Genomic DNA, 72,089 nt, shown 5'->3' with positions numbered 1-72,089 from the left:
CCAAATTGATGCTGCTTATCACCCCTTTCTCAAACTAATTTGACACTCATGGCTCATTTTTACACATTTTTCTCCAGTGGTTCGCCACTTTTAAACTTTTTCTTGCTGCTTTTGGCCCATTTTGTACCACTGTGCTTCCTTGACACATTTTTGCTGCTTTTTGCTTATTTTTGCCACTGTTTCACCACTAAACAGCAAATTTTATCAGTTTTTATTGCCACTTTTACACATTTTTCTGCTTTTTGCCCTCTTTTGACACTTGTTGCCACTACAAAACCCATTATTTATTCTCTCTTACATTTTTACCACTTTTTTTGCCACCTTTAATCATTTTTGCCAGCTTCGGTCCATTAATGTCATGTGTAAACCTTGTCTATCTGGTTTTGGCCCACTTTGTACCACTTTACATCTTTGGCCTAGTTTTTGCTGCTTTTGCCACTATTAACCTATTATTCCTGATTTTCATCCATTTTTGCTGCTTTTTGCTTCTTTTAATCCATTTTAACTACTTTTTCTTGCAATTTAACCCTTTTTGCCACTTTTCACCTATTTTTGTCTGTTTTTAAAATTATTGGATTAATTTCCATTAAAGTTGTCACACCATGGATTAGCTCTGAAGTCTGACATTAATTTTCTAACTATTTAGTTCAATTTGCCCATACACTTTGTTAACATTAACAAGAGAAAGGTATTTCTGTTCTAATTTTTTTAAGGGGTTACATTTTTAAAAAGACTATATTTTAATAAAGCATATATTGGAAAAAAACATGTTTTGTTGCTTGGTTATAACTAAGGTTAAAAACAAATGTGGTTATCACAGACTAACTTTACAATGGGTCAAGGTTTTGCTGACCCCCTTGGGCCCCCATTTTGAATGGGCCCGAGAAAGCTCTCCCATTTGCCCCTCTTATGGGCTGCCTTGTAAACGCATATACACAGATCACTTGGATACATGTTTAATGGTGTGTGTCAGTTGTGCATGAATTTCATGTATTTGGTTGTAAAAAAAATGGGTCCACAGTGTATGAAATGTATTAACATAGTAAATGATTAACTAAAAATGTTCTCACCAGGGTTAGGGTTCTTTATATTGATGCTTTGGAGATTCTGGCTCTTTTTAGTGATCCAAGTCATTTGACTCAGCCCCTCAAGAAGAGACAGCTCTTTCAGCTCCCTCATTCAACACCACTTTGGCTTCACTTGACTTGCCAAATTTAGCAATGTCATGACATATGATTGATATCTGTGCTGGTATTTTGCTCCAAATGCACTTATTATTCTTAGATAATGAAAACATAATGTAATTATTACCAGAAATATACTTTCTCCCCCAAACACCCTGTGGGTCAGATTAAATCTGATTGCTGGCTGGGCTGTATGACACACATGAAGTAAAACAATGCTACTCCATCAACACGAGTCCTAAATGCATGGTGTGCCTTTGGTAAAGTAGTGTGGAGAAATGATATTCCCTACTAATCAATCATAGAAATAATACAAAACAGCTCTCAAATAGGATCCAGATTCATGTAAAAGAGACTGTGTGGGGCTATGACTATGCACACACATACTGCAGACTCTGAGTGTTAAGCAGTGGACTAAGGCGAGACATTTGAGCACACCTTAGAGTGAGTTACAGCAGAGACTTAAGTGGTCATCCTCTGCTGTAAACTGACAGATCTGTAACCTTTAAAACAACTTAAACAGTGCTAATCAAAAGAGGAAAAGATACTCCTACCATTGATGCGGGCAGAAGGTGGCAAGTTATGCATAGTTGTGTTTGCAAAATTAAAACTGTTTCGATTTTTCTACATGTGTCATGGTAAGGCTGAGTCTGACTTCAGCAAATGCATATCAATAAATCAATGTTGACTGAGTTACAGAGTTATAACTGAAGCTATTAAGGGGAGAAAATGGCTGTGAGAGGCATTGATTAGAGGTAATTAGAATAAATTAGGGAAACACATCACCTCTGTCCCCTGAAAGTTGTCACTTAAGTGAAGATTAAAAGCCCGGACTCTATCTCACACAGAGGACAACAACCTTACTGTCAGTGCATGAGCAGTGCATTACTATGACCTTTGCAAATGTGTCTGACTGTGCAGCAAATTCTAAGAGCAAATCATATTTCACATGGACTCCCGGGAAGCCACATGAAAATCACATCAGAGGGATTTCTGTTTATGAGTAAATGGAATGATTGCCAAATAAACTCATCCCTAACTCCCTCCCTCCCTGCATGGAGGCTTTGCATACAAGCAGCATGAACATCAAAGTGAAGTCAGCCTATGTGATTGGTTCTGGGGCATGCAGTTCTGTCAGACTCTGCTCTTTATAGCAGTTTCCACGTGAATCAGATACTACTGGTTACAGTGCTGACTGTAGTGCTGACAGCGTGGTCTTGGTAACTGATGCACTGTGTTTGCTTTAGTTAATTGGATTCTGAAGTAACAATTGTTTACTCTAGAGCCCTTAATGAATTCCCTGCCCGTATGATTACAGTGTAATCATAACATACAACCTCACTTAAAAATGACAATGAAGAGAGGGCAAGGGCAGTGTACACTATACACAAACAAGAACTCATTAGTACATCTCTCTTTTTTTCTAAAAACAATGAAGCAGCTTAATTTCAATCCGTTTTCCATCAGCATACAAAAGGTGAACATGCAATGTCAATGAAATTTACACCATGGACTCTAAAAATGCAACCCTCAGCATCTGCCATCACTTTTCATTGAAATAAACACAAGAGTAACAGCAATGGAGGCAATATCAGCCGACATAATCCCAGTGGCATACACTACATGGACAAAAGTATTTGGGCACACCTCTTAATCACTGAGTTCTGGTGTTTCAATCAGACTTACAGTCACTTGGCTTAAACTTTAAGTGGTATTGGAAAGTGGAAGTGTTTAGGAACAACAGCAACTCAGGTACAAAGCCGAAGACCACATGAAATTACACAACGGAGTCAATCACTGCTGAGGGGTGCATAAAAGTTCCCAACGCTCTACAGGAGTTCTGATCTTCCACTAGTATTAATGTAAGCACAAACTGTGCAACAGGAGCTTCATGAAGGGGTCTACAAGGCACAGCAGCTGCATGCTAGCCTCACATCACCAAGTCCAATGCGAAGTGTCGGATGGAGTGGTGTAAAGCATTGAATTCTCGCTGGTGGGTTGGGACCCAAAAGCGAGCTGCAGAGCTGTTTCCAGTGGTTCCTCCAGTTTATGTTGTTATGATTTGTTATGATTAAGGAAACAAAAAAAATACTTGACAAATTTATTTCTGAAACATTCAAAAATATTCGTTGTGAATTTACCTGAAATTCTTTGAGAAATGTCCCCAGTTATTAGTTAATTACTAGATTGGAATAAGATGGGATGAGATCTTGTTTTTTTGGGAGTGGGATGGGATGGGAATGAAAGTCCTTTCCCATGTCACCCTCTGTTTCACATCCTTTCACTTCTCAATCACACACTGATGACTTATCTAGCTAATCTCATTCACACACACCCATGTACATTTACACACCACTGCAGCAGAAAGAAACCGGACCTCATGAAAAGTCAAAATATTGGTGGATTACTCAGGTGTTATTGAAAGTCAGTAAGTCATTTTGTACATGCACCCCTGCGTATTTCTTTAACTATAACAGTGTTAAAAACTATATTTGGAAGAACAATCATAGTGAAGCTGTCTCCCACATTGAAGTCATGGTTCCAGACCACTCTGATGTAGCAGTGCAGCATTTCAATTTAAAATGTAGGCGTAAAGACCATCAACTTCATCTGTTTGTATATTTTTCTCTGAATTCAAGACACTGGTAAGAATTGCAATTTCTAATTATTTTAGTAGTTTAGTGGCAGTGTCCTTGTTCTTTTTATCTGAAATTTTAGTCCAGATGAAAACAGCTATGTGCAGTCTTGATTTTATTCCAACCAAATTTCTCAAGGAGGTTTTTAGCACAGTTGGACCCAGCATTTTATCAATAATCAGACGGTGTAGTTCCCTCTGTTTTTAAACACACTGTGGTGCAACCTCTTTTAAAGAAACCCATCCTTGACCCCTCTGATTTTAATAATTTTAGATCTATTTCAAAACTCTCATTTTTATCCAAGGTTTTAGAAAAAGGTGGTTTCTTCACAGCTTTTATCTTTTATGTCTCACAATAACCTCTTTGAGAAATTCCAGTCTGGTTTTAGAGCAGGTCACAGCACTGAGACAGCCCTCCTCAAGGTGACCAATTATTTGTTTTTAGCAGCAGATAGAGGGGAGGGAGCCATTGCAATTCTTTTAGATCTCAGTACAGCAATTGATACCATTGATCACAGTATTTTAATTGAACATCTTAGAAACTGGGTGGGCATCAGGGACACTGCACTTAGCTGGTTTTATCCCTATCTTTTAGAGTGAACCTTTACGGTCACCATAGGTAACCACTCTTCCTCTACCTCTACCCTTACCTGTGGTATACTGCAAGGTTGGGTTTAAATGATATCACCTGCTGGATGGCTCAGAACTTTCTTCAACTCAATAACTCAAAATCAGAAATATTACTTTTAAACATTCAAAACTCCACCCAGCTCATACAGTCCAATCTCAGTTCCCTCTCAGAAAACGTCAGACCCAAAGCTGGAAATCTAGGAGTAATATTTGATTCAGATCTCACCTTCACCACCAATATCAGTAAAGTTGTCCTGTCATGTTTTTTTCCACGGATATATAGTTAGCCTACATTAAAACTGATAGCTCCATATGCCTCCCAGACCATTGTCAATTCTGACTGCTCCATCTTTCAAATCTTTGCATTTTTTTCTATAGTGAAAATAGAATGCTATCATCTCCCTATAAGTGTATGTTCATGTCTATCATGGGTCTCTTCAGGGTTAAAACTTTGACTTGAAGTGGCATTTTGATGATTATCTAGAGGTGTGTTATTTACAGGTTTGGTGTTTTAGAAAAGAGGAGAAATAAAAAGACAAGACTCCATAAATCACCTTTCTACCACAGTGTATTGTTTTGGAAATAACAGTGATTCTCTTGTTTCCTGCATGCCGTCTCTGCAGGCTGACCTTTAAAGCTAAAACACCGACACCATGTTCAACTGAATGCTGCACTCCATTTCAACCTTTTGATGCAGAAAAAAAGCTTTTGTCAGTAAACATTCTCTGTAACTTTGCAGGAATGTGCTGAAACAATCCCATGCTCTTAAAAACACATCCTATGGTTCATTTCAACCCTTAGATAAGTTATTCAGGATGGAGAGATCCAGTGTTTGAAGAGGGCACATCTTTCCCCCTTGATAATATATTCCAAAAGCATAGCAAGTGTCATTAAGGCATTTTAGAGGGTGAGGGGAAACAGAGGCTAATCTTTAATGTGGAAATTAATCTTTCCATCTGCTCAGCAGGAGAGGAGCTGTGATCAAACATTCCTCAGCCCACTTCATTCCCCTTACAATAATCTGCTAGTGACATATCAGAACACCAAAGAGGACAAACTGAATAAATTCTTAATGAAGTCGTCAGACCGAAATACATCAAATAGGCCCAATTTTTGTCAAGTCCGTATTTCTTTTTCAGCCATTTGAATGAGGATAATTTATCTTTCATATACTTGAAGCTGATGTGATAAAGCTGTGGATGATTATTCAGCCTTTAAAGCAACAATATGTGGGAATTAAGTCTGGTGAGCTTTGGTGACACAAGTCTTTGGCTCTTTCTGCACAAAGTGCTGTGGCGAGCAGCATGGCTGTCTTTCGTATTTTCCGCAGGGCGTAGTCATCATTCTTATGCTGTGCGCTCACACTGTTTAAATAGAAAATGCACTTACGCTGTCATTTGCACCCATTGGTTTGTCTTTAAACGAGGAGGAATGGTTAGATATAAAGTTTGCAGGTTCGTCTTTAACATGCAGAAATAAACTATACTGTAAGCCACCTGAAACCAGGCCTGAAGTCTTAAGGATATGTCGCAGTATGATATTTAAAGGGTTAGAAAGATTGACATAACCACATTTTTTGGGAAGCTGAGTTCAGTTTCACTAGCCACTCAGGCCTGATTACTGCCAGACCTGTTGAATCCAGAAATCCTTTAAATAGAACCTGCCTGACAAGGTGAAGTAGGCAAAAAGATCTCAAAAAGCAACACATCATGGTGCCATCTAGAGAAATTCAAGAACAAATGAGAAACAAAGTCACTGACATCTATCTGTTATGAACAGTACCAAAGAAAAGACCCAAAATGCAAATCCAAATCCAGAAAAACACTGTTTAATGACAGATTGGTTTCAGTACACAGGCAGGCAGTCAGACAAGGCAGATGTATCCAAAAATGTGAGGCAAAAGGCGAGGTCTATAAACAAAAGGGTTCAGAACAAATTAGATAAAGAGACTGGAATAGAATGCTGGAACGTGACTGTGAGGTTCAACAAACTGGTGACGAGACAGAGTGAGACAAGAGGTAAAATACAAGAGGTAATGGGGATTGATGAGACACAGATGTGGGAAGGCACAATCAGGAGCAGGTGCGCACATGACGGAGGGAATGGACTGGACATAAACCTGAAAAAGAGACAGGGGTGAGTGATCTTTGAAATAAAACAGGAAATACAAGACATGAAACATGAGGAATAAATAAAGGAACAGATACTTGGCTTGATACTATCAGTCTGGAAAGGGTTGCAAAGCCATTTCCAAGGCTTTTAGACTCCAGCAAACCAATGTGAGAGCCATTATCCACAAATGGAGAAAACTTTGAGCAGTGGGGAACCTTCCCAGGAGTGGCCGGCCTACCAAAATGACTCCAAGAACATATTGATGACTCATCCAGGAGGTTGCAAAAGAACTCAGATCATCGAAAGACCTGCAGGCCTCACTTGACTCAGTTCAGATCAGTGTTTATGATTCAACAACAATAAAGTGACTGGGCAAAAATGCAATCCATGGGACAGTTCCAAGGCCAAATCCGCTGCTGATCAGAATGAACCCAAAGACTCATCTCACATTTGCCAGAAAACATATGAAAGACTTTGGGGAAAATATTCTGTGAACTGACAAGACAAAAGTTGAACTTTTTGAAAGTTATGCATCCAGTTACATCTGGGGTAAAACAAACACAGCATTTCATAAAGAGAACATCATACCAACAGTAAAACATGGTGGGAGTGTGATGGTCTGGGGCTGCTTTGCTGCTTCAGGACTTGGACCTTAACTGATGAAGCTATAGGGGCTTCTGCTGTCTACCAGAAAATCTCAAAGGAGAGTGTCTGCCATCACTTCATGACCTCAAGCCCAAGCACAATTGGGTTAAGCAGCAGTACAATGATATGAAACACATAAGTCCACCTCTGAATGGCTTAAGAAAACAGAATGAAAATTTTGGAGGGGTCCAGTCAAAGTCCGGACTTAAATCTGATTGAGTTGCCACATGACCTTAAAAGGCTGTTCATGCTGGAAAACTCTCCATTTTGGCTGAAATAAAAAAAATCTGCAAAAAAGAGTGGGCCAAATTCCTCTACAGGGATATGTCGATCCTCTCTCCTCGCTCCGGTGATTGGCTCTGCCACAAACCTGTTTGACCAATCATTATGCACCTGTCATATTTTTAATCCATCATCCTCACTTTCAGAGTCAGGCTGCTGTTTCGGTGTGGATGCTACAACCCTCCTCCACCCCAGCTACCTCCACACAGTTCAACAGCATCAAGTCCAGATCCTCACCTCAGCTCATCTTATCCCGCATACCTCAGTCTCATGCTCCAAATCACCACACTGGTTCCTGGTCTAGCCTCTCAGAAGTCTACACCTTACCTGATCCTGCATCCCTCATCAACACCACGATCAGTGTCTTGCCTCACTACTCCTTCAAGTACATGAAGTCATCACAATGGAGTATAATCACCAAAGACTTTGTGCATTTCTTTTTTTATTAAAACTTGTAAAATAAATACTATTAATATATTTTTTAAATTCATATATGGTCTCTCCTGATTAAAATGACCTTAAATACTGGAAAACCCCAGTTTCTTGCCACCATACTTCACCTCTCTCCTTCTCTGCACTGTCTTGTTCCCAGCAGACATCCAGTCTGACGTCTGACAGTCTTATATCATCAGATCAGTAATCTCCATTGTCTCCATCTCACATCACAGTGATGGTCATGCCACTAGACTTCATGGTATACTTCTTTGTCTAACTGAAATAAAGGTGGAATATTTATATTCAATTTTCCTAAGTCACTTGAATCTCCAGTCTGGCTAAAGGATGACTGAGGGCTGGATATTTCCTTGTGCTCATTAATGAGCTAACAAAGTGAAAATCTTTTCCGTCTCTTGGTGTTATGCTGGTTTTGAGTCAGCGTTAAATCTTATTATTTCTTACCTCATGTCAATCTCCTGAGGTGCCAGGTGTTTCATGATTCCAGCCAGGTACTTCACTTGATTCCCATCCATGTCGACCCTCAGCATAGGATCGATTGGAGAACATGGCTTGCGCTGTCTCACTCTCAAGTGGCAATTTCAACCATGTGTACCTTTCACAAGCTGTATCGGCCACAGTCACCCTCTCAAGGAAGTCCTTGATATTCTGTAGCTCATCAAGTACATAGAAATAAAGCATTTCCTTTGAATCCTTATGTAAGGCCTGCGCCATGGCTATTGCAGAAACACTTGATGCTGAGGATACTTGAATAGCTATGAATTCATGCAAGGCTGAACGCATGAAGACGATATTCCTCTACCCAGTTTGACCAAAGATTGTCCTTGCTCTCAGAGGGGTCACTGGTGGCCTTTCTTTTGTTGACAGCAGTAATACTGATTCTTCAAGAGAAGTGTTTACAGCAAACTTTTCTAAGCTCAAGGTACTATCGTCACAATCACAAGTCCATCCTACTAATAAGATGAAAACAAGGGGAAAACAGCAGCAAGAAAATGAGACTGGTGTATTTGGAAGTCTAGGTGTGGTGGTACATTGGAACATTCGTATGAAATGCAGACCGTGTGTCCCACCATCAGTCATCATTCTGAGTTGATCTGATGTTTCCTTTGATTACTGATGGTAATATTAAATTAGTTTTGATCCCACATTTAGCATTGTAGAAACTTCCTTGATCACCTTTATGCTTTTATTTTACATCTTGTGTACCCTCTAGAGCATTCATCAGCTACTGCCAGCCCCTAACTTCCCATCTGACTCCCAAAAGATTACACAATTTATAAACTGTGCAAAGGATAAACAATTTAGTGATTTTAAGGGTATGAGCCCCAAAAAAGATCAATATTCCTGAGAGTTCCAGCAAGAATGACTTAACGTTTGATCCATCTTACAGAGATCAACCTGTCAGTCAGAATTAGGAAATATGATGCAGGATCAACATATACAAAATATAAACCTGATAAATATGCCATTTTTTGTGCCAACTCACCCTGACTGAGTTCCAGAGATCCTGTGTGGAGATGGGACAGAGTTCCAGAAGGTCAACCATTACTGCAGCCCTCCACTGATCTGGGCTTTATGGCAGAGTGGCTAGACGGAAGCCTCCCCTCAGTGCAAAACACATGAAAGCTAGCACCCGAAGGACTCTCAGACTGTGAGAAACAAGATTCTCTGATCCGATGAAACCTAGATTGAACTGTATGGCCTCAGTTTTAAAGGTTATGTCTGGAGGAAAAAAAAAAAAGCACTGGTCATCACCTGCCCAATACCATTCTAAAAGGGAAGCATGATGGTGGCAGCATCATGCTGTGGGGGTAGTTTTTCAGCAGCAGGGACTGGGAGACCAGTCATTGTTGAGGGAAAGCTGGACTCCAATCAAGGGGTAGAAACGTCCTAGCAACGGTCAAGAGTTATGGAAGGCAGCTGGGCCAAATTTCAAGTGATGTTGCAAAGGGTATGAATACTTTAAATTCTTTTTGATCCATTTGCAACATTTCTAAAATCTGTTTTCACTTCGGTGATGATGGGTGTGATGACTATAAATCAACGAGATGAATAATGAATTTAAACAACCGTAGAATCAGGCTGTAATATTGTAATACGGGAATACTGTGTATTGCACCATGAAAGATGCACAGGAAGGACTCCATGTGGCCTGAGTCATTAAGATGCATTTATTGGCTGCTTTTGAAGAAGCCTTTGAAATGTGTTTATCTTGGACATGTGCTTGGATGATATGTAAGGGTCAATGCCCTTCGAGGTGTCCAATTATCAGGGATTAACGATCCCTGATAATTGCACAACTTGTCGGGCATTAACCTGCTTATACCATGGTCACTTGCCAACAAAAATAATTAAGAAACTAGTAATTTATAATTTCATACATTTTGTGATCAAAATAGAAAGTTTTATTAAAACAACAATTTCTTTCCCCTAGCAATGCCTGAGGGCTTGACTAATAACTGGAATAGCCTTTTCAATCCCATAATGTTCTTAGGGAATGTAAACGTAATTCAGTACTCCAGTAAATAGGGCTGGTCATAGATACTAAGTCACAACTAAACAACAAACTAGTCTGCTCAGCGCACTTTCTGAACAGATTTATCAACGAAAAGACATCAAGACGAGGAAGACGGAGAGTGATCAGTGATCAGACTATAAACCTTAACATGAAAAGTCATCTGAAAGAAAGCTTAGTTTTAGCAGACAGGCTGTTTGAATAAACAGAATAATTCCTCCTTCTGCACTACGAGGTCACAAATGTGAAACAAGCTGTCCACGCCCTGCAGGTGCTGATTGTCCGTCAGACAAATCAATATTTGTCAGATATTATCATGACGGTTTATCAGAAGTGTTTCCTTTGGCTCTGCAAAGAAATAATGGCTTCATTTCTTTTGTTTATGTTATTTGAATCTTCTGACAATATTTTATAGCAGTTAGAACAGGAGAGAAGTGAGTTTTTTTCGACACCTCTCAGTGTTAAGGTGAGCCTGGAAACAAGACGTACGTCGGATATAAAATATAAGACCATCTTACAATACTGGTCTTAAACCTGGAGGCTGTCATTTTATCTATGTCAGTTAAGTGACGGTTGATGCCGGTCCGCAGGCTCCTTGGGCTGGCAGCGCCGTACGCCCTGCTCGGAAAGTATGACTGTCTCAGGTTGCTATAGTCACTCCTAATGGAGTAATTGCTAACGGCTGCTGCGCATTAATTTGGAACAGTGTAATGATTTTTTGACAGGAACTACTTGTGAAGTTCGAACGGTGTCCATATATCAGAAGTTAATGGACACCAATGGAATTTCCAGAGCCAATCAGAATCGAGTATTCACCAAGACCATGGTATAAAAGTCTTTAAATGGGCCCTTTAAAGGATAAAGCCCTCAATTTAGGAAACCATTTAAATACTTTAAAGGTGTTAAGACAATTGGACAAAGGTGAAACACATTGGGGCAGTGCAGTTAAGCTCACTGGCAGGAGGCTTAGGAGGAGAAGGAAGTGAGAGATGGAGAGAAGACACAAATTAAGTACTTAAAGAAGCAAAAAGCACCCACAAATTGGAAGGGATGCTGCTGTTTAGGACAATAAATACTGTGTTTTTCTGTCCATGTTGCTGGTTAAGGGAATGCTGAAGTGATCAGAATTGTACTGGTTTTTTACAAGTTACATCATCCAACAATTTTCTTAAATTGTTTATATGATTCGTTAGTTTATCCGAGCCCAGAAGATGCACATTTAAATCTCAGGACATTTGCCAGTACAGGTTATCAGTATGGCTTAGTGTCTTAAAAAGAATGCCCTGGAAAAGAGAAAGGAAAATCAGTCAGCTTCTCTGATTTACACAGAAATGAGCATGGTTGAAAACCATATAATTACTTTCCTCTTTTGCAATTAAGCACAGTTTTAACATGAATTCTCATCACTTCAAATGATTTTAATTGACTTCTAAACTAGGTCCACACAAGGAACTTTATTTGGACTGATTACCTGTGTTCATGTCAGAACATTTTGTGCCTGAATTAAATTTTAAATGTCAGAACAAAATGAGAAATGATGGATGCAAGAAACATACTGCTGCACCCACATTTGTCTGCCAGTTTCAGGCGCGTGATACTTGGCAAAACAAGAAAAGAAAAGAAAGAAATAAAAGGGAGCCATCAACTTCACTTTATTAATCAAAAGTGTTGATACGGAAAAGCATGCAGCCCAGAGTGTTTGACTAAGCAGTGAAAGTGGAATTAAACACATGATGACAAGGCTGGGTCAGACAATGACACTTTGCCACATCAACCTTGGTCCTGTACTGCACCAGGCCAATGCTCCATCTCTCTATGGGGAGATCCTTTTGGATCCTTCCAGCTGCCTCCTCCATGGTGTATGTGGCCGGCCACACAGTCCTTGACACCCGGTATGAGGTGAGCTGGATCAGGCCCGGAAAAGTTGTCATTGCCATGCCAGGAGCCATTCTTGCATCAAGCAGCTGTCCCTTCCCATCCTCACTCTCCTGAGTCCAACCAGCACCTCTGACCATCAGCCATCATCAAGGCCTTACAATATAGTATAGTAAGACCAGAAAGACCAAGGAACAAAAGAATCTAACTTTCATGTGCATGCTAAGATACCGGGAATGCCACACTGCCTTACTCAGTGAACCAATCATCCAATGTGTTAGTCCAAATCTGCTGTTGATCTCAGCCTCGTAGTCAGGAGATCAGTGGATTATGCTGCCAAGGTAGGCGGACTTCTCTACAACTGCCATGCTCTCACCATTTACAGACAAATTTGATGGCAGCATCCAAGGCATTCCCAAATGTCTGGAACTTTGTTTTGGCCCAGGAGGCATGCATTCCCAATGTTTCAGCCTCCTCACTCAGCGTGTAAAGAGTCCCCACAAGGACATCTACAGTCTGCATTATCACAACATCATTAGCAAAGTCTGGATTGCTGATCTGGACATCACCAAATGACACACCAAAGTTGACTGTCCCTGTTACCCGCCCCATTACCCAGTCTATACAAGTACTGAAGAGCATAGGGGCTAAGACACACCCCTGCTAAGACGCACCCCTACTTAACCCCAGAATGACCTGCTAAAACTCTAACAGCAGCATTCTGAGTAAGCTGTAATAATTTGCATGACTTTTGGGATAATAATCCAAGACTGGGACTGTTGTTGTAGCCTTGGATTATGGTTAACATTTTGGAATCTGTCTTTGATACAAAAAGATGGGACTAGTGTTGGTGAGGTTTCTCAGAAACAAAACAAAACAAACAAACAAACAAACAAAAAAAACATGATTTGAAGTTGTTAAAATGAGGTGATGCATTTTCCCCTTGCTAATTTCAAACAAGAGTGGGTGGGTTGTAATGTACATCTTAAAAGTATTACAACCATCCCCTTTCATACCACTAATAGCCTCTTTTTGATTTGCATAATTTTGCAGAAACTCTGATAGAGTCCACAGAAGACACTAAAGACAGTCCTGTACAACAAATACATTTCAGACTCATCTAACTGCTTTAAGGATAGGTTAATAACACAGAAAGTTGTCTGGGTTCCTGTGTGCATCCCTCTCTGACCTTGGATGGTGGAAATTTTCATCTCATCTGCCATTTGGAAACTTGAGGCCAAAGGATGTGGGTAAAATGTGCCCTATGCACTCACCATGCCGCCACTGCAGGATTACAGGCGTACATATATTACCATACTGATTCACTCTGCTTTAGAATACACAAACAAACACAGTTTGCCTATGTCTTCTATTAGACCTGGATGTTCTTCTCAGGTCCGTTGTATTAGGGTTCATTGTTGTCTAATTGTTACAACTTACCCCAGCATGGCTTACAATCTACCCTGGTAGTTCAACAAAGGGATACTTTGTATTTGATTGATTCACAAGGCCTGGGATATTCTTGGAGAGGTTGTGGGAACATTGCATTAAGTTCGAAAACTCCAGAGTTACATGCACTGAGGCTTAAAGAGTTAGAACCATACCTGGTCTCCCTTGTTGAAGAAAACTCTTTAAATTTGGGCTGGAGTCTCCCACAAAAGTTCTGTGGGAGACTCCATGGTCAAGTGGGAGAAAGTTCTTTGGGCTGATGAGACGAATATGGTGCTTTTTGACCATCAAGCAAGATGCTATGTAACACCTCACAACACCATAAACACATAATCCCCACTGTGAAGCATGGTGGTGGCTGCCTCATGCTGTGGGGATGCTTCTCAGCAACTGGCTCTGGAAAGCTTGCAAAGGTAGAGGGTGAAATAAATGCAGCAAAATATAGGAAAGTCCTGGAGCACAATCGTACTCAGTCTGCAACAGAACCACAGCAAATGCAACACAGGTGAATGTTCTGGAGTGATTGAGTCAAAGCCCAAACATCAATCCAATACAGAATTGGTGGCTGGACTTGAAAAGAGAAATGCTGTTCACATCCGATTCCCTTTCAACCTGACAGAGCTTGAGCAATTTTGCAAAGAGGAATAGTTAAAAAAAAAAAAAAAAAAAAAAGCCAAATTATTTTAACCATGATTTATTTTTAAAATCAATAAAGGGGTAAAACATCCATGGGGGTGAATGCTTTTAAAAGGCACTGTAAAGCAGTTGTTTAATGAATCACACAACACACGTGCAGACCACCTACAGAACTGTGAGCATGCTGAGCTGAAGTTTCGACCAGGGATACTGACACGAAACATTCTGAAAGTGAGAGAAAAATGTTAGGTATGATAGAGTTACCAAAAAGACAACAATTTGTGTTGTTGACAGCTGGAAATGGTGGGAGGGGGAACTGGCTGTGAAAAGAGAAAAACCTGATAATACAGAGGTGATTCTGTTGGACAGCGCAGCGGCTAAACTGGACCTGCAGACATTGGGGGGAGCTAAGAATAGCAGAGTGAGGAGGAGGAGAGAAGAGGGCAGGAGAACAATCAGGGCTGAGAGCATTATGCTATGTGTTTTTTCTAAAAAGGTTTAGGAAGATATTAGAAGATCAACAGTGAGTGACCGTTTACGTTTTTATTCAGAAAGGATTTTTCTTCCTCTGCTTAATTCTATCTAAGTACCTCATACACCTGTACTTCAAAAATACTGAAATATTCATTTAAAGTCACAAAGTTCATAATAAACCTGTAATCTAAATTCATTTGTACTCAAATTATTAAGCTGATAATGTATGGCAAAAAAACAAAAGCAAAAAAAAAAAAAACAAAAAACAAAAAAAAAAAAAACAATTTTGACCTTGAAAAAGTAATCTATGCCCTTTTCTTCTCAAGACTTGATGACTTCAGCTTCTGGAAATTGTCTCCCTGTAAGTTTTAGAATTGATTTTAACCTCCAGAGACCCTGCTTGCACATATGAGGACATTACCCTTTGGCTTTCCTACAACATAGTAATAAATTCTACAACTTGTCTATGTGAGAAAATTGTCCAGAATGTCCATTCAGGTTTATTGAATTCACTTTAAATGTTGGGATAGTTAGTGGTAAGGATATTTTAGAAAATTTTCTTGGAAGTTATCAAATACTTTCAAGGAAATTTAAAGGATATGTTTTTAGATGTTTGAGAGTTTCATTGGAAGATTTGGAAACATTTTTGGGAACTGAATTGGGAATTTGGGCGTAGGAGGGATTTTATGATGTTTGTGTCATTTTCATGGACTTTTGGAGAATGCATTTTTAAATTTTCAAGAATTTCTCAAATTTTCTACTTCTTCCTCATTTTTTAAACTTAATTTGATGTTAGAGCTTTTACCCCCCACCCTCCATTTGTATTGTTTTAACCTACTGTTGCTTATATTATTATAACTATTATTATACAGTTTCTAGCTTTCTGTTTTTTAATATTCTGATTTATTGATCTCTAGACATTTGTATTGTTTTTAGCTATTCTTACTATTTCAATTTCTATTTTATTTTGTTATTTCTAATATTTTAGACGCTCTTGCATTGCAGGTCCTAATGTCTGTTTTTACTGTATGCAGTAGGGCTCCTGTGTTGCTTGGCTTTGCCTGGTCAGTAATCCTTAACTGGTGGCTCATGGGCCACATCAGGCCCCCCAGATCTTCCCATCCAGTCTCGAGTACATTATTGAATTCAGAATTCACTTTCCTGCCTGAAAATCCAAACTAAAGACCTGTTTCTTGCATTGGTTTTTCACCAATCAGGATGCAGCACTTTAGCACCATACTCAGAGAAGGAGTACATAACAAGCCGAGAAATATTTAGCTTAAATATCTCATTTGCCCCCTTGTGGCTGGCTATAGTAAAGGGGGTTTCTAGGTTTAATATCATGTATTTTAGATGATGTGTTCTTGGGTTTTATGTCTACCAGGTTCATGTGATGTTGTTGACTGAATTTCTCATGTTTTTATTTTTTTCTTTTGTTGCGGTTTAGTCATTCTTGTTGTATCTTTTTTGTGATTCTGTTTATTGTAAAAGCACTTTGTAATCCTCAGTTTTTAAAGGTGCTATACAAAAAGTTACTATTACTATGATTCCCCTCTAACATGACATAATCTTTTGTAATTGTTTGGACTGAGAGCTCACCAAGTTTGTTTGTGTGAGACTTGACTTGTATGTGTTGTTGCCTTATATGACTTGAGACTCCACTTGGACTTGCAGTAAGAGTCTTGTGCTCATGTCTCTTTGAAATGAAAATAGAGCAAGAAAGCACTGTAAGTTTTTTATTCCATAATTGGCCAAGATAATACTTCATCAGGAATCTTCTCAATTGGCTTGGAATTGTATTATTTTTCACAAACGTATGAATATGACTGCATGCAAACTACTCTGCTGCATATTCATCATCACTGTCTGAAAAGTGTCCCAGTGTAGTGCTTCCTCTTTGCACTGTGGGACAAAAAAAAACATCCATTTGACTCCACAGAAGTAGCACTTTTTTTTAAAACAACCCTCTTGAAAACACTGAAGCGAGAAAAATTGGGCAACATCAGACTGCATCATGTTTATAGATGTGTCTTTTGGTGGCACGCATACTGAAGTCCTAATTCCTCTTTGCTGCAAACTTGTGGCTCACCAGAGAGCCAAGTGCCTCCTTGGAAACAGTTCAATTTTTAACAGGCTAGAAAAGCCTAAACCCAACAGACTAAACCCAGAGAGAAAGAGAGCGAGAGATTAAGAGAGGGAGCAAGCAGAAAGAGCCATCGGAGAGAACATGAAGGAAGTAAAAGCAAACTTCAACATTAAATACCAGACCTCTGTTTTGAATTTTACATTCAAAATTCGACCACATTCAAACCATTGCAGAGAAAGTGTATGGCTGCATGCTCTAGAAGAGCTTTGGCCAAAATGTCTGGGACTTCACAAGCACAGTGCTGAATCTAAAATCAATACACCTCCATTTAAATAATCCGAAAGTGCATCACAGCACCAGTATTGCAGGCTTTCTCTTCCTCCTGCTCCTCCTTGAATCCGTGTAACCTTTTCAGGCTGCCTGTCTGAGCAGAATATTGTTTAGTCCGCTGGGGTCCACTGATTCAAGAGGCTTCACCTTCAGAGACAGTAGTGTACTTTATGTGTACGGAGGGGTTATTAAAGATCAAAGTAAGCTGCTGATCTCATAGGCCAACCCTGCCTCCATGTGTACCCTGACCCACTTATAATATGAAAGGGAGCCATTAAGTCACATTAAGAACATCAAGTATAAGAGTTACCGTGGCTCTTATTAAAATGGAGGGAAGAATACTGGAGCAGCAGTTACCGTGGCTGGATTGTTCATAGCTTTGATCCAGTACAGGTGATAAAATATTATGCTGTTGCCTTTTCCCCTTGGGTTGCTTTGTGTTTACACTTCAATACTACGGAGCAGGCCAAAGCACACAACAGCGAAGAACTGGCTTTAAGCTATCATACTAGAGCCAAGTTCTGTGGTTGAAAAATTAAGCCAATGCATGAGTGCAAAACTGATTGGTATAATAGCCAGCCAACTAGATGCACCCCCAATGGGCAAAAGTATTCAGCCGCCTGACCATTACACCAACGAGGATTGTAATGGAACTGTATTAAATACATGCATTTCAATATGGTGTTGCCCCCCTTTTATAGCTATAATAGCCTCCACCCTTTCCTCAAAATTTTGGAGTGTTTCTGTGGGAATTTGTACCCATTCATTCTGTAGAGAATTTATGAGGTCAGGATCTGATGTTGGATGACAAGGCCTGCCTGTAGTCTCTATTTCAGTTCACGTTTGGTTTTGGAGTCAGGGATGTGAGGCTTGGATGCAGCTTCTCGGCCATGTAAACCCATCCAGGAAGCTGCTGTTGCATGTTTTTTGTGCTTACATTAATGCTAGTGGAAGTTCAGAAGTCTTCAGGTATGGAATCAGCAGAGTGTCGCAGACTTGTATGACCATGCTCAGCAGTCGTTGACCCTGATCTGTGATTGTGCATGGTCTTCCTTCGTGGCTGAGTTGCTGTGTTCCTAGATGCTTCCACCCTTAATAATATCATTTACAGTCAACTGTGGAATATCCAGAAGGGACAAAATGTCACAAATCGTCTTACAAAGGTGGAGTCCATCACAGTACCACGCTCGAAGTCAATGAGCTCTTCAGAATATTTGTTTAGGATCACACATGTTGGCAAATGGAGACTGCATGGCTAAGTGCTTAGGTTTCTACACCTGTGACAATGGCTGAGGTTGAAACACCATTAACAGGTGTGGCCAAATACTTTTGTCCATATAGTGTAGCTTTGCTTCAAAGATCAGTGAGGGTTCCTTGTTTAGGTTCATATTCTGTACTTTTCCTCAGTTGTTTTTAGAAGAATCATAATTCAGGCAACTTGAATATTTTGTACAAGTCAAAGGTTTGTGTTACTCTTAGCAAAGGAATGTCATCAGTAATGAAGCTCCAGCTCCAACAATCAGTCTTGCTTTCAATCTTTTATCACCATTACTTTCTGTGTTTCTGTCTTGTCTTTTGAGACAGTTTAATTTGCCCATGCTTATAAAACCCTTTGGCCAATACACCAATTTTTAAAATCTCATACAGAGAGAAATTTGACTTGACTAAATTCTGCATCAGTTCCATCACCTTGTTCTTCTCCACTGGACTCACTTTGAAAGCTACACTTTTGATTGTCCACTGATAAATTGTATAGCTTGTACAATACCAATTTTAAAAAAAATGGGGCGCTGTATAAAATGCAAATGCAAACATAATGGAATAATTTTCATATCTCAAAAACCCATATTTTTTCACAATAGAATGTAAACAACATATCAGATGTTGAAACTGAGACATTTTGTTTTTTCATCTAAAATTTTAAATCATTTTGTTTATTATGGCAGCAACATATCTCACAAAGTAAAGACAAGGCAACAAAAGGCTGGAAAAGTAAGTGGTACGAATGAAAGACAGCTGGAGGGGCCATTTGCTACTAATTAGGTTAACTGCAACAGGTCAGTGACATGACTGGATATCAAAGGAGTATTTTAGTGAGGCAGAGTCTCTCAGTAAGTAAATATGGGCAGAGATTTACAAATCTGTGACAGACTGCATCTCAAAATTGAGGAAAAATTTCAGAAAAATGTTCATCAATATTAAATTTTAAAGACTTAAATCTCAGCGTCTACAGTGCATGATATCATTAGAAGGTTTAGAGATTCTGGAGAAATTTCTGTGTGCAAGGGACAAGGCTGAAGATCAGTATTGGATGGTGGTGATCTTTGGGCTTACAGGTGGCACTGCATTAAAAAAGGTATCATTCTGGACTAGGAGTCACTGCATGGGCTCAAGAACAGTTGGCCGTGACATCCATAAACGCAAGTTAGAACTCTACATGAAAAGAAGCAGCCTTTTATGATCAGGATCAAGAATCACTGCAGTCTTCTCTGGGCCAAAACTCATTTAAAATGGACTGAGGCAAAATGGAAAACTGTTTTGTGGTCAGATTAATCATAACTTGAATTCCTGTGGAACATCCAGCTTGTTATCTGTGCACATTTCTAAAGCCTGCATCTCTGATGGTATGGGGTTGCATTAGTATCTTCTGTGTGGGCAGCTTACACATCTGGAAAGGCACCATCGATGCTGGAAAGTAGAGAGAGGCTTTAGAGCAACATATGCTCCCATCCAGCCTTGTGTCTTCTGGAGAAAGCCTTGACTTTTCAGCAAGACAATGCTGAACCACATACCACATCCATCACAACATAGAAGAGTCTGGGTGCTGAACTGGCCTGCCTGCAGTCTAAGACTTTCACCGATAGAAAACATCTGGAGCATCAACAAAAAAAGTCTCAGTTTCAACATCTGATATGTTGTTTATGTTCTATTGTGAATAAATTATTCTGTTTTTATTTACTATTAATGCAGCACCCCATATTTTTAGTTATGTTGTGCTCTGTTTATTTTCTACCCTCATTTTCTGGTCAACCCCAAGGTTGCATTTTTTGTTTACTCATTCATGATTTTGATCACTGGAAGCTTGCAAAAGCCCAATCTGCATCATTAATAAGATCAATCTATGTGCTTGCAGTTAAAACCAATATAAGAATGGGAGTTAAAATCTCAAACAAATCAAACAGGTCACATATTGAGCAGTGAAGGTTGATGTGGAAATACCTGAGGCAATGGACCTGAAATCCATTGTGATCGTGGGAAAGAAATCCATTGATTTCTTTGGTGTGATTTTACCAAGTTCCCAGGAGCTGTGGCACCCAAATACAACACACCAAAACCTTTCCTCTTTCACATTTAGCTTCAAAGACAATTTGTGTTTCTTCAGTCAGCCTGCAGAAACTGGTGTTGTTCTCTTTGTTATCATTACTGTTTCACCTGGAGATCATAGAAAAACTCTGCTGACATCGACTTGATTTTGCAGATCTGTATCAACCAAGTTATCATACAGTCACTCAAATCTGATTACTAGTTACTGATATCATTTGCACATAATTTGATTGCGCTTTCACAAAGCCAATTTGGAAAGATAAAAAGTATGATGATGGGACTTACCCAATCTGAGTTTAATCATTGAGTGAGAACAGTTCCAACACTCTTAAAATTAAAAAAAACAAAACAAAACATAATAACAATAAATAATTGTAACAAAATTTTAACAAATTAAGAGGATTTGCTGCAAGCAGGCACCATGTGCATTCACACGAGAAAACAAAATCCAGCCTCATTTTCTGAACTAAAAGAAATACCTCACAATTATGAGATTTTTTTTTTTCATGACAACAAATCCCCTCAGATTTCCTTGATCCTGGAACTGGGAGATTTGTTTTATTTTTATTTTTATTTTTTTCTACTAAACCATATATTTTGGATTATGATTAAATAACAGTTTTACCTTTTAACTAGTGTTAAAATACCTTTTTTTAACGATATATTAGAATATCCAGCAGATGTCCAGCAGATCAACAGCCAAAATGTCCTACAAAATATGTCAATTACCAAACAAGTAAATAGTGAATAATAACATAACATATATTGTGTTACCCAAAGGATACATCGCAAGAATCCTTTAATATAAACCTAAAGTACTTATATTATGACCCACCTCCTGTGCAGTGCTGAGGTTGTTTATCTATATGTACATTCAACCTGGTGGCTTACTGGACCAGAAGCACTCTAGTATTTTTGTAATTTGCCATGATAAACCCATTGTGCAGTCTTCAAAAAAAGTTTAAAAAGTCTTAAAAGTGAATCATTTGCATAAGTTCATGTTTCTGTGCTACCATCTAGTGGTCATTGTCATTAAGGTTTAAGTGTCAGTTAAGTTTCACTTTTAGTCAGCCATGCTGAAATGAAGCAGTCAGGAGGACAGACAGTGAGCGAGGTCTTGAGTTGCTGTATATTCCCTGTTAGGCTTTCGCTGTGGAGACCATTTGTAAGTTTTGTGTTTAGATTATTATAAAATCATCATAATGTAGGGAGAAGTTTCAGTAAAGGATGTTTTTGATGTTCATGTTTTACATGCATACTGCTCGCTAATGCTAACTTCTCAAGCTAATAGTTTGCTATTTTTGCTAGCTTGCAGATTTGTGTTGAATTAGCTGTATTTTCACTCAGTTGCTTGTTTGTGACTTAATGTACACATATGTGGAGACTTGTACTGATTCAGTTTTTATTTTCTGTGTGATCTTACAGTTTTACGAAAACAAGAACAAATATAAAAAACACTTCAGTAAAACCAAGAAAAGTCAAGCCTTGTGTTTTATTGGAGACCTTTAAAATGTTATCTAACTCTCTAACTCTGTACATAGATACGTGCAGACAGGGCTGTACACATACTTTGTATTATCTTGATTGAAGTTGCAGTTTTTTGCATCAGTTTTCCCACATAGGGTTCTTTGAGAGTACAATTTCCCAAGAGCTTTAGCAGAAAATCTATTTCCTGCATGTGTTTTTGGCCAATTAAGACAAAGCACATTAGCATCAAACTCAGTGTTAGACATCAAGAGGGCTTCAGAAATATGTAGCTTAAATATCTCAATCGCCCCCTTGTGGCTGGCTGGGGTATAGGTGATAGTGAATTTAATATGAATATGAGAATATGTTGATTAGACAGAAATATTGATTTTATTTCAGTTTATTTTAATGTCTGGGCCCCACAGCATTGGTCAAGAAAAAGCCAGCCCTTGTGATAATGAACTTCATGACCCCTGGTCTAGCAGAAGCTCTGGTTTGTCTGGATCAGTGTACATTTGTCTAATAACCTTCTGAGAACTATTTTTAGAAGCCCTGTCCTTCCCAGATGCTTTGCATGGGAGGTTTTGCAGATGGATGTGAAATAAATCCATACAATAGATATATTTCACATATTGATATGGAACAGTCTATCTGTTGTTTTGGGTTGCACTGGGATCTCTTGCTTATGTCGGGGGGTGAGGGCAAGATTGGAGAGTACTAATAACCAGGAGGGGCACCATTTGTAAAAATCAGAGCTCTATACCAGACAGGGAGAGACGCTGTGAAAATCAAACATGGATGAAAAGCAAAAGCAGCAGTGGTCCAAGGAAGAAAGCGATGAGCTGTCTCTTGGCTGTGTGGGCCTCAGATGTAAAAAGACAGAGTGAGCTACGTGGACCATGCCAGTGTTCCAGAGGATTCAGTGTGAGATGCATACTGATGTTTACAGTGACTTAATGACAAGGCTCTCTGGCCAGGTCCAGCCTGTGGGAGAGCAGACCAGTTCTCTAACAGTACTTAGGTTGAACCAACTGCACTCCAGCTCCAGCTAAGCCAGAACCGGCCCCTGGAACCAGCTTGGTGGAAAAAGGGTAACAGAGGCCCAGAAACCAGAGGCAAATGAACAGCCAGAGTCCAGAAATGCTGCCAACAGCCAAAGAACCAATCAGCCAAATTCCTCACAATATGAAAGCAGGATGCATGTTAAATATGTCACATATTTATTGCATCAGAGAGAAATATATAAATAAAAATGACATTCAGTCTGCCATGGAGGGAAGAGTCCCTTATATATGTGTCCCTATTAGTGGCTCATGTTTAAACACTGCTGATAAGACAATCTGACATGACAGCTGATCAAAGCATAGCACTTATCAGCCATGAAGGTCACTTTGTGATATTAGAATAAAGGACAATACCAAAACATGAGTATGACGCACCTACATTAGATCATCTTCAGGAGATAAGGCTGAAGGTTATGACACTAGGGGAAAAAGCAAAAAAGGCGAACTGATTATGAAAGAGAAACAGTCTCATTATCTCTCCCTTGTTCTTTGATGCGTTCACAGGGGAGCTTATTAGTCTCATCACACGCGTCAATTACAAATTCAACCCCCAACATTTTACTGTTTGACTATATTTTATCCTATCTCACCATCAGGTGAAGCGTGCTGACTGGTATTTATATCATGAAAAACCTGACTCTATCGTGTCAACATTCCTGGAGGTGTGTGCGTTTTGGAAGGCCTCCCACAGACAGTGTCTGTGAGTGGGAGAGCTGGCAGAGAGAAGCTGGCTAATTGACTGTCACTGAAGTATGTAACAGGGCTCACAGCCTGCTGAACAGACAGCTCCCTATCTATTACAGAGGGTACATGGTGCAGTGGTTGGACTTCTCTGTGCCATAGAAAAGTCTCCTGTGAACAAGAAGTTAACTCAGACATGTCGAGGCTGCAGAGGCTGAAATATCTTTTAATATATCGTTTTAAAGGCTACATTTCTCACTTACTGGAATATCCACCAGTGTCAATCCCATGTCTTCAAATGCTGACGACTGTCAGAGTTTCATGACAATGCAAGGCTACCCTCTAGCCTTTACACTGTTAAATTCTGAGCTTTTAACTAATATTGAAGATGTGAGACTATACTAGCCACTCATTAGGGACAGGAAGTCTTTTGGGATGGAGATTGGGGCACTACAAACCAACCAAATAATAAACTTCAATCCCAGAAAAAAAAGGGCTTTTCTTTTGTGAGAAACAAAGTCAAACATTGCCGTTTCAAATCATCCCATGATGCTCTTTCATGAGACAAGACCTAACCAAGTCCCCTACTTTATTTTGACTGAGAATAAAAAAAGGAGGCAAAAAAACAAAAAGATTAGGCCAGCCAGTACTCAATACTGGCATGATTAAGGTCCAAAATTAAAGCAATACAGTATTTCATTCTGATAAATTGTGGCATGATTAATGAGATGTTTCAGGTGTAGTTAGGCTTCCATAGTAAATCAGCAATTGTAAACTACTTATCAAAGACTAATGGCTGAGCAGTGCACATGCATTTTTTTTGTGCAGTTAGCCTTTGCATACATATAGTCAACTGTAAATGATACTATTAGATAGTGGAAGTGTTTAGGAACAACTGCAATGCAGCTGAGAGGGATTCTGAACCATCACTGGTATTAATATAAGCACTAAAACTGTGTCAGGAGCTTCACAAATGGGTTTCCATTACCTATTAGTCTTACATCACAAAGTCCAATGTAAAGTGTCTGATGTAAAGCACTCTGACACTGGAGTGTGGAGCAGTGGAAACATTTTCTGTGGAGTGACCAATCACGCGTCTCTGTTTGGCAGTCAGATGGGTGAGTTTGGGTTAGGTGGATGCTAGGAGAACATTAGGAGAACGTTGACGTGCTAACTGTGAAGTGTGGTGGAGAAGGGGTGCTGGTACGGGACTGTTTTTCAGGGTTAGGGCGAGGCCTCTTATCACCATTGATGGACAATCTTAAAGCTTCGGAATACCAACAAATTTTGGACATTGCTATGCTTCCAACTTTGTGGCAACAGTATCCAACATGACTGTACTCCACAAAACAAGGACTATAGACACATGGTTTGATGAGGTCAGTGTGGAAGAACTTGACTGGTCCACACAAAGCCCTGACCTCAACCCCACTGCCCACCTTTAGGGTGGACTGGAATGGGGATCCAACATCAGTGCCTCACCTCATAAATGACCTACAGAATAAAAGGGCGCAAATTTCCACAAAAACACTTCTTCCCATATATCGTATGTTACACTCACCCAACTTGAAGGATGAGACAGTCCTTAAGGGTTCAGACTCCAAATAACATTCATTCATTCATCAGGCTACAGGTAGGTTTTAAATAGAGTCATCAATGTCTGGTCGTGATCTACAAGTAGACAATGTTAATAGGATTTTGTTTCCTTTCTTAAGGACACTTTGACAGCATAAAAAGTAATTGTCTTGGAGGCCTTGAAGCTGGGCTACCTCACCTTCCTGGTTGCAGATGGAAAGATATTCTTAATTCCAGAGACCATCTTCTAACAAATCAAAACTCTGCCTTTTTCATGAAACTGAAACTCACAGGAGACCTTGTTGTTACTGCAGAAGTGGTTGAGCAGCCAGAGGGCCACAGCGTCATATGGAGTTGCTGTAGATGGTTTTTCATCAGGAGTGGTGTGTGTCACTTTGCAGCAAGAAAGATCCTGATTTGAATCCCCCATCAATCAGGGCCATTCTCTTTGGAGTCTGCGTGTTCCTATCGTGCATTTGTGGATTCTTCTTCAGGTACTCTGGCCACCTCCCACAGTCCAAAGTCTTGCCCATCAGGCAAAGGGATGACTTTTAATTTTCCTTAGGTGTGGCTGTGATTATTTGTCTTTACATGTAAGCCTTTACATGTCCTACCTCATCCCCAGTGACAGCTGGGATTGGCTCCAGCCCCCACATCCTGAATTGGATAATTTCACTGAAGTGGTTCTCAACTGATCTAGCCTCCTCACCTCCATTGTGACAGGTTGCAACCCAAATTTGAAGTAAATAAATTAAATAAGAGTGATGCAGTTCTGACCTCTGATAGTACAAAACACCACTGTATGTTGTGTCATACTTGCATCGTTTCTTTCTAAAGTGCAGACTTTGAACTTCTTTTGTCTTTAATGGTGGATGAAAACCAGCATTATTGACCCTAACACCTCTTGTCTACAAATAACCACAAAACATGACTTTATGCCCCAACCTGTCTTATTCCAATGCATATTTGGGGTCCCTTTCTGCCAGATGAGCTTTCTCCTGTTACTCCAGCTTCCTGAGATTTTACGGTAACTTTACATGGACTGTAGGTGTGGGTGTGTGAGCATGAACAGTTTCCTGTCACTGCGTGTTAGCTCAGTGATTGACCAGTGAGCTATCATGGTGTAACAGGATAAGTGATATAGATAATGGATGGATGGAAGGATGGATATACGTTGTGTCACACAGACGTCAGAGGGAATTTGTCACTGCATGAGTAACTACACTTCAACTCTTTGTCTCAACTCTTGGATGTCATGCAAGTTTGACAACCTGAGACAAGAGCATGCTGGGAATATAAAATAATCTGCAACTTTTTATGCAAGTTTCCATATTCTAAGTAATGAAACAGAAAAAAAAATCTTTTACCAATAGTGTGTGAAGAAATTCATAGAACAAATGTTACATTTTCATCTGTGTAGAATGCCTCAGTGATATTACAGAATGGACAGATATGTCTGCATTCATTGTCCGTTGTTTTTGTCCTTTTTTCCAATGAAATATGACACATGGATTTTAGTTTCAAGTAAAAAGAAAAAGAAATGGACACTTTACACATAAGTGAATGACGTTCATGATTGTATCTCATTGCATTGTCAGGTGTATGCTTAAGCCAGGAGACATACATTAAATAAACAAAGGTAAAATATCCAGCATCTGTCCTTAGTCAGCTTTAATTACAACATTACTACAACTGAAAGTGTTGAAATCTTAAAAGTCAACTACTGTGAGGCACTACGTTGTTCAAAGATGTGGGAGAAGAGGATCCAGGACAAGGGAAATTTATCAACCAGTAGGTGACTTAGGAAGTTTTAAACCCGACCAGATGTTTTGGAGGGAAAACCATCCAACATTACCACTGACACTTTTGTTGTCCTAGAAAGCAGCCTCCTGTTCCAGGAGCTTCAAATACTTCCAGTCACACCATATTCCACAAACAGAGGGTTAGTACAACAGATAGGGTTTCAAGAGAAGGTGAAAATATTAACAACATATACATATCTTCTGATTTGAATCACTCTAAAAGTAGATGTTTAACAGATTTTTAAACACAGAGTAAGTCATAAAACATCTGGTTGGCATTTACTAACGTTTAAAAACATAGCATTCTCCCCCATGTAATAATGGATACAGGGCAGAGACTTTTGAATGACAGGTTCAGCTTTCAGATCATGTCAGATAAAACTGAAGTTATTTTCTCCTACCGTCAACATGAACAGAGTTACCAGGAGTTCGCAGAGGCTTAAATAGCCTGTGCCATTTGCTAGCCGAGCACAACGCTAATGCAGAGAGCCTCCCCCTCCATGCTGGATTTGTTTACAATGGAGACACTCAGACAACACCGCAAGTAGGGATGGACTCGCTATCTGGCATACCAGGCATTTCCCGGTGTGCTGACTCACTTTTGGGCCAGTATGATTTATTCATTATTTATATCTGCTATGAACCGGCACTACAGATGACCCTTTATAATGACCATTTCCTGGTCCGATCACGTCTCCGTTTACCCCCTCTCCCATCCACACTCAGTTCCTGCTTGAAAGTGAAAGTATTTGGAAAAAAACAAAACTTACTAAAACGATCGATTAAAACTGTAAATAAACACCAAATTTAAAAAACAGTCAATCAAGATGCTGCAAAAGTGTCAAAGACTCTGCAGTCCCTATATGAGACAGTTTGATGCTGGTGAATATACAGCTACATCATTTAGGAGGAGGAGGTGACAGAGCAGCAGAGGCTGGTGTGTGACAGGGGAGCAGAGGTGTTACAGGTGAGCCTGAGAGTGAATGAGCTCTTAGAGTATCATATTATAAGCTAAAAAGCATTATTAGACTATGGGTCTCCTTTATTTAGGAAGAAAAATGGTTTTAGATTAAAATTGTAGCTCTTCTATGATCTGAAGAATGAAAGATGTTTAAGTCCTCTTACTACATCTTTAAAGGTCCTCAACTGAGACTGGACTTCTTCCAGTAATCTGTAGTGTAATTCTCTAACTATATTCAGTCTCTCTTTTATTGTATTATCCTATTGTGAGTCCTCCTGGTGTAAAGGGATGTTTCTGTGAACCCTTATTTCCTCCATATTAGGTTGAAATTCTCTGCTTTAGTATGAAGGACCCAGGATTGATCTTTGAGTGATTTAAATTTCACTGACCATGCTCTTTATGTCCATGTGTGATGATGAGATCTGTTGTTCTGTGTTCAGCTGCTGAGAACAGAAGAGTTAACTTCTAGAAGTCTAAAGTTTGACTCTACATTGTGGTATTATTCAGTTATGTTACCTTAAGGTCAATAACTCCATCTGTTGTGGCTTGTTGGGCTTGAGTTTACCACGTTATGCTCTCAGCATATTTTTGGAGCATTCAGTATCTTTGAGCTCAGACCAGAGAATTTTCTGGATATTATCTGTTGTCGTTTTGGGTTGTTAACATGAACAAACATTTGCATAAAGAAAGCATTTTTGTCCACTTGTATTGATAAAGGTATTTAAATCTTGAGAAATAGTACTGTAAGATACATTTAGAACAGACAAAAAAAGTGTGATTAATTTGCGATTAATCTCAAGTTAACTATGAAATTTGAGAAATTAATCCCGATACAAATTTTAATCTATTGACAGCCCAGTTAAACTCAACATATCTTATGTCTTAAACCCAGTAAACATTTAAGACTTAGTTTTTTGCACAAACTGGTTCTTATATGTCTCTGGGACTGAATATTTTGAAAATAATCATTTTGTGACAATAAGTATTTAAATTATTTACATTTTTAAAAAAAATGTTTTTGCACTTTTGGAAATTTGGGTCAATATTTAAAGCAGTTCCTGTCTGCAGTGACTCTGAGGGACATGTCACAGCCTCTCTGTCTTCTGTAGTTTCTTTCTGCAGTCTGTGCACATGTGCTGTTCAGCGAAGCATGATGTGACAACGGAACAGCCGGCCACTGGTTGCCACAGCAAAGTCGCAATGGCTTCTGGGATACAAACAGTTGAGAACCACTGATCTACTAGACACAACAGATGCTGTAGTGAATTCTGTTAAGGACACATTTATTATTTAAAAACAGTGTGAGAAATACACAGCCTTAGAGATGAGGGTGACAGAAGAAGAGAAAAAAGATAGAGAGAGATAGAAGAAGAATAAACAGTTAGGGAAGTGCTTAAGTTTAACCTTTGAGCCAAAAGAAGGGGACATCTGACCACATGAACGAGTTGAACCTGCATAAAATGCTGAAATAAAATGCGACCCAACAGGTGTCATCAGTGACAGCTGTTATCCTCTTTTAACTCCACAAGCTTGATCCTTTGACTTCTCTTTCAAAGCCAAGCCTTGGAGATTTGCCATTTATTGTTCTTATATATGCCGACTAGGCTTTTCCTTCTGGATCTGGGCCCAAGAATACAACCTTCCACTTTGCAACTCAACCTGCAAAGGAGTAATATTGATCTTCAGATTAGCAGACTAAAAGTGTTGGATAGTTCATTAATTAAAATGTGTTTTGGTTAAAATGTTCTTATCCTTAGTGGTCAGATTAAAATTCCAATCATAACTGAACTAGCAATAATGTGGTCATGTCTCAATTGAACTGGATTGTGTGGGTCATTTGGTCTATCATTCTCCAATAAATCTCCTCTCTGACAGTGGCACTTAATGTGGAGCATTAAAAGAGGACGCTCTGTAAATTTAAGATGGGTATGATGTTTGCAGATTACTTTTTTAGCAATAGAGCTCACAGGAGAAGCAAATGAACTCTAAAGCTGCAACTATTTGAATTGCATGTGCACACCTCTGCATTAAAAAGATGCTAAACTGTTTATAATGCTCACTACCATATGATTAAATACACTGAATATGTTTACCCCTTTTAAAAATATGGAATTGCCAACGCAAATTTGTTTCAGTTTCAGAACATGAATACATTTAGGCTCTACTCCATTAAAGAAACTAAAAGCAAATCAAATTTCAGCCATACACATTACAAACAAGAACATTACCACTAATTATAAACGCTGCATTTGTTGTTTTTTACGCACTCATGAATGATATGTGCTCATGATTGGTCTTAACGTGGTAATTTGTAATATTCTCTCCCACCTGAACAACAATAACTCATATGGAATAATGCATTGCACTCCCTCACTCATAAACACAATTACTGCTGCTCTGATTTATACAAAGCCCAAGAAAAAACAGCAGAGCAGAGTGGCTGTTCTAACTGTACAGTATGTTTTCTCTGAAGACAGAGTAGACACCCTCCCTTCCTGCTTCTACAAGTGTCAAAGGGACCAGTGCACTTTAGACATGGCTATTACTGCTCTGAAAAGTGCCTTACGCAGGTTTGATGGATGGATGACCAAAAGTTGTTTTGCTGCTGTTGTGGTAAAAGCATAAAACCATCACAAGAAATGTGTCAACTCAGTTTTATGGTTGAAGAAGACTGGATAGAGTTTAAGATCTTTACAGAAGAATGCATAGACATAAATCGTTATTATGATTGTGGGTCTTATCTTGTCACTTTACAGTAAGGGTAACCAGATCGATCAACAGCTGATCAGGACCAACCAACACTTATAAATGGTCAAACTTATCTGTAATAATGCTGGGAGTCACTGTTTCAGTCATCAGGTTAATACTTTAAAGCAGTGGTTTTCAAAGTGTGAGGCAAAGAAAAGGGGATTTGCTTTGCTAACTTCTGCTGTGTGAGGGGGGAAATATGACAGTTTTTAAGACTATACTAGAGTCGACAATGAAAATTAGAATTTTCCTGCATTGGTCCTGATTCTGCTCTACAGCCACAGTGTTTAATCTGCAAAGATGTGCAAGCTAATGGCAGAGTAAGGCTGGAGGTCATATTGTGGCAATGTACTAAGTCTAGCGACCAAAACCAGGAAGTAAAAGGAATTTCAGTCACTGAAGATAACTAAGACATTTAGCACTAGCACTAAAACAGCCTCTGTGAGAGCAGGATTTTGGCACCAACAATGATCAAACGTGAGTACCAGGCAAGGTTGAAGGTAGAGGATGATCTACAGTTATGCAACCCTGCACCAATTGAAAACTCATTGTACCCATTAAATTAGAGCATGGAGCATAATGATCAGGTATTATTAACAATAAGTTAGAAACTGAGCTTATTGCTTGGGTAACCTGCAATTTCCACATAGAAAGTGTGCGCCACGCACAGAAGCACCGCAGGTTTGCTTTGACCGAAAGTGAGCAACCTCGCCCACTGGAAGTGAGTCTAGAGTGCTGCATCATGGCGCACAGCCCAGAGATCACAGGAGAATTTCCACATAATTTCCACGTATTTCCACATAAGACTAACCTTTGCACCCCCTCTTTATCCACCTGGAGATCAGCAGTGTTGTTTTGGCCTTAGAGCATCCACAGCATGACCAGGAGCTGATGGCAAACCTACCAGCCACCTGGACAGTTCCACAGGCCGTGCTCATACCCCACATCCACCCCTCACTCCACCCTTAAGATGCGGAGCTAATTTTTTTCAACACATTTACCCATGTTCTTGCTAAAATGCAAGGACATCCAGAGCACAACTGGAGTTGTGTTAATCCTCTTTCCTGCCCATTGGTGTCCTCAGGTGGCTTAGTCACCACATTTGTGCCTTAGGCCATTTTCACAGTTTGGCTGATCTGGTCCTATCAAGGAAAAATTTGTTAGATCGTTGCATTTTGTATCAATTTAGATCTATGTGTGAGGAGTGAGGAAAATCCTCTCCTCTCTGATTGGTCAATTTCTGGGGGTTTATGATGCACCAATATTGGCATACAACTTTGACCCTTTAACCTGTGATAAATTCATTTGAATTAAAGACTTCAGCATCACAAATAAATCTTGAATAAATAAATAAATCAAATAAATGCAAATTAAATGCAAATAAATAAGCAAACTTTAATCGAATAATATAGTTTGCACTTATTACACTACAGCAGATGATATTTAACTAAATTAATCCAAAAACAACCAGTTAGTTTATGAGAGGGATGGAATCAATGAACTCCGCTGTGTGTGCATCACAACAAGGGGAGAGTGTTTGTTTATTGATTGATTATAGATTGCATTATTTCTCCAATACTGCATCAATTAATTGAGTTGAGTAGCTGTCCTAGTGGTGATGCCTCAAAAAAAACGCCATCAGTCTCACTGGAGAGGTCACAGCCATGACAGGACGGGACCTCCAGCACCATGGACAGCCTGTGTGAATCTTATTATTGCTGACATCTCGTTCAGTGATAGTTTCTGCAGGAAGGTGCCAGTGGAACATGAGGCTCCTCAGCAGAGGTGCTACTGCTTGCATGCTGTGTCTTGTCTTGCGATAGACTGTCCAGGAGAGGTTAAATGTTTTATACTCTGGTTTTCCTCCAACACAGGGACTGGTGAATTCACATGAAATCGTACACAGAGATGAAGGTCATGGCACACAGCAGGAAGTGTGCCACACACCACGACAATGCATCTAAGATGCTGTCAAGAATCACCGGGAAATCTGTAAGGTGTGGAGAGGACAGGAGAATGTACCGGTGCGCCAAGGGATACAATTTGGAAGTGGTGATACTGCATACCTGTGGCCCACATGAAAGAGCTTAGCGACAAACTTGAATAAACATGTCTGGAAGTGGAATTTCTTATCTCAGCAATATGAAATAATTGCAAAATTTGTATAATGTAACAGAGACTTTTTTGCTCTTATTTGGCTTATCTTCACTGGGGATGCTTAATATTAAATTTCTGCAGAAATCCAATTGCTGATATTGCCAAGTTCATTTCGATGGCCACTCTTACCCCTAAATATTTTACATTTTCTGAGGCGGAATGACCAATCTTGAGAATTGGAAGCACATTTTAACACTTTCTGCTTCTATATCAGACATGTATGTTAGTTAGCCAAAACAATATCTGGTAACAAATACTTTAATACAAACCCACCCTAATCAACAGGCAGCCTGGATTTCATACCAGGGATTTTTTTTTTATGTGCATCAACATTTAGGCAAATAAATGGACTTGGCATGCTACTGTTAATGCCAAAGTGTCACACTAACAATAGGTGTGCATCAGTGGAGGTAGGGGTCAAACCCCTGACCTATCAAGGGTGTTGAAAATAAGACAGAGAGCATTACTAATATTGCACTATATTATGGTCTGTGTTGTGCAGCTCTCTCCAAATGTCAGAAAAATAATGTTCTATAACAATACGAAGCAATTTAGCTCCACTTACATAAAATTACATTGTGTATGAATAAACTGTGGATGATATGTTCTCAGCAGAAAAGACTTAATGAGCTACTGTATCTCTGTTCAGCCTTTTTCTTTGTTACTCAAGTAAGCTGACAATTTAGTCTCCATTTGCTGTCATGTTAAATTTTAGTCTTCATCTATTGTGTGGCCTCAGTGTCACTTCACTGGTGCACAAAGGGCTCAATGGGAAACACAGTGTGGTGATTTGTCTTGTGTGTCAGATCCTGAAGATGGCTTTTAATTTGTGGAGAAAAGCTAAAAGTTGGAACATCATGGGTAGTGGCGTGTCCTTTGTATAAAGACAGCAGCTTTGTCTCAACTGACAAGGAAACTACCATGTCAAGTCTTAAAGCTCCCTAAAACCAAGATTCTCTATTGGCTAGAGATGATTCATAAGCAGCAATTATATCTTTGAACCAATGACATAATCATGGATTTTACTGGCCTGATTTTCCTCTACTTAGTTAAACAATGCATTTACATTTTCAGGGAGATTTATAAGAGGAAAACACCCAAAGAGAGGAGGAAGAAAGCAATGATGGTGTGAGGCTGCATGCACACATGGACTAATTTGTTAGACTGCTGAATATCTAGGTAGATTTTGGTTTGTGATCACATATTGACCATTTACAAACAGGTCAAAATGTATGATGTGCAAACAAAATGCTCTCTTATTGGTATGAATTTAATGTGGTTTATGAATACATATGGAGGGACAAAATAAAGACAGAGTACAGACAGAAAGCCCTGTCCATGTTCATATGAGTTTTAAAGCATGACCTAATTCAACAGAGGTCCAGCCCATTGGTGCTAATACTCTTTCAGTTAGTGAAATGGGGGTCACCTGAGTGCAGTGATATTATAATGACATCTGTGTCTGAAAGTTACAGTCCCTAGATAATCAGTATTCCTGGCTACCATTACACCACAAAGACAAAAAACACTCCAAGCAACTCAGAGAAAAGGTTACTGAAAAGTCAGAAGATACATACAAAAAGTTTCCAAGGCTCTGAACATCCCCTAAAGTTCAGTTAAATCCATCATCAAGAAATGGATGGACTATTGCACATGTGCAAATCTGCCTAGATCAGGTCGTCCTAACAAACTGAGTGTGTAAGAAGGAGACTAGTGAGAGAGGCCACCAAGACAGACAAAGACACAAAAAAAATCAGTTAAATCAAGTTCAATGAGGACATTTTTTAAATACACAGACTAAAAGTCCTCCGGAATCATGGCTGGCTGTAATCTAACTTTGAGTGACTATTAAAAACAGCTGGTCTATAGTGCCATTACTTCCTTTTACACCAGTACTAATCTGTAAGTGTGCACGATGGTGTCTGCTTCCTTTTCAGCTCCAGGGCAAGGTTAGATAAAAAAAAAAAAAAGATATCAGCTTTTAAAAGAGGATAAATTACAACAAAGATACCGTAGCCACTGGTATTCTCAAGGCCCTGCATATTTATAAGCTACAATATGTTACATTTACCACATTTTAATGGGCTTTGGTCCTGTTGTTGCATTTTATGACCTGATTATACTAAATCTTGCTCTAGGCCTTTGTTTTCCCATCTTTGTTGAAACACCATGTGAAAAACTGTAACACACCATGCTTCTTTTGTATCTTATTCCCACACAGCCTCCAACCTTCAGTATAAATTGCCTTATCTTTAACCTCAGGGCTGCTATCTCGCACTGCTTGGCTCTGTGGCAGCGCCGGGTCAAACTGCAGACCTCTGCTGTTGGCCTCTATCTTTCCTCTTGCCAATTTCTAACAAAGCGATCCAGGAGCACAGCATGATAGCACTGCTGACAATGGCCTAGTCAGCAGCTTCACCATAGGATGTTGTCATTTGGAATGGTGACACTGACCTGGTTTGATAGATGGATGCAATTATTACCAACACTCCCTCACAAGCACCCAGTCACCACAGGGAGACTTGCTGTAGGTCAGCACTGGAGGTTACCCATGTGTGGTGTGAGGAGCAAAAGCCAATGTGCCTATCTAACAGAGTTGTGGTTAAAGTTATGTACGAACCCCAATCCCAAAAAAGTTGGGTCGTTGAAAACCTAATTACAGGGATTTGCAAATCATTCACAACCTATATTTGATTAAATTAAACTGATCAAAGTTATCGCAACAATTTGATGTCTGCAGCATGTTCTTTAAAAGTTAAGACAGGCACGAGAAAAATGTTTTGTGCAATGCTCAAAAAACACCTGGTACATTCAAACGATAAGCAGGTTAATTGGTGTAAGCTTTGTAGGACATAAAAGGAGCACTCCTGAAAGGCTCAGTTGTTCGCACAACAATTGTGCAAGGTCATCAACTTTGGAAAGACTGTGTGGGCAACAGTTAACGATCAACATTTCTCAGTGTGCATCTACATTGTATTTAGCCCATAACATCATTGAGAGATTCAAGGAATCTGGAGAGTTCTCAGTACATGAGGGACAAGGCCAAAAACGAGCACTGAATATCTGCGGAGGCGGTGCTGTTCTCAGTGGTTTGCATCTGGAACCTGTTTTTCTAAACTGTTTGTTTTAGGCATGTAGTTGCCATACAAATGAACAGCTAAAATAAGTAAGGCTTGCAGGTGAAAAAGCTGTGAACAGGGCTTTGAGATCATCTGTGATTTGCTTGCCCATGTCAAGTTGGACTAATAGTTATTAATGTTGACTATCTACCCTGACATGACCCTAGATGTTTTGAAACATGTTAGTTTATCATTCTGTAGCATGCGAACCTGCTGACTAATCATCTGTCTCTCTGTATCACCCCCAAAGCTCCAGAAAGCACTTGACCTTCCAGCCAAAGTAAATAACACCATGATGCTACTCACACACATTTAGCCCCTGCTGTCTCCACTCTCACCTAAATATATTTCTTTTCTATTCACATGATATGTGCCCACTCCGGCCTACATTATTACCTTTAACCTCTAAATACTGCTGTTCTTAGCCTGAGGTCTTCTGGCCTGTGGTTCCTATCCATCCTCAGGGTCAGACTGGAGCACAGAGCCGGTCAGGAATATTCTGCAGGAGCTGTAACAGCTTTCTGCTGGAAAACGTTCAACAATTGCTCTCCTCTTAACTTCTGGGCATGTTTTACATTTGGCTGGTCCTTCCTCTAACATAAGACTCATGGTAAAGATGGAGTGGGCTAAGTGTTGAATTAGAAAGCGACATGCAGCCTGTATCGTAACGGCAGCACTGCCTGATTTCTTTATGTTTAGCTGTAAATGAACAAAAAAATAACAAATTTACAGTTTCACAGCAAGCTGCTGTCAGCAGCATTTTCCTGAAGCCTATGCTTTCATTCATCAAGGTCAAAAATCAACTCCCAAAAATTACAATACTTCACAGATCGGAATCACAGCCTATAAATAAAAGTAGGTGATAGAAAACATCCCCTTCTCTGGCTCCTCTTCCATTGTCCATGTCCACAGCGATCTATTTACTCATTGTTTCTGTTCTGACCGATGGGGCGTGCCTTGCCTTAAAGTGAAATCCAAAGTTTTCATCTTAACACACTAGATATTCAACTCATTCAACAGACACACCCACACCATCCTGGAGCAGATATTACTGCCTCATTTTTCATGATTTTGAAGCTTAATTTTATAAGCCTAGAGAGGTTTTAGTTGACTTAAATTTGAATCAGGGGTTCATAACACAGTGACCTGTCATACAACAAACCTGAATACAGATTTGTTTTCACTTTGCAGGGTCTGTAACTCAGCTGCCTTCATTAATAGACAGTTACAACTGCAGATAATCCTTGGAAATCAAGATCTACACACCTGTAGATGAACTTTCAGACACCTGTGTACTACTGCATCCTATCAGGTAATCTGCTTCCTCTTAAACCTTTAAATCTCGTAATTTTTCGGTCTGTTTTGTTGCCTTGTCTGACTCCATTCGTCCTTTTTTTTTGCAGTGTCTCCATCTCTCTGCCAGTGATTCTGCCAACCACAGCTAGGTCACTCACCATCATTTTTATTGTTGTTTCAAATAACCTTCTTTAACCTTCTGGCCTCATCTCATGCTCTGCTCCTGGGTTTTTGTCATATGTTCATCACAACTGTTTCTTTAATATTAGGGCAGTTTCTAATACTGCTATATATAGGCAGAAAACCTTTATTTGTTGTTCCTCCATTTATAGGTAGAAGGCAGCAGAATGTCTATCAAGATAAAAATGTAGCTCTATGTAAAGAGGAACATCAATCTATCAAGTTTCACCTGATTCTTTATATGGAGAAGAAATAGTTCCATGAGTGGAAAACATTTCTGTTAGGACTGAAAAACAGCTCTCAAAGGATTAAATACAACACTATTCATTATAGCGCTGTTTTTGACTCAGTACAAACTGTTCTGTATTACTCTGTGTTGAGTGCAACTGCTGTAGAGTTGTTTTTATTTTGTTAATCGTGGAGTACATAATTGACATTTAGAGTAAAATTTAGAAAAAAGAAAATAGAGTTAAAACAACTCTAAAAACTTTACTCTGCAAGCAGAGTGAATTTTACTCCAAATAGACTGGGACCAAATGTTAGATTTTCCAGAATAAAATTTCATTCATTTTGAGTAAAATTTACTGTGAAGACAATGAAATTAACACTGGTTTGTATGTTATCCACCTTGTTTTAACAAAGACATGGTTTATAAGCGATCTTCAGCAACAGCACTACATTATATATCCACAATGCTAGAGTGGCAGTAACTGTTGAGCTCTGTGGTGATAAAAGATGGTACCAAATATGTCATAGAATAAAAGACTGGGGCCCTAACTGATCAACAGTACTACTAAAGGGCTTTAGGAACAGGTTTCTATAAAAAAGCTCTCTGTGGGTTCAGATGCTCTCTGATTTTAAGGGTTAGGGATTTTGTATAACAAATCAGACTTTTTTATAGCTACAAAAAAGGAGAGGAAGTTTTCAGTCGTTGAAAATAAATTCTAGTATTGATTTTTGGGATATTTTGTAAACTAAGTGCAAATAAAGATTTAGATTAAGTGTCTCAACTAAAAATGCACAGTCAGCAGTGAACTACCTTTTAGTATCCATGAGTAACGTCCCTTAGTCCATCTCTTAGACTGCACATCCATCAATCTTCACCAACAAGGTGCCTGTGCAGCCTCTAGCAGCCTGAGAGTCAAACCTCCTGGGTAAAAGCATTTCAGGCTTTTGTTACTGTTCATTTGGCTTATTGCTGAGAGTGCAGTCTATGGTGGCTGAGCAATAAAATAACTATGGTCACAGGCTTCAGCAAGGAAATCAGCTCAAAGCTATGAAAGTAAGAGGAGCTAAACTGCATTTTGTTAAAAGTAAACAACTGATATGTTCCCAAAGTGACAACTCTGATGGGAAAAACGGGGTTATATTCATCGATGAAAGGAATGAAAAACATTCAAGTTGCCAACAACTCTTCAGCTTGTACAGAGTTATCTCTGTGACAGGAATGATTTCAGTTAAATCAGTAAAACTAGAACGTTCACCACACTAGAATACATTAACGCTGACCATTTAGCCGATTAAAATAATTCTTCCCCTAGGTGTCCCTTGGAACATCGAGTAGTCATTTTAAAGTGTGAAAATGAATTGGCCCCTCATAACACATCTCCCACACTTTAATGAACAAAGTTTCAAACTTGGAGCATGCATGGCAAATTAAATTATTCCATCTGTGACTCTTTAATATGGCGGGAAGCTACAGAAACTTAGGTACATTTGCCAGTAGGCTTGGCCACTGATTAAGGGAACCTCATATGGTATCCATCTACAGCCTATAATAATCCTTTGACTCTCTACAGATTGCTGCAAAACCTCAAATCTGAAAATATCAGCTCAGCGGGATGTGCTGTAATGACTTCTGACGCCCACTCACGGCTGACTGAAATAATATGGAGGTACATACACAGAGGAAATGCCTGCACCTTCAAGGAATGATTTATACAGTAGATTTGGGTAAGTTTCAACTCCATTTAAGTTGTGATGTGGTCAAGTAGCCAAAAATGAAAAATAAAACATGTTTATATCATTGCTATTTCATCTTTATGTACATTAGAACATCATGTAAAAGTTCATTTTTTTCCCAAGTGATTTACTTCAGAAAGTTAAATTTCCATAAATTCTAGATTCATCTCATACAAAGTCAAACATTTCAAGACATTTTTTGTTTTAATCTTAATGATTACAGCTCACAGCTCAGCCATCCAACCATTTCTACACCGCTTACCCCTGCACTGCGCAGCTCGGTTTATAGCTCATGAAAATCAAAAATTCACAATGTCAAAATTATCATGGAACAATCTCAAACAAAACTTTTGCAAAAAAAATAAAAAAAGAATTGCAAAGGTTTCCTGAAGCTTTATCTTCTTACTTGGGTTGGGTACACACAACCACAATCATGGGGAATACTGCTGACTTGACTCTTCTCAAGAGTAGAATCATCGACACCCTACATGAAGCCACAGAAGCTCATTGCTAAAAGGCCAGGCTGTCCTATGAGGCTGTATCAAAGCGTAGTCATGGGCTAGAACATGTGCTGTGGGATTACAAGAATTGACAAAGGGAGTGATTTGCAATGGAGTGCGTTTCACGTATGGACTATGTAGGATCTGAGGTTATGTGAGTCAAGGAAAGTTAGCATGATTTGGTGTGTGCAGTGGTTGCACATATAGTGCTATTGTGAGAGTCAGACAAAACAACAAATGTGTGTTCTGAAGGATGGTATCTTCAGCTATTGGACAGACAGCGCTCTGCAACCAAGCTGCAACCTTTGTGGTTTGCAGTTGCTTGCAGAAGTGCAAGCAACTGCAACAGCTGTCTTGCTTGAATATGTTGACTCTTCTACTGTGAAGCCATGCTGTTGTGATGGAAGCTGTATGTTGTTTAGCACTGTCATGCTGAAATATGCAAGGCCTTTACTTAAATAGCCATTGCCTGGATGACAGTATATGTTGCTCTGAAACCTCAATTTACTTTTCAGCATTGATAGTTCCTTCCAGATGTGTCAGCTGCCCACGCCATAGGCACTAATGCAGCCCCATACTATCAGAGATACAGGCTTTGGGACAGTGCCAGGATAACAATCTGGATGGTCCCTCTCCTCTTTAGTCCAGGACACAGCATTTTTGGTTCCCAAAAGAATTTAGAATTTTGATTAGTGTGACCACAAAACAGTTTTCCCTTTTGTCTCAGTCCATTTCACATGAGCTTTGGCCCAGGCAAGACAGGTCGTTTGTTGATCCTTCTTTACATAATAAAACTTAAACTTATATTTGTGGATGGCACAGCCAACTCTTCTGACAGACAACAAATCTTGGAAGTGTTTCTGAGCCGATTCAGCTATTTTCAGTACAAAATCATGCCTGTTTTCAATGCAAATGAGGGCCTTAAGACAGAAAACATCCAATTTGACCTTGACCCCTTGCACACAGAGATTTCTCCAGATTTTCAGAATCTTTTGATATTATGGATTATGTCGGTACTTTCAAAGGCTCCAGAACTTTATTTTCAAGTTGTTCCACAATTTTTTGACAGTTGGTTGCAGTTTGGTGATCCTCTGCCCATATGTACTTCTGTGAGACTCTGCCTCTCTAAATGCTCCTTTTGTGCCTAGTCATGTCACTAGTCACCTAGTCACTAACTTGTTGCCAATTAACCTCAGTAATTGCAAAATGCTTCTCTAGCTTTTTTTTCACTCATACCATTTACTTTTCCAGCCTTTTGGCCGTCCATCCCTACTTTTTTGAGATGTGTTGCTGCCATCAAATCATAAATGAGCTATTTTTCATGAAATGGTAAAATTTCTCAGTTTCAACATCTGATATGTTATATGGGTGCAAATAAAATATTGGTTTATGAGATTTGAGAATGATTGCACTCTGTTTAACTTATATCCCAAAAAAGTGCCTTAACATTTTTGGAATTGTGGTTGTATTTGCACTACTTTAGGGCAGATTTTATGTTTTAATCTTGCATAGTATGTAGTTGAACTTTTGACCTCACATGTTATGGAGAGGCCTTCCTTTGTTACAGAAGCATGTCCTCAGATTAACCTGCGCTTTTTAGTGATGCTTCTATGTAAAATGTCCACCATTCATGTCTGTGCAACACATCAACGTGTGCTTAATCAAACCAGTGCTAAGCCTTCTTCTGGGCATCTTCTTATAGAATGTTGCATGTGGGATCCATACCAGCATTTAACCTGTGCAGAAGAAAGACACACAAAAATGATCATATTTTCCTAACAGCATGCGTTTGACTTAAAATGTGAATGCACGGTCAAGCCTCATATTCCACCCACAACACTCCCACAGTTCGCCATAAAAGCTCAGCGCAAACCCTCATGAATATTTATACATATTGTTCAATTTGGAGGACAGCAGTGGGGTTCCAAACAAAAGACCAAAAGGCTGATGGCTACAGAAGCTGTTAATGCACTCAGTTTATCAAACAGGACCTTTACTGAAATTAAACAAAGTGGGCAAACACAGAGCTGGGTGCCAAGAAGTGTTTATCTGCAGACCGTATAAAGAATTGAACCGTGTAGGCATAACAACCTGGAGCTCAACACTGACATTTGTAAAGCCTCCACCAATGCAAGAAAAAGCCTGACACTCACCATTTACCAGCAATTAACACTGCGCTGAATGCATCAAACGAGGGTTTGCAGAAGTATATATAGAAGAGTAGGGTGGAGGATGAAGTGGGTGGAGAAGACACAGCATCAACCACAGTATCAGCAGCACAGCCCTATTGTGGTTCGACCTTCGCATGAAAGTGTTTTCTCTCCAGAGAAATAGAACACAAATATGAACTGTTTAAATAAAAGTGTGATGAAATACTTGTATAACCTTTTTCCTTAAGTATTGTTAATAATTTATCCTGAATGGCGTACTCAAAGACATGCAAAAACACACAACATAAATGCACTGACAGTAAACTTTTATAAAAATGGCTGACAAATATGCAACTGCTTAGGAAATTACAAACCCAGAATGCAACAGAAAACTCCTTTTTCAGAAGTTTTCAACAATAGACATCAACAAACATTCGATATGTGATAGGTGGTGTTTAACAGAAATGCCATTATTCCAAATTTTCTCTTTAACACTCTTATTTTCAAACCCAGCTGTCTGTCAGGATAGTTTTTATGCCTTTGGGTCAGTAATAGCCAGCGCTGGAGGAGCTGTGTTAAGGTAGCCTGTATTGTGTGTAAGGGAAATCCTAAGAATGCTTACAGGAGTTTTCTTCAAACTTTGCACAAATGTCCATTTTACTGATAGATTTTTAAAGGTGAAAGGACAAGGCCATCAAGCCTCATGCTCTTCCCTTGCTTGCAAACACAATATATCAAGGTTTTTGTGGTGTCTTCAATTTTGCACAATGCCCACTCTGATGCAAAGATTAGCTGATTTTTTGTGGGTGGGGGAATTAAAGGGCAAGGCAACTGGGCCACACATTCTTCCCTTGCTTGTAGACAGAATGAATGTTTTTCTCTGTGGGATGGCCTATCCTTCAAATATCAGAACACAGACTCTTGAAAATGCAAGCTTTTGTCTGCAGCTGTCTTATTTTTACCTATTGTTTCATCTTAACCGTTTAACCTTCTAGAAGAGCTTCATGGTTGTTTTTACATGTGATAAATACGTTTCACTTGACTTGACCTGTCATAATGATCGTCATAGGCATTTTCCATCAGCAAAGCAAAGCTAATCAGAACATTTTTTCCACCTTCATCAAGGGTCAAAGGTTAGAGGCAGTCCATTCTTCTACAGATTTTAAAAGTTTATATGTTTGTTCTTGTTTGTGAAATAAGTCATACCTCATTGCAACACTTTCTTGTATTCCCTTGCTTTGACTTTATATTTAACAAAGTCTTTTGATTTTTTTTTTTTTTTCTGTCAATCCTTTTGCTGCTTGGTTAAGTTTTTTTTTTTTTTTTTTTTTTTTTTTTTTTTAATCTGTCCTTCCAAACCTTTAACATGATGTTATAAAAATTTTTTTTTTTTTTTTTTTTTTTTTTTTTTACATTTCAGGCCAGATACACCTCAGTCAAAACTCTGGTAATTGTAAACTCTAATCATTGTTTCCTATTATTTACCAAGATCCCTTAGTTTCCAACTTGGGGTCTGGGAGCCCCTTTGGGAAGTGCCAAAGGTTTCAGGGGGGTGCAAGGCAAGAATATTGGATTTACACATAAAAAAAAAAAAAAAAAAAAAAAAAAAAAATAACATCACCCAATGATCTCTGGGTAGGAACATAAGTGTTTAGGGTTATTTTGTTTAGATACAAACAAAAAAGAAGTAAAACTTCTGTTAACTTTCCCCGAAAAGAATCCCTATCTTTTCCATGTCTGTCGTGGGGGGCCTCAAATTTTCTTCGATACAAATTTCTTCGATACTTTCCCATGGTGCCCCACTGTAGTCTAATTCATACTGCCATAGACTTATTTACCCCACCAACGTAACATTTTCATAAAGCTGTCATCCCATTGGCCTGCCCGCAGTGAACCCCATGCATTTTTGAGTTGTGCTATGTGCACAGAGAAAAAGCTTCAGAGTGTATGATGCATATGAAAGCTCTAAAAAAATAGTACCAATGATAAATGATTTTGACATTTAAAAAGTTAAAAAGATAAGTTTAAAGGCTCACAATCTGAGAAAAGAAAATTGATTAGTTCAAAAAGGTCAAAACATGAAATTGAAAAGTAATGTTTTTAAAGGCAAATATATTACAAAGAAAGTCAAAATCATGAGCTTAAAAGGTCAAAATATGATTCAAAATTTTAAATTGTGAGTTTACAAGGTTAAACTATGGGATTATGGAGTCAAAGTTTGGAGTTGAAAATATGAGATACAACACAAAATAACTGGTTAAAAAGGTCACTTTTATAATTCTATAAATATCACTTGAAAATTAGAATTATGAATCATAAAGCTCAAAATATTATATTTGAAGTCAAAATTATGAGTTGAAATGCTCAAAGTATGAAATTGAAAGTCAGAATCCTAACTTTGAGTCCTAATTGTGAGATGCAAAATTGAAAATGTGAAATTAAAACACAAATCAATTTCTTTTCCCACATTCCTGACTTCATATCTAAATATTTTTACTCCTTACTTTTTTCTTTAGATTTCACGACTTATCAAGGATATCTCAAATCATCAAGGATAAGTTAACATTTTTATACTTGAGGAAATTTGCAGCCCTCATACTGATGGGCCAGTTATAACAGAAATATGAGATCATCTTGCAGGCTATGTTTAACTTCTCCACGGCAATATAGGGGGGCCCATGGAGGTCAGAAAATCATGGTCCATTGTAAAGTAAAGCTGTGAATTTTATTTTCAACCTGAATAGCAACCACTCTTATCAGAGCTACAACAATTAATCTTATTTATTTATGATGTTGTACAAATATTTAGCCTTTTTAATTCAAACTATTTGAATAAAAAAAGTTTACATTTGGAAAACCATTTGAAGATCATGTCAGACTTCTAAGATAAGCCACGGCTGCCAGAAAATGAAGCAAAAAAAAACAAAACAAAAAATGGAACTGACTTTAATGGAGAATATTTACATTATTGAGGAAAAAAGGCAAACATTTGAGGAAAAAGCTGCAAAAATTGGTTTTAAATGGCAAAAAACATGGCAGAAATGGCCACAAAGGTGAAAATTGGTTCAAACTGGTGAAACAAAGTTGCGAAAATGGGGGAAAAGCAGCATCAATGGGTCTAAAGTGGAAAATATGAAAAAAAAGAAACATATACAACATATTTCAAATCAATGCAGTTAATTTAAAGTGTATATTTGTGTGTGCTCCTGTGCTCTGTTCTCGCTGTGTGCTCGTAGTGTACTTATTCTTATTCTAGTCTTTATCCCTGTTTTGCAGCTGCAATGATCCTATTTCCCCACTGGGATCAATAAAGTTTCATCTCCCTTATCAAGGTATCAAGACGTTTCAGTCATCTTAGCAGCTCTCAAAGCGAAGGACACAAGCTCTGAAAAGGGAACTGTAATATCTGTTCGATCGCTTTAGGTAGGAAGGACAAATGAGATGGACCTCTCTCCACATGCTAGTCAATCCCCATGATATGTGAAGATCCATTATCCTGTATTTCAGGAGATTAGCCCAGCAGTCTCTATAAATTGATGCTTCTTTTACTTTCTTTCCTTAAGATGAAGTTTTCCACTGAGGACAAAATGTACTGTTTTTTTTTTTTTAGTTATTGCACAACTCAGTTGGACATAACATTGGTCCAGCTCATCCTCCCTATGATATGACAATATACTATCACTCACGTAATACTGAATGTACTGACCCTTTTCTCAATCATCAGTCTCTGATGTTTTGCTTCCTGCAAAACAAGGCATTGGAATTAGACTGAAGAAATATGCTGTTTGTCTCTCTGTTTGTCATGTCTGAATATTCACTGCTGTGAAACAGGATTTTTGATCTTCCTGATTTCTTATTATTTTTCATGTTTCTCACATTTAAATGTTTCAGATCCTCAAAGAAATTTTAATCTTAGACAAAGACAACCTGAGTGAGTACAAAATGCTGTTTTAAATGGCGATTTTATTTATTAAGGGATAAAAGACATCCAACTCTACCTGGCCCTATGTGAAAATGTAATTGCCTGCCTTAGTTAATCATGGATTTACTCTGATTACCCATGTTTTTTTGGGAAGCTGAGTTCAGTTTCACTGTCTACAACTAGGCCTTTTGGATCCAGAAATCCATTAAAGACCATGTAAAGTGAAATCCAAAGTTTTTTTCTGCACACACTAGATATATATGGCTGCTGTAAACATGTGAAAACACTGAGATCTACATATGACTGAATTTTGGATTTAGATTGAAAGCTTTTCACCTCTTTACTGGCATGGTTTAATATGGGTGGGACCAATATGTGGGCTCATGATGTCAAAAGCCAACAGTGGGAAATGGTCCTGCCTCTCTAACACTACAACATAAAATCACTAAGCAGTTCATCTCAGTCTAGTCTGTTAGCTGATGTCACTGCCTTTATTGAAAGTTAACAGTCAGTTAAATGCTGTGTTTTTGTTCATTGTGAGGTAAATTTGCCAAATCTATCAGCCACAGCGGTCTATGGATCATTTAAAGCATCATAACCGAGATTTGAATCAGAAAAAGGACTTAGTCTCTTCTCTGGCACAGAGCCAGGCAGCTGAATATAAGGTCAAGGGGCAGGCTAATGGCATGAGTGCTTGTCTCCATTCAAATTGTAATATCATTAAATTTGAGAGGATTGTATTTCTCTTGAGTGGGCGTGGCTGCTGTTCATTCAATAGACACGCCCACACCATCCTGGTGCAGATTTTGCCACCTCATTTTTCATGATTTTGGAGCTTAATTTTATAAACTTGGAGATGTTTTATGTGACTGAAATTTGAACTAAGGATTCATGACACGATAATGTCATACAGCATCCCTGGAGGTAAACTAACACAGCATTTCATCAAAAGCACATCACACCAACAGTCAAATGTGGGGGAGGTAGTGTGATGGTCGGGGGCTGCTTTGCTGCTTCAGGACCTGGACCACTTGCCATAATCGATGGACCCATGAATTCTGCTGTCTACCAGAAAATTCTGAAGGAGAGAGCCCAGCCATTAGTTCCTGACATCAAGCTCATCACACTTGGGTCATGCAGCCAGACTGTCTGGACTTAAATCAGAATGAGATGCTGTGGCATGACCTTAAACAGGCTGTTCATGCTGGAAAACCCTCCAGTGTTCCTAAATTACAACAATTGCAAAGAAAAGTAGTCCAGAATTCCTCCACATTGATGTGAAAGATTCATGTCAGATATCTCAAGTGCTTGCAAGCAGTTGGTGCTGCCAAGGGTGGAACAACCAGTTATAGGTTTAGGGGGAAATTACTTTTTCACATAGGGCCAGGTAGGTTTGGATGTATGCATTTTGCATTTACACTGGTTATCTTTGCCTGACATAAAAATGTTTAATGATATGACACATTTAAGTGTGACATGATGCAAATCAGGAGGGGATGGTGCATCTTCATCAAGATGATTAAATAGTTCTGAAGATAATCCTGAAAGATTTCCTGAGATATGTTAAGAGTGATCTTGGTTGAACATTTACAATAAGAAATCCCACTGTGTGGGGGTAACACTAAGAATAGCTGTGCATGGACCATGCAGACTGTTGATATAGCCTTTCAGGGAGCATGCTGACCAAAGGAGGAACACAACAAACACAGCCATGGTCAACAATAGTAAATGTGAAGCATAAAGTCAGAGATAATGGACCAACATGTTGATCTGTGGCAACAACAACATCATTTTGTGTGTGCCACGATTTACTTATGAAAACTACATGCACAGCAACATTCAAAAGTCTACAGTGCACCCACTTTGTTTTTATCCCATGTCAGTACTGGTGTTAATCAAAGTCTGTTTATGTGCGCCTTGCTGAACCTGAGCTCCAGACTCCCTGTCGCCTGATACCAAACCCCTCTACAAGAGCAGATCTCAGTCGATCACAGTGGGATAATCATCTGCAAAAGCGGCACTGCAATTGCTAAACTCTGAAACCTTGACTTCACTAGAAGGTGCTCTCGTCCTGTCTGGTTAGCAGAAACACAATGGGTGTTAGCGAGTCAGTCAAGCATCAATTATCAGCGTTGACATTTGCAGATTTGCGCAAATATCAGAGGGGACTTTTGGGGGTTATTTTGAGTCGTTGAGGTAACATGCATTTTCACCCTTGAGGCAGGGATGCAGAAATAGAGCGTAGATGAATAGACGAGAGTGGACAACCAGGGGGGAACAGTGATAAATGAGCTGACAAATGTTGTTTGTGTAAGATCATGATAGCCATGAGAGAGCTATAATCCACACTGGCGAGCTGAGCCAGGGGGCCGCATGCAGTGGGATAAAGGCAGGCAGGAAACAGAGGTGTGTGGGGGTGGGGGTGTGTGTGTGTGTGTGTGTGTGTGTGAGCAAGAAAGATGTGAAGAGAGAGAAAGCTGGCCATAGAGAGAGGGACAGCTAATCCATATCATCAGCAGTCTGGCTAAAAGACAACAGGCATTCATGGTGCCATGTTGAAACAGGCTTCATCACAAGCATGTCCAAACAAACCTTTTTTTTTTTTTATAGAAACATGTTTATCGAGCATAATCTGTGTACCTCTATATGTACATAGATCACCTAGTTAGAGGCTGATGATATCCTCCAGGTATTGCTCCGAGGTCTTACTGTCATGTCTGTTTCTTTAAAGGATCTATGTTATATTTTTTATTACTAACCCCAGCTAGGGGAGCTGGAGAAGGAGTGGATATTCACATTGCTTGGGTGATAAGGCTATCAGGAGGCTGGGAAGAGGAGACCTAAGGGCCTTAGTTCAACTCACCCAACCAGCTTTAATCGTGTAAATATTTTCTACTTTCCCACTCCACCAGTTACCAATTTGCTCAACTGCTACACTTGGACATCCGCCCTACACACACCCCTCTTCTGCTTCCCAAGCTTCTGCAGGCTTGTTGATCTTACAACAATTGTGGATAGGGCTGTCAGAGGAGTATGTGATGTACCAAATGTCTACAAAATTTTCTGCACTATCAGAAGGAAAAAAATACCACAATAAACCATGGTTCAAAACTATTTTTTTGGCCCCTGCAAAGGCTGTGACATAAACACGGTTGTGAGTCAAACACATAGGTAAAGAGCTTTTGTGAAAGCTTTTGTGAAAGCTCTTTTGGGGATTTATTGTTATTAATACATTTACTTGACTTTGCAAAGCTGATGGGTTGGCCATATCCCATGTCTGTCATTAGGCAGATCCATCTTACAGAGCTTCAAGCTGAATATTTGTTCCTGGTCTTAGAATGACTGGACTAATTAGTATCAAGTGAGTAGAAAGGAGTGTTAGCCATAGGCATAGCTTAGTTGTACTGCAAACGTGTTAACCATGGTTGCCACCACTGAAGTGGTTAGCTTGGATGAAGCTGTAGAGGCAGTTGTGTCAGAACTGGACAACCACATTGTAACCTTTTCTTGGTGAAAAAGGTGTTTTTGCTCTTCTACTGATTGGCTTTAGCAAGAGTTTGATTACCCACTGGCTCCACTGATAGAGAGCGATGGTAATGGCTGCCTGCCAAGCTCATGCTGTATAAATTATTTACAGTACCTGGTGGGTGAATGCATTCTCCATCATGTGTTTAATGATTAATATACACTCAGAACCTCATCATGACAGTGAAAACAGAATTTTAGAATTTTTTGCAAATGTATAATAGAGAAAAAATATATATATATATATTGACATAATTTACAAAACTCAGTGCTTTACAATACTTCAAGACCCTTTTTTTCAGTACTTAGTTGAAGCATTGTTGGCAGCAAATACAGCCTCAATATTTTTGGAAATGATGCAACAAGCTTTGCACACATGCATTGGGGGATTTTCTGCCATTTGTCTTTGCAAATCCTCTCAAGCTCAGGATGCAGACTGCCAACAGACACTCGTGTTCAGGTCTCTCAAGAGAAGCCTGATAGGGTTCAAGTCAGGGCTCTGGCTGGGCCACTGACATTCACAGAGTTTTTCCTCAGCCACTCCTGTCTTGTCTTGACTGTGTGTTTAGGGTCATTTTCATGTTGGAAGGTGAACCATCAGCCCACTCTGAGGCTTTATTCAGCTTTCCCCCCAACCTGTCTCCCTGTTCCTTCTGCTGAAAAGCACCCCTACAGCATGATGCTGCCACCACCATGCTTTACTGTTGGGACTCGAGGAGTGATGAGCGCTGCCTGGTTTCCTTCAGACATAAGTTGCCAAACAATCACTTTTGGTTTGATCAGACCAGAGAATCTTGTTTGTCACAGTCTGAGGGTCCTTCAGATGCTTTTTTGCAAGCTCTTTGTTTTTGCACTGAGAGGCTTCTGTCTAGCCACTCTGCCATCAAGCTCAGATCAGTGGTGGGCTGCAGTGATCGTTGTCCTTCTGGAACTTTGTCTCATCTCCACACAGGATCTCTGGAGTTCATTTAGATTGACTATCAGGTCAATCTACCAAGGCCCTTCTCCCCAGATTGCTCAGTTTGGGAATGAAGGGAGTCTGAATAATTTCCAAAAGCACTGTAGATGCAGAGAAAGTCTACGACCACTGGTTTGGACATGAGGGAAAGTGTGTGTGCCTTTGTGCATGTGTCTTTAAAGGAATAAGAGAGACTGCTAAGGTGTGAAAGGGCTCAATGACTGCAGCAACCAAAGGCCAATTCAGCTTTCCCTCAATCCGGACCAGTCTCCCAGGCCCTGCTGCTGAAAAACATCCCCACAGCATGATGCTGCCACCACCATGCCTCAGTGTTGGGATGGTATTGGGCAGGTGACGAGTGGTGCCTGGTTTCCTCCAGACATAACATGTAGAATTGAAGCCAAAAGGTTCAATCTTGGCTTCATCAGACCAAAGAATCTTGTTTCTCACAGTCTGAGAGTCCTTCAGATGCTTTTTTTTTTTTTTTTTTTAAGTCCAAGCCCCAGTCCTTCTGCCACTTTGTCCCATCTCCACACAGGATCTCTGGAGCTCAGTCAGAGTGACAGTCAGGTTCTTGGTCACCTCTCTTTTTAAGGCCCTTCTCCCATGATTGCTCAGAGAATTTTTGTATCATAAGGCTGCATGGTGAAGGGGGTCTGAATGCACTTTAAAATCAAAACACAAGTTATACAAACCAGGCTGCAAATGTTAATTTTCATTGGAACAAGCAGATTCTAGTGTGGATATTAATGGGACTTCTGGGGCTTTTTCAGCCATTATATAAGCCAGAGATTGCTCTCAATTTACTTGCAACACAAGCAGGGTTTGTCTTTACAGCTGCAGCTTTCAGCCAATCCAGTGGGTTAGCATTAATTAGCTTATAAGCTAACTACAGCTGATGAAAATAAGTTGAAACAGCCCCAAGGGCTGTAGCAGATAGAGGCCTGCTTGTAGTTATGTCTGTATGGAAATTACAAACTTGAAAGCTCGACATGCGTAAAGGGTCAGTTTCATCCCTGTTTCAACTTTTCAGCTTTTCTCTTTGGTCATTGCTGATAGAGCCTCAGCAGTATGTCACTGAAGATCTGCTTATTAGACTTTCCTCACAGTTTGAACAGTTAAAGACAATCAATAAATAGCAGCTCTGCTCCATCATGCTTTCTTCCCCTATGGCAACGAGACAAGGAAAACTTTATTGCTACGTCTTAATTCATGACATATAGAATAGAGAGTATGCTCCATATATTTCTCCAAGCTTTTAAACAGTTTATTTGATCTCTGTGGATGTTATAAGCTCGGCAAGAGGTTGTGTTTGAGCAGTAAGTGGAAGAAAAGCACATCGTTTGGATCTTAATAGGGTTTCCTGCTAATTACAGTAGGAGTAAATCTTCATAGAAATTGCTAATTTTGCCTGTTTGCTGGAAGACAAAAGCAGAGACAGTCTGCCTCATTCCAGAAAAAGCTCAAGGCACACACACGCACACACCAATACCACAGCATTAGTATTTTGTATTTCTTCCCAGCATTCCTTTTGAGCCTTATCTACTTTGTCAGCTGAAACGGTTTTAGCAGTTCAACCTATCAGCTGCCTCTTTTTAACTCTAAATTGCAAGTTCTTGATAATCCCAAATCCTTTGATCAAAGGTTCGGTTTTATAATTCTGATAGAAATTCTGCGTTTCTGGACAGGCTAAGTGGTAGCTGTGGGCTTTACAGGAGGAATATCAGACACATAGCAGAGAGCACAGAGAGATGCTTAGAAGTACAGAGGCTACACGCTGATTTGACAAGATGCTTATATCATAAAAAGCCATGGATGCAGTTTGTGGCTGAAGTGCCATCAGTGTATCACCCTTGAAATAATAAAAATACATGTCGGCTTTAGAGCAAGGAAGCTTTAAACATACCATTTATGGGACACAAATGTCATCTCCCTCTGAGCTTATGTTTTTAAAGGTTGTTTAGAGGCTAAATATATAATTTAGAGGATTTGTAAGAGAGAGATTTCCAAAGGATGTGTGGCTTAGACCATATTTTATTTCCTCGCATGGCTGAGCTCGAAAAACACTTGATTGTTCAAAGTGAAACAAATGTATAACCCAACTCCAAACCTCTAGGGCAACCCTTTATTTTCCACATAACCATAGCAATTCATGAAGGGCTAAGTGTGGAGTAACAGCCAAGTCAACAAAAACATTTCCAACAGCAATGACTGATGGATCTTTAGCTGGGGGTTTAGGAACTTCAAAGCTTAAGACTTTTTGCATCATTATTGTATTAGAGCATGTTCTATCATATTGTATTGTATAGTTTGGTGACTTCACTCAGCAGCAAAGGAGAACTCCCCCAAAAGGATGGGGACCAGGAAGTGATTTCTAAAGAAAAATGCTATTAAAGCTATCTCTGAGCTTTTTAAGACTTAGGCAAGTGTTCAAAGTGCAGCAATAAAAACCATTCTTAAATCTTAAGTAATAATTTCTTCTTGATAATTTCTTGAGCCTAAGAACTATTCAGGGAAAAAAGCCTCCGTCTAAAGCCTGGTGAAGTGCTCATGTATAGTCCGTTTCCACAAAGCTGCTCTGTTTGGTTCAGGACAGTTTTGCCATAGTTTAGAACATTAAACTCTGATTTGAAATCTGTTTCCTTATAAACCTGATGATGGCCACCAGCTAAAATGCATTTTTTTTATATAGTTGTATAGTTGTTGGTCTCAGTGTCTCGCGACCCCAAAGGGGTCCAAACCCCCATGGTGAGAACCACTGCCCTAATAGAGTGGTGCGGTCATGACGTTATTTTGTAGGCCAATCCTGGAAGTTAGCGTTGCATGGGTTCCCTCGGCGGTGAGCCTGTGGGATTTTTCAGTGGGTTTTTGGATCATTGCTGAAAATAAGTTCTGTGTCCAATAAAAGTTTATGAAACTTAAATGTTTTGTTAATAAGGATAATCTTCATAATTTGATAATATGAGCATCTTATCTGGTTCATCAATGTAACCAACGAAAGTAAAAAGCTAATGTCATGCTTTATTGAACTACAACACGGTCGATTGAATTCAGCATCATCACCTGAGGATACGAGTGAGCAGCAGGCTCAGTTGCCACATTCAGGGTGATGGTAGTCCTCGTTAGCTTTCCTTTAGAATCTGTCTTTATAAGGATGTGAAGAGATACATTTCAAAGGTGGGGCACTTTTCGGATGTATTTTATGTCGTGGGATAAAACGTTAAAATCTCTTGAGCTTGAGTTTGTGAGCTTGTGTTCACCACAGACCTTGTTTCAGGCAGTTAACTGAAAACTGAGTCAAAAATCCCGTAGACTTTCAAACAAGGGATTTGGAAGTGCTAAAGTGCCAACTCACTTCCACGTTTTAGGACTCATTCCTGCACCACTCAATACATAGGACTGAGAATTTGCAGTAGTCCCTTCTGAAGACAAATGCACCAGCTGCCACTGGTCTTTCATAAGTGCCACTTATATTTCCAGCCCTTTTATTGCCCTGTCCCTACATTTTTGAGATGTATTGCCAGCATCAAATCAAAATTGAGATAATATTTTTCATGAAATGTTAAAATGTCTCAGTTTCAACATCTGATACAGGCTATTGTTTATGTGCTATTGTGAATAAAACATGGGCTCATTACTGCATTCTGTTTTTATTTACTTTTTACACAGTGCCCCAACTTTTTTGGAACTGGGGCTGTAAGTGCCAGAACTGACAGGAAAGAAGCCCATAACAATGCACTGACCAGGACACCTTCACATGCAGGTTATGAAATCCCTCTTTTGGTTAACATAAATCATGTAAACTAAGAATCTGAACTGAATTGCAGCAGGATGTCCTGAAGGAACAGAGTGGATGGCTTAATGATTTTGGTGACTTACTGGCCTTCCTCGCGTAGTTACTGCAGCAAGCTGAGAGGAAAACTTCACACATACTCAGAATATTCCCACATTCTGAGGAGCAGCTGGCCATTTTTTATTCGGACAAATTGCTACTTCAAAGGTAATTAATGCTTTGGATTCTAATAACCTCAGGACCTTCCCTTAACAGCATCATTAGAAGAAACTTTTACATTTCATTACAATTGTTGATTTATCATTCAGTCTAATGTAAAACAATTTCCTCCATTCTTAATGTGACAGTATACTCATGTCCTTTGTCTTCAGCTGAAGCTGCTTTTATTTTATCATATTAGCTTTATTTTGACAGGATGCAAAATGACTGTGTCCCCAGGGTGATACACGTGGCAACATAATGAGCCGCTGAAGTGTTTAGCAGCCACGACTAAGCATAAGCAGGTAGAAATTAATTCGTCAGCTGACAGGAAGGAGCAGAGGACAATTAGTCTTCTGCCTGGACCGCTCCCCCTCTGAGGCTGCACGCTGAGGGTTTATAGCAAAGTCCAAACAACAGTCCATGTGCAATTTATGCCACAGTTCTGACTCCTATCAGCACTGTGGCACACTCTTACCTCCTGGTAAGGACCACAAACTAATTCAAACAGATTCTCTTTTACATATTTTCCACCTGCAAATAAATGGGTTTAAAGCCATTCAATAGTAAACCCGGAGAGAGGCATTTCAATCAAGACATTTAAATTAAGGATGGAGTTGTTCTTGTAGCTCAGGTAAGTTACAACCTAAATCTTACAGCTAACTCTGAGTGGGTGCATGATTCCATGTACATACACTTGTTATGGATATTTGTGTGGAAATGTTGCATAATGCAGAGCATGAGAAACAGTAGAGGGTTTCTAACAAATGGTTGCTTCTTCATGATAGATTGCATTGCTTATAAGTGCATGATGACTTTGTCTACTCACTCTTTTGTGTTCCACGAGGAGAGATATCCCTCCAATAAAAGAATAATGTTAAATCACCTCATGCTTACCACTCAATGGCCCTCATTTATCTAAGTTGTGTAGAATCCAGCGATGATTTGGGTTTAGAAATCAACTTAAGACAAGGTCCATGCATGATTTATGAAACGTGCGTATCTGGCCAATAACAGCATACGACTGACTAGTAGTTGATAAATGCGGTGGCTGGAGATGATCAACACGCTCCTACATATATATTCATAGTTCAGCTGGCCCTGCCCACAGATTTTACTTCATGGAAGTACACATTACACAAGGAATACTGCTCCCTCTATTATGGTTTCAGCCTCCAGGTCAGAGAAAAAAATTGTGCCTGATGAAATTAGGATCACCTGAGTGCAGTTAAGTGATCATAGTATGAAGGTCCTGTCACTGTTAATCAGTATTTCTTGCTACCATTACATCCTGAAGACAAAAGAACACTCCAAGTAGTTACTGATAAGTATAGGTCAGGGCATGGAAACAAAAAGATTCCAAGGCAGTGAACATCCCCAGAGTTCAGTTCAATCCATCATCAAGAAATGCAAGGAGAATGGCACGTGTGTAAATCTGCCTAGCTCAGGCCATCCTCGCAAACTGAGGAGTGTGCAAGAAGGAGACTAGTGAGAGAGGCTGCCAAGACACCTATGACTACTCTGAAGGAGTTACAAGCTTCAGTAGCTGAGATAGGAGACTCTGCATACAACAACTGTTGGCCAGGTTCTTCACCAACTCAGATTAAATCTGGACTTGAGTCACCAAAAGGCATGTGGGAGGCTCCTTGGTAAAGTTCTTTGAATTGATGAGACCAAAATGGTGCTTTTTGCCCTCAGATGAGACACCAAACACTGCACATCACCACAAATGCATCATCCCCACTGTGAATCATGGGGGTGGCAGCATCATGCTGTGGGGATACTTCTTAGCAGCCAGCTCTGGAAGGCTTGTAAAGGTAGAAGGTAGTGCTGGGCAATTTATTGAAAATAATCAACATTTGGAGCCTCTGACTGACATAGACCTGCCCTGTAAATTACTTATTTATTTTTTCCTTGTAATTCTCTCTCCACTAATGCACAACCCTTGAAAAACACACTAATGGCTGTGTCGTCATGTGACAAGCAGCCAGGTGTTACAAGGCACGTTGGCTGCCAGAAACCCAAAGGAGAAGAAATAATCACATGACACTGTCCCATCCAGTCCGCTTAAACTCAAACAAAAAAATAAAAATAATTTATTTTGTTAGCAAGAAATATCTTCTACTTTTCTATGAAAACGTGACTTAAAAAAAATAATCATTTCAGCTGATGCATCTTCCTTTCAGTTATTTGTTTTAAAATTATACAAATATTTACAGCACAAACAGAGTTGGGGTGGGGTGGGATCATCCTACATCAATTGTTATCAAGGTAAAAAAGTTTAATTAATTGTGATTTTTATTTTTGCTATAATCACCCAGCCCCAGTAGGAGGTAAATTGAATGCAACAAAATATAGGAAAATCCCAGAGGACAATCATGTTCAGTCTGCAAAAGAACTTTGACTTGGGAGAAGATTCATTTTCCAGCAGGACAATGACCCAAAGCATGGACCTTAAGATCATTCCTTGTTCATTAATGTGACATCTAGAACTCTTGGAGAGATTTTCTTTGAATTTTGCACACATTTCAACTCTGATTAAAAGTTAAAGTATAAATAGTTTCCAGGTAATACATGGAAGTTCGTTGGGCCTCATGTTCACCCTTAAACTGATTAGATTTTGAAGGCCAACAGTTACATATTGTGAGGTCATAGTGACCTTGTAAAATATTGTAGCTTCATAGGAGCTACACCTTTTACATCTACCACTGCATGTTCAAGGTCAGGCAATTTTATTCTTGTTTAAAATGCAACATGACATTAAAAAGTGTAATCTGAGCTCTGATGAGTACCTTATGGTTAAATGAAAACAGGCATAAACTCCTGTAACTCCTATCCTGGCATCTATTATGCTTCAAATCATTGTTGTGCATCTGCAATAACAGATGGGATGATTTTTTTTTTTTTTATGAATGCATTGCTATTTTGAGATATTCTCAAAGACAATAGCCAGTTAGGGTTTATGCTTACATGTTTACCAAATCAAATTATTTAGTAATGAAAAGGCTACATCAGTTCCAAACCCTATTGCAGCTCCAGGATAAAGGTTTTGTCCACTCTTCTTATCTGGCTTTTATGTAACCGCTTTAATAGCCTCCTTGTCACGTTAAAAATCCTGAGGGATTTGGATGCCTTTGTCTAGTTTCATCACTCCTGTGACCCTGGAAGCCAATCCATCCCAAGGGTGTCTGCACAGCACACCAGCCAGTACCCACAATTCTCTGTTCACATTTCAGTCTGTTGACAAAAGGGTTCAGAGACTTTTAGGGTCTCGACTGGATCTGTGGAAACATCGAGGCAATGAGAGGACATTTCAGAAGCAGAGGACGATGCTGAATACGATACCAAGCACAATGATGAGGAAATCCCTCCAGAAACACGAAGGGGAAACAGATTACAGCTCAGCCTGTTTATTCTGTAAAATACTGTTATCATATGACCTAACATTGCCATTGCAATAAAAGCTGAGTCCAGCAGTGACCGTGGTCACAATGCCCATTTAACCCATTTTTTTAGCCCTTTTTTTTTTTTTTTTTTTTGGTCATTAGTTTATCATCCAAATCTAGTCGCCACTCTGTTGGTCGTTTTGTTTAAAGCACAGCTACAGCTGTCTTCCAATCAGATTTTGCCCTTGTGTTGTCTCCAGGCCATGACACTCTGCCTTGGGCTGGTGGGATTCAATGTGAATTCTCTCTGCAGCTGAAGTAAATGAGGAAAGTACAGTTTATTGTCTTAGTTTTCCACCAATCAGATTCTGAGTTTGACATTATGGGTAGAACTTTTCATGTGTGAGGTCAATGCAGATGGCTGAAATTAGTGTTTGGCTGCCTGACCATTACACCAACTGGGACTGTGATGGACACTGTATTCAAATACATGCACTTTAATATGGCGTTTGCCCCCTTTTGCAGCTTTAGCAACCTCCACTCTTATTTGAAGGTTTTCCCTACAATGTTGGAGTGTTTCTGTGGGAATTTGTGCCCACTCATTCTGTAGGGCATTTGTAAGGCACCGATGTTGGACAAGAAGGCCTGGCTCACAATCTCCGTTCCAGTTCCTAAGGTACTCAGTAGGGTTGAGGTCTACTGTGCGGGACAGACAAGTTTTTCCACACTGAACACATCAAACCATGTCTCTATAGTCCTTCTTTGTGCACTGGGGCACAGTCATGATGGAAAAGAAAAGAGCCTTCCCCAAACTGTTGCCACAACAGCTGGAAGCATAGCATTGTCCAAAATGTCTTTGCATGCTGAAGCATCAAGATTGGCCTTCACTGGAGATAAGGGGCCTAGCCCTTACCCTGAAAAACAGCCCCATACCATTATCCCTCCTCCACCGATTGTCACCAAGTCAGACATGCAGCATGCTCCCACCTTCTGCCAAACCCAGACTCACCTATCCGACTGCAAAACAGAGAAGCGTGATTCTTACCTCCACAGAACGCACTTCCACTGCTCCAGTTCAGTGCCAGTGTGCTTTACACCTCTCCATCTGACACTCGGCTGTGGAAACCCATTTAATGTAGCTCACTGCACCGTTTTTGTGTTTACATGAATGCCAGTGGAAGTTCAGAACTCTTGAATCAGCGGAGTGTTGGCAGCATGCACCTCAGCAATCACTGATCCCACTCTGTGATGTTACATGATCTTCCACTTCGTGACTGAGTTGATGTTGTTCCTAAACTCTTCCACTTTCTATTAATATCACATACGGTTGATTGTGGAGTATCCAGCAGGGTTGAAATGTCACCTCTGGCAACAGGTCTGATTGACACAGATGTAGCCAAACACTTTTTGCTGTATGTTTTCAACACACAATGGCTGATAGAGGAGAATAAACTGATTCTGTGAAAAAAAAAAAAAAAAAAAAAAAGATCATGCAGCCTATTTCTAGAAAAGCAGGAACTTTGAAAATGGTCTGCTAACCCAACAGCTATCAGCCCTGACCCAGACAGGGAAAGGCTTTTGTGCACCACTTTAATTCAGCAACTGTGAAAGGTGATCTTGGTTTACTGATTCATAGACATTTTACATATTGCAGCACAATTTATTACAACCAATAGACTGTGATAAGAGTCACACTGGGTTTGCAAACATGAGTTGCCTCCAAAAAGCAGCATTAAAGCATGGCAGGACACCTACAGAACATTTTACAGAATCTCTGATGCTTTTGAAAAGCTTTAGGGGAAACACAGTGGTGCTGTAACTCAAGAGATAGGTGCAGAGAAAAATGGGCAGATTTGGCTAGTGGAATACGCTTTCTGCATCTTTATTAGTTACTGTGTTAACCTTCTTTTGTACCTTCTTTTCTGGTCAAAGACATTGCTCATTGACATGGATACCGGCAAGTTTTGATGCCTTTTTGCCAGGCTTGCCAGTATTTTCTTAGTCCTTATGCTCTGCATTTCTTATTCTACAGACACTAGAATATAAGGTTATCATATGAAATAATAACCTACAGCTGTGATGTCATGATGAGGTGTAAAATGCACAGCACACCACTGCTCAAGTCAATTCCAAATCTTCTTTCGTGCCTCCTGAGATTTCTCTCTTTTAAAAAGCTAACTTTTAAGTCTCAGAAAGACAAGGTAAATGCTGCAGCTCTGCAGACGGTGTGAACAGTGTTACAACACGAGCTGCAACAGTTCAACCCTGCAGCCATCACGTACTGCTCAAGGAGGCTACGTGAAAGAAATATTTAAATACAAACCAGAAAATGTAAATGTAGAGTTCATAAAGCATTTTCAAGTACAGCTTAGTTTTTGACCACCCCTTTTTAAAACCAGGAACATTAGCAACAGCTTGCAAACACACCACCGATTTTTCACGTAGGAGAAGCTCTAAAAAATGTCAACAAGCATCAGAGATGGAGTCTGTTGAAATGTGGCCTTTAATGCAGGTGACAAGAGGTGACCTAGAAAAGTAAATTGGAGTTGTCTGAGTGAGTGAAAGAAAGGGCAAAAAGGAAAGATGATCCTGGGTTTACAAAAACAGAAAACTTGTGAGGTGTGCTGGATAATAGCTGAATGTCGCTGGCACTCTGAAGAGAGTAAAGGTAAAGGCCAAACAGATGCAAGAACTGAAAGGAGGCTAGCAATTATAACTTCAGGACAAGATTTCATTTACAAAGGCTAAAACTGCATGTCACAGTTTGAAATTCTCTGAATGCCACCTGCTCACAATAGACCAGATACTTCAGCCTGGCACATATGAAAAGATTTTTTAATCCAAATATAAACATGAGAGACCTCACACATGACTGCATGTAATGACAAAGCATACATTTTGTCCCCTGTTCACTATGTTCCCCCACATAATAGGAATTCTGATCATCAATACAGTGCCAATAAAAAAAGTATTTGCACCCTTAGATGTTTTACTCATTTATTGATTCAAGAAAATCAATCATGGTCAATATACTTTGAAAATTAAGAAAAGACTAATTTTCCTGTCAAATGGAAAACAGATTTCTACAAAGAAATGCCAATTAAACAGAAATATGTAATGTCAAACAAGTGACTGCATACATATTCACCCCCTTCAAGTCAGTATTTAGTGGATGTATATTTTGCTGTAATCACAGCAATGAGTCTGTGTGGATAGGTCTCAATCAGGCTTTCACATCTGGTCACTGCAATTTTACTCCATTCTTCTTTGCAAAACTGCTCAAGCTCTGTCTGGTTGCATTGGGATCAAGCATGAACATCCCTTTACAAGTCCAGCCACAAATTCCCTATTGGACTGAGGTCTGGGCTTTGACTTAGCCACTCTAGAACATTCACGTTGTTGTCTTTAAACCATTTCTGTGTAGCCTTCTCTGTATGCTTCAGCTCATTTCCTTGCTGGAAAAAAAGTCTTCTCCCAAGCTATCATTTTCTAGCAGACTTAATAAGATTGTCCTACAGGATTTTCCTATATTTTGCCGCATTCATTTTACTCTCTACCTTTACAAGTCTTCCAGGGCCAGCTGCTGAGAAGCATCCTCACAGCATGATGCTGCAACCATGCTTCACAGTAGTATGGTGTGTGTGTGGTGATGTGCAGTGTTTGGCGTCTTGTCTGATAGCCAAAAAGCTCCATTTTGGTCTCATCAGACCAAATAATTTTGGTCATATTCCTTCCATTTCTCGATGATTTTACTGGACTCTGGGGGATGTTCAGTGTTTTGGAATTATTTAACATCCATGCCCTGACTTATACTTTTCAATAACCCTTTTTTCTCTGAGTTGCCCGGGGTGTTCTTTTGTCTTCATGGTGTAATGATAGTCATGAAAACTGACTAACATGGGACTGAACCTTCCAGACACTGGTGTCTTTATACCACAGTAACTTGAGACACATTCACTGCACTCAAGTGGTCCAATTTCACTAATTGTGAGACAACAAGCACCAATTAGCTTGACCTGTGTTTGACCTCTGACTGAATTAGGTCACTCACTTTTGTTCATAGAAGTTAAAGCCAATGCTATGAGTGTACACAGCAAATTCAGGTCACTGGAATAAACTCTGTGTGAGTTAAAATCAACTCAATCTGAGTGTACATGTGAGACCATCGAATAAACTCTAGAGCCGAGTTAAAGTAACTCTTCTGGGAGTTGATTTTTAACTCTTATCCGGAGTAAAAATAAACTCTTATGGGAGTTAAAATACTACTCTCACTAAGAGTAAAATTAACTCCCATCTTGAGTTACATGAACTCTTTCTCAGTGTTCGCTCTTAATACTTCACAGTGTTATATATTTTCATGCACAGAGGTTTTATTACAGACCACTTTAAACACCACCAGATGAAGCTCTACCATGCCACTGAAACCTGCCAATTCCCATTAGTCATTGTGGTTTAACTGGTGTGCTCTGGTCAGGATGGGGCAAGGAGACAGAGAGCTTCTCTTCCAGTACTAAAAGGTAATCTTTGCTACGTGTGGGAAATATATAACTCAATGGACAGTGTCACTTATGTCACATATCTAAACACACAATGCATGATGGGAAAACTCCACTCCCCAGAGTGGAAGTGGCAGTGTAGGCATGGCAACAAAGTTGTTGGGAATGAACTCAGGAACAGTGTTGATTCACTGCTCTCAAAACTGTGTGAATGAACTATTTTTTTAACACTGCTGAACACTCGCTGGAGTCTAAGTGCTGAATGTACTCTGAAAATCTAACTCTTTCACTCTTTTTTTGTTTAACTCTCATTTTTTTTCTCTCTGGGAATCTGCTGTGTATGAGACTCCCAGCACCAACACTTTTTCTTAAAGCTGACAGGTAAAGATACTGCATCTTGATTTAATCTGATGCTGATGTGTTTTGAGCTTATGTTGCCCCTTGATCTGACCACCGTTTTTGTACTGGTGATATCATAAAATTATGTCACACTACGAAACCCATGAAACGCAATATTAGTACTGACAAACTTTAATAGTGCAAGTACAACATGACTCAGTGAAGTCTATCAATGTGACATAAATTGAACTTTTGAGGACTTCCGGTGGAGATGCTTATATTAGGCAGTTATGGTTGATGATAACGCAAGATTATTTTCCAGGGATTGCTTATCCTTTGTTCTGAGTGTTTTATTTTCTGTTCAAATGTTCAGGCACCAAGTCGATTCTCCTCCATAGTATGTTTGCCTTACAAGCAGATCAAGTTTGACAGCAGAATACTGCAGTCTCACACGAGTATTCATCACATCTATAGCTCATGGGCATTATGGGAATGATGCCATTTGAAGATGAGCAGCAATGGGAACTTTGCAACCTCTCCACCACAAAGACCTGGGAAAAAAAAAAAAAAGACTGTGCAGACACACAAGAGGAAAGGCTCAAGGAATACCTTCACTGAAGGAGACAGACAAGAGATGATCAAAGGAAGCTCAGAAATTAACTGAAAAAGATCAGTCAGAGCCACCAGAGCATACACAGCAGCTTTAGGTGATCGGGGTAATCGAGGTGAAGACAGGTGGAGCAGATACATGAAGGAGAAGTTCAGCCAGGACAGCACCAAACAGCATCACTGATGTACTCTATTCATGGCTTCTATGTGGACAAGAAATGTACATTATATGGACAAAAGTATTCGGACGCCTGACCATTACACCAACAGGGACTGTGATGGACACTGTATTCAAAGATATGTACTGTTATTTGGAGTGCCCCCCCCCCCCCCCTTTTGCAGCTATAAAAGCCTCCACTCTTTTTAGAGGGCTCCATCAGATTTTGGAGTGTTTCTGTGGGAATTTGTGCCCATTCATCCTGTAGAGCACTTGTGAGGTCAGGCTCTGATGTTGGACAAGAAGGCCTGGCTCTCAATCTCTGATCCAGTTCGTCTCAAAGGATCTTGATGGGGTTCAGGTCAGGGCTCTGTGCAGGACAGACAGGTTGTTCCACACCAAACCCATCAAAACATGTCTTTATAGTCCCTGCTATGTGCACTGGGACACAGTCATGTTGAAACAGAAAACAGCCTGGGGTCCAGCACCCCTCAGGTCAAAGATCTCGGAGGGTAGGCTAAAGAATACAAATATTGAAGGGACAAAAATAGATTATACTGTTGTATATTTTTTACAAGAAAATAAACTCAGAAATGCATATATTTAATAGTTGGAAATTTTTACAAAAAAATTGTCTGCATTTTAAAAGTGTCAAATTCTGACATTAGACACAAAACAATTTTTTTTTTTTTTTTTTTTAAATACAAGAAACAGAACTATAAACGGGGGTTGGATTCTCGACTTTCAGATGCTAAAATCTCACATATTCGAAGTCTCGGTCCAAGTACATTTACGACTTTTAAAGTCCAATATTCTTTTCTCGTTCATTAACAACTTTTTACCTTTTTTTCCTGAAAAGAGAGGCTCTAATATGATGGCATGATAATGTATAATTTACACATAGATGTTTATCAAGAACACATGTTTTTAGGCCTATAATTTTGGGATTTGTCAATGAAAACAAAACTGATATGTACTCTTTTCAAATTGGTCCTAGAGAGGCTTAGCTTTTCTTAGATATGAGAAAGGGGGGCCTGAGCAAAAAAGTTTTGGAACCAGTGCTTTACGCGTAGTTTTTTTCCATGCTAGAGGGAGTTAGGAACTCCTAATCTATGGAATCAGCAGAGCGTTGGTGACTTTTACACATTTTGTGCCATTGTGGTTGTTGACTCCCTTTCTAGGATTTTATGTGGTCCTCTGCTTCATGTCCAAGTCGCTATTGTTCCCAAATGGTTCCACTTTCTAATAATATCACTTAACAGTTGTCATCTCGCTGAGCTCCATTTTGTATGTCATGAAAGAGACGGCTAGGTGCTTGATTTTATACACCCATGGCAACAGGTCTGATCGAAATGCCTGAATCCAAAAACTAATGGATGTGGCCAAATACTTTTGTTCATGTAGAGTTTCTCCTCAGATGGATTTCATCTGATTCCAGATTGTTTTTTCCTTATTTAGTTAATTCAAAACAAGTAAAAGTAAAGTGATAAAAACATCTCAGTTATAGTAATTTGAGAAGATGTAGTGGCTTACCAACCCTGTAATGTTCCCTTGTATCAGGAAGCGTGTTGAACCATATATGCTGCGGTGAAATGAAGGGGTTTATTCTGTTCTATGGGTAGAAATTGCAGCTCTACGCGTGTTACTGAGCCTTCCTCTTACATTGCAAACAATGCTTTCGACACAGCCGTCAAACTGGAGGCCACCATCTTCCTTTGATCTTCTGTAGATATATTCTGTCAAATACAAAAACACCATGGGGGCACTAGGAACGTCTCACTCGGGGAGAAAATGGTTTTGTTTACAAGTGGAAGCACTTTACGCCTTTCTACAGCTGATAACTGTGGCAGCAGTGTACAGATCTAAAGAAAAATCCACCGCTAGTTTATAGAACACGGAGAGTGACATTGATTTTTTTTTTTTTTTTTCCTGCTACAATGTCACAGGAAATGTTCCATTTTTGTCTCCAGGGTAAATCGTTCTGACAACCATGATATGAGATAAAACAGACATGAGGGAGACAAAGTGGCTGATGGTGCACTTGCTTTGACTGTACAAAGCTGGAATGAAAATGACTGAATGAATGTCTTGTTCTGACATCCAGAGAGGGCTGTGTGTGCACAGAAAACCAGGAAAACATCCAAATATGGATGGAGGCAATACGATGCAACTCCCATTGATGCAAAGGAAAAGAGGGTTGCATTGAGGAGGGCGAATGAGCTCCTGAAAATGGGATCAAACCTTCACTTGGGCCAACCAGCCTAAAACTGCTCAAATTAAAATGATGAAAGTGGGATCAGAGTGGGAAACTGAGTAACCACATTCTACTCTGTGACTTCAGTCAGGTTTATCTAAAATATACTACTCAAAGCTCTTCAGCAAAAAAACAAAAAAACAAAAAAACAAAAAAAACCCTACTACACAGACATTACTCTGATAGAATGCAGGGTACCAATGGATGAGAAGCAACATCAGCTATAATGGTGGCAATTTTCCAGTTACACAGACACTGTATCTTTTCCAATCTTTAATAGGGGAATCAGCAATGAAAAGAAAGTGATTCCCTAAATTAAACTTACTTCCAGACTCAAAGGATTTATCTTTTTTTAAGTGTGTGAACTGTATCCACACTTTCAGGAGAAGGCAAAGGAGCTTGTAGTGCCCCAGTGAAAGGCAGTTTCAGACAGGGTGCATGGCAGCAGCGTCTTGGTAGCATCATGGTTTCATTGCCATTCATCAAATCAGGGCTTTGTTAACAAATGAAGGCTTTCAGGCTTCCTGTGTGGAACGGTGTCCTAACTGCATGCAAGAGACACATTGTGAGTATCGCACAGAATTGCATGCTCACTGTTCACTTTGCATCTAATAGAAATAATTCTCTGCTCTGGGAATTTCAGGCTTCCCTGTGTAAAGTCTCGCTGCAGACTGTACATCTCCGACAGCCACTCTCACTGCTTGTCATTTGAGATGCCGTCTTTTTCACAACGGAAATACAAAATCGGATTAAACTTCCATGTAGAGTTACATTAACAGTTAAGGTAACAGGATACCAAAAGTTAAGTCAAAAACTTGACCTGCAAAACCTGATTACAAAATGTTTAGTAAAAAGGTCTTACTCAGTGAAAACATTCTAACACAGCAAGCACAGCTTACTCTGTTAGCTGTGTAAGCTACATAGATAACATAACTTCATAGCTAACTCAGCTAAAGCTAGGCTCACAAAGCGCCTGTCTAAGATACATAGGTATGCTCTCTTTGTGCCATCATTTACTGAAGCACACATTGCTGAAGCTAACTTAGCCACATTGTCTTGTGTAGTAATTTTAAACACATAGCTAGTGTAGCTGTGTTAGCTTTAGCTTAGTGAGCCACTGTTGGTTTAATCCTGGGTAAGACCTCTGATCTTCTTCTCTGTTTTATGCATGAAATGTTGCTTAGTCTGAAATGTTTACAATCTGTTAATTTCATGAATGTCACCACATGACCTTGTTTATGATTAAAGTTGAACTTAAAATAAAAGCAAATTACGGCACTTCCATTCTGAAATAGGCCCCCTGTCAGGTCTGTGAGAGTGGCTGTCAGAGATGACGGTCGGCAGCCAGATTGTCTTGGCTCACCTTGAAAAGAGCATGACAGCTGGAACTTTTATTTTGATTGCCGATGCACAGAAGTGGGTAGGCTTGTATTTATGAGCCTTTAACTCGTCGACTGGAACATTTCAAACAGGATTACTATTCATTCACAATTACATCAACTTTTTGAAATAAGCAAGCTCTGTTAAGGGATCAAGGAAACACTCTTGTCGGACACTCCTGATCCCTTGTCATCCCTCTTTGTCCTTGTTCCATTTATCCAACAAAAGCAGCAGAGAGGGAAGCAGCAACAGGATGACTGGGAAAAAATATACCGCCATGTCATGTGGCATTGCTCACACCAACAGGAATCGATGAACTCAAACTGACCACGTCACTGCTGCTCTCTCTGCCACGTGCATCTCATGAGAGAATCTGGGGAACATAAGGCTTGCCTATTTCTTCTGCAAGCTGCACAAATCTCTTAGCCAAAACAGAAGGTGAATGATAGATGGCCCTATTTACCTTGTTTTAGCAAATAAGCATATGCATGTGTATCCATAGAATATGTTTGCAAGACCCTGACGAAGGCAACTGGCCAAAATGCCTCACTCTATGCCACTACTCTAATCCCAGCACAAATGGCCATGGAGGGTTGAGTGTTCTCCTGACACTATCTGCTTTTCACATCTTTACAGCGGAGTAGCAACTGTGTTTTAAAGCGCAGCAGAAGAAATTACGTGTCAGTTCCTGTTAAAGTTATAGAATTATTGGGAGGTCTCAGCCACCAGTGAAATATCATCACTCTTATTGTCTTTTCACTGACCCAGAGAGGTGGGGCAAGCCCTGAGCCGGCTTTCACTTCTGTTATGAAGCACATGGCCCAGCAGTGGCTGTGGGGAGTTTGGCCGGTGATGTGCTACTACCTGTGTTTGTTAGGGTCAGCACGTGTCATATAATGGGGTGCTCTGCTGCTGCTGGAGCTTTTTGTTTCCACATTGGTAGAATTTGTCACTACAAAGATAAACAGAATTTTTTGTATTATTGTGTGTAATAGTTAAAGAACCCATGTTGTTTTTCCCCAACCTTGACCACTAATCCAAGCCCCCCCCCCCCCACCCCACCCCACCCCATGTCTGACCTGCCATCAGCTTGTCCTGGCAAATGATTTTACAGAAGAGAAAACCAGTGCATCCAAACTTTAATTTCAGTGGTAGTCAATGGTTTTCAAAGCTAATGCAGCTATTAATTGTGCATATTTAATTAACAATGTCTGAGTGTTGTTTACCAGACTGATTACAAAGGTACGCTCAAGGCCTTAATGTCATGGTTTCAGATTAATTAAATATCGACATATAGCATTAGTTTTTATTGAGTACTCTCTTTGCCATTGCTCTTATGGCATTCAGACACTTTTTATTCAGGACAGATTCATGAGCCATCAAACAAAAAAAGTTGTTGAAAAGCTTTTTTAGGTGATTCACAGACATGAATTATCTGAGGACTTTAAATCATGATTTACAATTTTCCCACATCAGTCCAATAATGGCAATGAAACTACAGAGGAAGTGCCGGACAGTTATGTGCCTCCATGAGGTCTACATCTACCAAACACTGAAAGTACAGTGGTGGGTAGGGAAGCAAGGCTGGGAAGTTTTTTTTTGCTTCTTCTTCTTCCTTTGTTTTTTTGGCTATAAAATTCTTATTACAGAGCTAGTTAAATGTATAAAGGCCAAATTGATGCTTAAAATGAGGACCTTTGACCTCCAAGAATCTAAACTGCAAACACCCAGGTGTAGGTTTGTGCCAAATTTGGCCAAAACCGGGTTGAAATATTGTGCTTATAATATTTACAGTCATAGTGACCTTTGACCTCAGACTGCTGCAGAGGCATTATTATTTAACTAAAATATTGTAATATATACCTAAGCCTTGTCAATCATATTTCAATCATAAGGGACTTAAGGGTAAAAAGGTCGAATAATTATTTTACAAGTTTAGAGAAAGAGAAATGTATGATGTATTTGGTGGTAGAAGCCATTGGGATGTCTTCATTAGTCTAAAGGAGGAATGAGGCAGAAAGCAGGCTATGATGCCCACGTTGGAGTCTCGACACTGATGGTGGTGGTGATGGAAGAATACAGGATGATTTAAGGAGCAAAGCAAAGACATTGATGAGATGGATCGGAGATGACGTGGATGGAGGATGGTGGCAACAGTTAGGCTGAAACAACAAACTGACAGCAGCAGAGAGGAGAACAGATATAAGATATGACTGCAGCAGGATGATTGGCAAACTCTCGGTTTACTACGTAAGAGTGAACGGCCTTAATCAGCATGAAGAGACTGAGGGTGAACGTGAAGCATGAATGAATGATGGCTTAAAGAATGAATGAGATTGAATTTTCACTGAGCTTCATTAATACTCGTGTGTTCTCTTGGTGGTCTTGAGCATGATATGTGGGAGGTGGCAGTGCCTACTCCAAGGTGAGTAGAATTATTCTCCTGTACTATTGGATCCAGGTAGCATTGACCCATTTCACCCTCTAAGTTGCAAGGTTTATGTGAGATTCAGAAAAGGATCATTGTTGGCATCTTAACAATGATAAAGAACATCCATCCAGTAACCTGTAGGATGGGTTACATTGTCAGCAGGGGAACATGTATTTATTTATTTTACAGGGAAAATGCATATTAATCAACATTGACGTAAACATTTCAGATTTAGCCTAAAGGCTATTTCTATCTGCAGTCCTAGATATTAGAATAGGGTCCATAAAAAGATCAAATGCAGCCAAGAACAGCATACAATTACTTGATTTAACCATTTTATTATATACTGTTTTGCTTGGCAGAGAAGGCACTGCTCAAAAGATGCTTCCTGGGTTCAGAAGTAATTAATCCACTGTAGCATGCGTGTGCATAAAAACTTTATGCTATGAAGGAGGAGGCTGAGGTGGAGGAGGTTAAGCTTTGCCAGCAGCAGTGTGGTGCATAAGCATTAATGCAAGCAGGGATTAGTGAGAAGTACGTCATATTTAAATGGACAGCTGTGTTGAGTGAAAGAGCTGTGATTGGTGGTGGAACTGGGAGATGATAATAAGGATTAACTGGCGATATGACTTCCGTGTAATGCATGAACTAACACTAAGCTTTATATTATTAGTGTGACAAAACTCTCCTAGAGAATGAAAAGAAAATAATTGCTGTGCACTAAAATGTTGGGATTTGGAACCAGAATTGTCCAAAAACACAGGCTGCACTGTAGCAACACTGTTGCGAAACAGCAAGAAGGTTCCTGGTTCGCTTCCTGCCTTTCTGTGCAGAGTTTGCATGTTCTCCCTGTGCATGCTTGGGTGGTGCTCCAGCTTTCTCCCACCACCAAAGACATTCTCGTTAGGTTAATTGATCACTCTAAATTGGCCGTAGGTGTGAGTGTTGTCTGTCTCTACATGTCAGCCCTGCGATTGACTGACGACCAGTCCAGGGTGTGCCCTGCCTCTCCCCAATGACAGCTGGGATAGGCTCCAGCCCATGGTGACCCACGATGGAAAAAGCAGTGTAGAAAATGGATGGATGGATGGATTGACCAAAAACAGAACTTGCAACTTATTTACAAAGGTTTCCAGCTGAAGTCCTGGTCTCAGGGTATTTCTCTTAAAGCAATGTAACCATTAGGTCCATAATCAGGTCATTCCAGGAGTTTTCTGAAATAACTTGGCCTACCACTTGCCACCTCTCCCCTGAGAACCTCACTTTTTCATATTCATCCATACTGGTTCATCTCTTTTTAGATTATTGCTTACATAATTCCGATTTATGACTCTTTTCTGAATTGCCAAACTGGCTCCTTCCCAGTCCTACACTCCTCTCACTCTTATTGTTTCTGAGCCTAAACCCACTAATGTAATCCATCGAGTGCTGTCTTTTCCAAAGCCTTATTATAGAGACGCCCATTCTTTTTCTTACAGACTTCTCATTTTTCATCCCTTTTATTAGTTTGCCTGTCTTATCATGTTGCACTCTATATATGCAGCACATAACAAGTGATTCAAATAAATGGAATCATTATTCAAATATCTATTTTAGTCAGGCTTCCAGTAATTTTTCTGCACAGCACACTCACCTGTCACAAGCTAGAATGGCATCTATTCAAACAAGCCCTGCAGGCCATGTTTTAGTGTGTGTGTCCATGCTGTGTGTGGCATTTTGTGTCTTGGCTTATCTGGCTGTGGAGAAAGCTATGAGAGCTCGCTGTGTAATTGAAATGTCATGCGTACAGGAGAGCAGTTTGACTGAACGGGAGCCTTTAGCCATGCCCCAACGAGCCCACGACAGATGAGCAACAGCTTCCCCAATGAGAAGTGGCATTCCCCAAACCCATTCCTCCTCCTCCGTCCTACTCCTCTGTCCTCCTTCTCCTCCCTCGTCCGTCAGCCCATCTCAGCTCCTGTGCTCTCCGTGAGTCCTCCCTGCCTATCTGCAGTCTAACAGTGATTAACGATAGCGCCTGGTAGTTGCTGAAATATTAAAATAAATGGTCGGCTGAATCAGGGTCTGAAGGAATGCCAGTGCATTTATCATTTTTATCTGAGGCTAAACTATTGTGTTATTGATGGTGGCGGTGGGCTTGCCATTCAACTGTAGTAATGCAGGTGGCAAGGAAACTCCCGGCATTTGATTGCTGCCAAGCAGGGAGACAACAGAGTATAATTCATGTTCACATAATCCACAGTGATTAATAGGACTCTACTGCATACTATATTCTCAAGCACACATACCCACTCATCTCTCTGGTGCAGTTTTTTCTCATTACAGGGTTCTGCACAAAAGCATAAAACA

This window comes from Cheilinus undulatus, linkage group 19, assembly GCF_018320785.1.
Source record: "Cheilinus undulatus linkage group 19, ASM1832078v1, whole genome shotgun sequence".
Lineage (NCBI taxonomy): Eukaryota > Metazoa > Chordata > Actinopteri > Labriformes > Labridae > Cheilinus > Cheilinus undulatus.
This window is presented reverse-complemented; position numbering follows the sequence as displayed.